This window comes from Maylandia zebra, linkage group LG3 (genome assembly GCF_041146795.1).
Source record: "Maylandia zebra isolate NMK-2024a linkage group LG3, Mzebra_GT3a, whole genome shotgun sequence".
Lineage (NCBI taxonomy): Eukaryota > Metazoa > Chordata > Actinopteri > Cichliformes > Cichlidae > Maylandia > Maylandia zebra.
The window spans coordinates 45,121,592-45,193,680 of NC_135169.1; the positions used below are offsets into that span (position 1 = coordinate 45,121,592).

General features: G+C 44.0%; 2 protein-coding genes across 2 annotated transcripts in view; one reads left to right on the plus strand and one right to left on the minus strand.

Moving 5' to 3' along the window:
* Positions 1-37,739: 37,739 nt before the first annotated feature.
* Positions 37,740-39,388, plus strand: LOC143416548 (uncharacterized). Its single transcript, XM_076881925.1, has 3 exons — positions 37,740-38,084; positions 38,230-38,546; positions 38,755-39,388. Exons 1-3 carry the CDS (start codon positions 37,840-37,842, stop codon positions 39,108-39,110), a joined length of 918 nt encoding a protein of 305 aa, XP_076738040.1. The 5' UTR covers positions 37,740-37,839; the 3' UTR covers positions 39,111-39,388.
* A 25,334-nt stretch (positions 39,389-64,722) lies between these two features.
* The window catches only part of efnb3b (ephrin-B3b), a 91,932-nt gene continuing 84,565 nt past the window's right edge, over positions 64,723-72,089 (minus strand). Inside the window, exon 5 of the mRNA XM_004572195.6 lies at positions 64,723-68,190. Within this exon, the coding sequence (XP_004572252.1) occupies positions 67,763-68,190 (428 nt within the window). The 3' untranslated portion in view covers positions 64,723-67,762. The remainder of the gene's footprint in view (positions 68,191-72,089) is intronic.

Sequence of the window (72,089 nt, forward strand, 5' to 3'; positions counted from 1 at the left end):
AGTGTTCACAGCCAGCCGTCTGTCCCTTCCAGTGTTATTGTTTGCTTTTGTTTTACTCGCTTCAAAAGATGCTAACTCTCTGTGTGGTTACGATCGCCAAACGCTTTTAGATTTAAGATTACCTTGCTTGAGACGTAAATCTTACTGGAACCACGGAAATCAGAAATTGCTCCCTCCACCGTTTCTGCCCGGCGTTCCTGTCCCAGCCTGCCTCTGCTTTGCCTCGAAGCTACCCCACCGGCGCCGGGGAAGACGAAGCCGGGAATGATCAATACTTTGAGACGGCCAGATTTGACTACGTCAAACACTGGACCTCCCCGACCATGATCTACCTCTGTTTGGTTCCTATCGCTGGGATTACTACAATAAACCCATGCTGGAGTAAACTTCCAGAACCTACGGACGCTTCAACGGGCTCCTATTTCCACTACTAAGCCTTCGACTTCATTGAGAATTAGCCTTGCTAATGTCTGCTCGTTAGCTAATAAAACCTTTATTTTAAAGGACTTTTTTACTTACCGCGATTTGGATCTCATGCTCCTAACGGAAACTTGGCGAAGACCAGGTGAGCTCAGTTGTTTTACTGAACTCCTACCTTCTGTGACTGTGATTATTTAAATCTGCCGAGGATTGGCAAACGCGGGGGCGGTTGTCCTCAGGAAGAAACTAGCATATAAACAACTTTCAACAGACTTTTACTCAAGCTTCGAAATCCCACGCCCAACACTTGTTGGAGTAATATACAGACCTCCAAAATATAACAAAGATTTTATTCGAGATTTTTCTACTTTTTTAGCAGGAATCATCCCGAGTTATGATCAAATTTTAATAGTAGGTGATTTTAATATCCATGTATGCTGCCCCCACAACAAGCTGGCTAAAGACTTTTTAAATTTGATTTAAAATTGATTTGTATTGGATCCAACACATGTACAGGGCCACGCGTTGGAGCTCGTGTTGTCTTTTGGATTACCAGTTGTTAATTTGGAAATAAGTGATGCAATCTTTTCTGACCACTGTCCATTAGTGTTTAATATACTTTTATCTCATTGCCATCTTAAACCTACATCCTCAACACGACGTTATCGTGTTTTTAAACACAGTTTCCCACTGCCTTTGAAAGACTGTCGAATCCTTCCCTTGGTGATGGTCTTGAGCAGATGGATTTGAATTTTAATAATAAATGCAAGACTATTCTTGATGTGTTCGCCCCATTTAAATCAGAGCGATCGACAGCTTACTCAGATCCGTGGATAAACGACTCAACTCGATCAGCTAGGCGACAGTGCAGGAAGACTGAACGAAAATGGAATAAAGACAAATTACAAGTCTCTTTCCTACTGCTGAGAGAGAGCCTATCTAGATATCAAGTCATTGTAAAAGCTGAAAAATCTACGTTTCTTGCAAGCATTATTGAGAACATGTCACGGCTCGGCTGTGTGGCAGGCAGGAGTAGGACCCAAAATGCAGGACTCACAGGCACGAGGGAATAAACTCAAAAGGCAGCTTTATTGCCGAAGAGGTAGAACATAGGAAATACAAAACTAAACTGGGAAAAAGTAAACTAACACTCGCAGGTAGACACAGGAAGATCCACACAACATGAGGGACGACGTCACACTGAACAGAGGGAGACGCAGACAGAAATACACAGAGGGTTAACGAGGGAAGTGGGAACACACGGGGAACACAGGTGACACTGATAATCATAACGAGACAGGGCGGGGTGAACTGAACACTGACGGGAGAGGTGAAACAGGAAGTACAGGAGGAGAGAGAGCACGAGTAGAACCCCAACGTAACAGGCAGGGGAGACATGGAATAAACACGAAAGGGGACGAGGGCTCATAAATACATAGAGGGTACACAGGGGGAAGAGAGAGCACGGGGAGAACTTAGACATAATGGGCAGGGGAAGCATGGAATAAAATACAAACATACAAGGAAACTAAGAACGCTGGGCCAACATGGCCCAGGACCATGACAGTACCCCCCCCTCAAGGGCTGGCTCCAGACAGCCCAAACACAGAAAAACAAAACCAAACAGAAAACAACCCAGGGCGGGCGGCGGGGGCCCAGGACGGAGGGCCCGGAACAGAAAACAAAAGAGGAGCACAGCAAACACCGGAGCCCAAGAAAACAACCCAAACACAGAGCAGTTCAGGGGGCCGACCATGCGGAAGGCAACGGCGGAGACGTGGAACCAGTTCAGGGGGCCGACCATGCGGAAGGCAACGGCAGAGACACGGAACCAGTTCAGGGGGCCGACCGTGCGCAAGGCAACGGCGGCGATGCGGAAACAGTTCAGGAGGCCGACCGTGCGCAAGGCAACGGCGGCGATGCGGAAACAGTACAGGAGGCCGGCCGTGCGCAAGGCAACGGCGGCGATGCGGAAACAGTACAGGAGGCCGGCCGTGCGCAAGGCAGCGGCGGCGGCGAAGGAGACGACGGAGCAGTTCAGGAGGCCGACCGCGCGGAAGGCAGCGGCGGCGGCGAAGGAGACGACGGAGCAGTTCAGGAGGCCGACCGCGCGGAAGGCAGCGGCGGCGGCGAAGGAGACGACGGAGCAGATCAGGGGGCCGACCGCGCGGAAGGCAGCGGCGGCCCTCCAGTCTCAGGCGTGCTGGCCATGGCCTGGTGGGCACAGGACCAGACGAGGCGGAAGCTGGACCAGACGAGGCGGAAGCGGAGGCTGGACCAGACGAAGCAGCTGATGCGGAGGCTGGACCAGACGAAGCAGCTGATGAGGAGGCTGGACCAGACGAAGCAGCTGATGAGGAGGCTGGACCAGACGAAGCAGCTGATGAGGATGCTGGACCAGACGAAGGCTCTGAAGAGGCTGCAGCAGACGAAGGCTCTGAAGAGGCTGCAGCAGACGAAGGCTCTGAGGAGGCTGCAGCAGACGAAGGCTCTGAGGAGGCTGCAGCAGACGAGGACGAAGACTCGGAGGCCGCAGCAGACGAGGACGAAGACTCGGAGGCCGGACCAGACGAGGACGAAGACTCGGAGGCCGGACCAGACGAGGACGAAGACTCGGAGGCCGGACCAGGCGAGGACGAAGACTCGGAGGCCGGACCAGGCGAGGACGAAGACTCGGAGGCCGGACCAGACGAGGACGAAGACTCGGAGGCCGGACCAGGCGAGGTTGCAGAGGCTGAGGCCGGGCCAGGCGAGGTTGCAGAGGCTGAGGCCGGGCCAGGCGGAGCTGCAGAGGCTGAGGCCGGGCCAGGCGGAGCTGCAGAGGCTGAGGCCGGGCCAGGCGGAGCTGCAGAGGCTGAGGCCGGGCCAGGCGGGGTTGCAGAGGCTGAGGCCGGGCCAGGCGGGGTTGCAGAGGCTGAGGCCGGGCCAGGCGGAGCTGCAGAAGCACAGGTAGAGGCTGGCCCAGGCGTAGCAGAAGCGGTCGCAGATGGCGGCTGGACAGGCTCCTCGGGCCCTCCAGCTGATGCGGCGTGAGGCTGGACAGGCCCCTCGGACCCTCCAGCGGAGACAGGAGGCTGAACGGGCCCCTCGGACCCTCCAGCGGAGACAGGAGGCTGAACGGGCCCCTCGGACCCTCCAGCGGAGACAGGGAGGTGCTGGCCGGGCTCACTGGAACCCCCAGCGGACGAGGTAGATGGCGGCGTGGGGGCCGCGGAGTCCTGGATGAGCTCATCCGAGCTTCCAGCAAGAGCTGATGTAGAGCCAGAGAGAATTGGGGCCCCGGGCTCAACGTTAAGCTGGCTAGAAAACCGCACTGCTACGGGGAACAGGGCCAAGGGTTCAGGTGGGACCTGAGCTGCTGGACACACGGGGACCTGAGCTGCTGGACACACGGGGACCTGAGCTGCTGGACACACGGGGACCTGAGCTGCTGGACACACGGGGACCTGAGCTGCTGTCTGTAGTAACGGTGGTGGTGAGAGTGGAGTAGGTAGTGGAGTTAATGACTTCACAGGGGAACGAACTAGAGGTAGTGACGGTTGTGGTGCTGGTGGTTGAGTGGGTGACTGTGCTAAAGGAGGCTGCACTGGGGACACTGGAGACTGCACTGGGGACACTGGAGACTGCACTGGGGACACTGGAGACCGCACTGGGGACACTGGAGACCGCACTGGGGACACTGGAGACTGCAGTGATGGTTGTAGTGGAGGTGTAACGGGTGAAGGAGTGGCTGAAGTGGCTGTGGGTCGGGCGGCTAGTGGCTCAGCTACAGGGTATGGTAACGGCAGGGCTATGGGTTGAATGACTGACTGAGTAGCAGCCTGAGTGGCTGGGTGTAGCGACGGTTGTGGTGAAAGAGAAACAGGTGGTAGTGTGGATGACGGAACTAAGGGCGACTGAGTGGCAGACCGAACTGATGACTGAAGCGATGGTAGAGGTGAAAATGGAGCGTGTGGTGGAGTTAATGGCTGAGCTATCGGGGACACAGGAGACTGAACTGAGGGGGACACTGGAGACTGAACTGAGGGGGACACTGGAGACTGAACTGAGGGGGACACTGGAGACTGAGCTGAGGGTGGCTGCGAGGGAGCTAACTGAGCTGAGGGTGGCTGCGAGGGAGCTAACTGAGCTGAGGGTGGCTGCGAGGGAGCTAACTGAGCTGAGGGTGGCTGCGAGGGAGCTAACTGAGCTGAGGGTGGCTGCGAGGGAGCTAACTGAGCTGAGGGTGGCTGCGAGGGAGCTAACTGAGCTGAGGGTGGCTGCGAGGGAGCTAACTGAGCTGTGAAGGGCTGCGAGGGAGCTGACTGAGCTGTGAAGGGCTGCGAGGGAGCTGACTGAGCTGTGAAGGGCTGCGAGGGAACTGACCGAGCTGGAAGCAGCAGCGAGGGAGCCGACGGAGCTTCTGGTAGCACAGCAGGTGAATTAGAAGGCCGAATGTCCGGCTGTGGGGTGGCGCGTCGGCGGCGTGAATGCCGTTTCCTTTTTGATGATGGCTCTGACGGGCCGAGCGGCTCCACATCCGGGCCTTCAGGCAGGTGGGTAGTAGCAGCTGGGGGATGAAGGTGGAGCTCGTTGCGGATTAAATCCTGTTCGAGTGGGTGGAGCGCACTGAGTAGCCAGGGAAGACCAGAGATTAAACGCTGTAGTTTGGTTTCCACAGCACGGCAAAATTCCTTCCCCTCACGTTCGAGCCACAGATGCAGGAGTCTTTCCACGGAGTAGATAATGTCCAGACGCAGTTCTTCTGGTGGGTTGAGTGCTGCTGGGTCCATATCTGGTGACGTCGTACTGTCACGGCTCGGCTGTGTGGCAGGCAGGAGTAGGACCCAAAATGCAGGACTCACAGGCACGAGGGAATAAACTCAAAAGGCAGCTTTATTGCCGAAGAGGTAGAACATAGGAAATACAAAACTAAACTGGGAAAAAGTAAACTAACACTCGCAGGTAGACACAGGAAGATCCACACAACATGAGGGACGACGTCACACTGAACAGAGGGAGACGCAGACAGAAATACACAGAGGGTTAACGAGGGAAGTGGGAACACACGGGGAACACAGGTGACACTGATAATCATAACGAGACAGGGCGGGGTGAACTGAACACTGACGGGAGAGGTGAAACAGGAAGTACAGGAGGAGAGAGAGCACGAGTAGAACCCCAACGTAACAGGCAGGGGAGACATGGAATAAACACGAAAGGGGACGAGGGCTCATAAATACATAGAGGGTACACAGGGGGAAGAGAGAGCACGGGGAGAACTTAGACATAATGGGCAGGGGAACCATGGAATAAAATACAAACATACAAGGAAACTAAGAACGCTGGGCCAACATGGCCCAGGACCATGACAGAACAACTCTTAATAACCCCCAAACTCTTTTCTCAGTTATTGATTCGGTCTTGAATACCTCCCCCGCTTTCCATATAGATAGCTCCATTGAAACTTGCGATAGGTTCTTGCAGTTTTTTATTAATACGATAGAAAGGCTTCGATCTACATCTACCCTATCTCTGTATAATGTTTCATTAACATTTACCCTCTCAGCTGCTTTTGATCAGTTTGAGGCTGTATGTCTTAACCAGGTGGAAGACCTTTGCAATAGCATAAAGACATCACCCTGCCCTTCAGATGGAGTCCCAACCCATTTTCTAAAAAAGATTATTAAGGTAGTCGGTCCCGACATTTTAACTATTTTTAATAGTAGTCTCAGCTCTGGAGTAGTACCAACTGGATACAAGCACGCTGTAGTGCAGCCAGTGCTTAAAAAACCGAACCTTGATTCTTCCGCTCTTGCTCATTTTAGACCTGTTTCCAAGCTACAGTTTCTGTCAAAAATTTTAGAAAGGATTGTATTTGAGCAGCTAAAACCTTTCTAAATAGTCATAATATTTTTGAGAAGTTCCAGTCGGGCTTCAAAACCCACCACAGCACAGAAACTGCCCTCCTAAAAATACCTAATGATATTTTATTAATCACTGATTCAGGAGACCCAGCTGTGCTCCTGCTCCTAGACTTAACTGCAGCCTTTGATACTGTTGACCACAGCATTCTGATCTCCCGTTTGGACCAATGTGGTATCAAAGGTATCCCCTTGGAATGGTTTAGGTCGTACCTCTCCGAGAGGACTTTTTCTGTGAGCCTTGATGATTTTATTTCTTCCCCAGCTCCCTTTACTTGTGGTGTCCTGCAGGGTTCCATATTAGGCCCAATTCTTTTTTCAATCTACATGTTGCCCCTAGGCCTAATCTTTAGGAAGCAGAACATCTGCTTTCACTCATATGCCGACAACACCCAGATTTATCTTCAGTTTAATAGAAACACCTCCACGCCCATGGAATTGCTAGTCAAATGTCTTGACGAAGTTAAAACCTGGATGGCCTCAAATTTTCTTACCTTCAACGGGGATAAAACTGAGGTAATTATTTTTGGACCGAGCTGTAATTTCAATGCCCCAGATTTGAACTTATGCAACCTAACATGTGCTGTTAAAACGCATGTAAAAAACCTGGGGGGGTTTCTTGGATAGCAAACTTACATTCGAGAAACACATTAATTCAGTTGTCTAGCGGTCCTTTTTTTAAATTAAGGCTCCTATCCAAAGTGAGATCTTTTTTATTTTTTAGAAATTTGGAATGAGCAATTCATGCGTTTGTTTTATCTCGTTTGTTTGCGTTTGTTTTATCCAGCTTGGCCTGGCTCCAACTTGTACAGAATGCTGCATCTCGCCTTTTGACTCGTGTGAAGAAACACCAACATATTACTCTGGTGCTTGCTTCCCTTCATTGGCTTCCAGTGCGTTTTAGAATTAAATTCAAAATCTTACTTTTGACTTATAAATTGCTAATTGGCCAGGCACCGGACTATTTGTCTGACCTATTGCAGCTTTATACGCCCTCTAGAGCCCTTCGATCAAGCTATCACCTGCTCCTTACCTTACATAAGTCTAGGGCTACGTCCACACGTACAAGGGTATTTTTGAAAACGCAGATTTTCCGTGTTCGTTTTAAAAAATAATCCCGTCCACACGTAAATGCAGAAATGAAGGAAAACGCTGCTAGGAACATGCCAAAGCAACAGGTGGCGATATATTCCTAACCATGTAGAAATGTTGGCCAATCAGAAGTATAGAAGCCTTTGTGGGAAATAGTAAACAAAGCTGGGGCATAGAAGCAGAACCGAGTCGTATGTGTGGAGGGACAGTAACTGTGTGTGTATATGTAAGCATTTAAACACTGCAGTGAGTACAATTAACAGTAACAGTATTGTAGAAATTCATTTCACCGAAACAATAACGTGGCGCACAGTGTGACGTCAAAAAAGGCGCACACCTTTGACGCTGTGTTTTCTTTGTTTTTCTTGTCCACACGTAAATGCAAAAACTGAGTTTTCAAAAATATCCACCCTGGCCGGAGTTTTTAAAAATCTCCGTTTTCAGTGACCGAAAACGCCGTTTACGTGTAGAAAAATCTGCGTTTTCAAAAATACCTGGGTACGTGTGGACGTAGCCTAGGATGGTTCATAGAGGAGATGCGGTTGTGGCACCGAAAATGTGGAATGATCTACCTCTCCACATTAGAAAGGCCCCAACTGTTACTCTTTTTAAATCGCATCTTAAAACATATTTTTTTACTCTGGCTTTCGAAACTGTATGAGAGTTACCAATTCTTTTATCCTAATTTTCTTTTCATTTTCTTACCTGTCGTTGTTGTCAATGTCATTGTTTAACTGTTACTCTGTACAGCACTTTGGTCAGCTCCCTGTTGTTAATAAACGTGCTGTACAGTGGTATAACAGGTGTGATGGGTTACAAAGTAAAGTATTACTGTAATTTTTACCTTCTTCAGTAACACAGTACAGTCACTAGTGATGTGTGATACCACTTATTTCCTTTCCGATCCGATACCAAGTAATATTCAGGGTGGTATCGACGATGCTGATCCGATACGATACTTTGTACCAAAACTTATTTTATTTATTGTATCTCAAATTACAGCGTCATAATGATTACAGGACATCAGATTACTTGTTCTTATCACTTAATAATGCAGAGTTCATCATATAGAAATAAAAAACCTGAAGTTGTGCGCTATCTGAACACTTTGCCTGCCTGCAGCCCTAAAGGACTCCGTGAGAGACGTCTGTCTCGCCTTAGCAGCACCTGTCCCTGTCCTTCTCTTCAGTTCGCCTCAACATACGCTCCTGTGATATGATTGATCCTGTTTCCGGGCCGGCCAATAATAACGGTGACATTTAACGTATTTTATCCGATAAATAAACACTGTAAAATGTGTTTATCACCCCCACCCCCCCAAAAGCCCTTTTGACTGTCTCCCTAATTCTGAGGTCTCAAGGTTGGCAAGTATGGCCACAACACCTCACTTTTTTGCCACATGTATCGCAAACCGCGTATCAGCTGTTTGTGGAGGTAAAATACTTCCGCACATGACGCCAATTACGCTCAGCCATTGTTGTGAGTGCGCGCTAGCGGCTGCGAGACATTTATACAGCCGTATTTCGCACATGACTATGAAATGCGGAAGAGGAAGTAGTTCCTTTGAATATAGACAATACGAATGTTATAGTTTCTTTCCACTGTGTTCCTGTTAATGATAAACTACAAATTTACTCTAAATTACTAAAATCAATATTTTAATGTGAGAATCGATTCTAGAACCTAAATGATTGGTATCGGAGGAATCGATATTTCAGGATTGATCTGCACTTCACTAACAGTCACTAAATTACTTTAATGTAGTTACTGTCCTAAATTCAGTAATAACGTCACAGTTAAAATTATTCTGTTACTGGTTTTGCAAAGGTCGTTCACTTATCTGCACACCAGGGGGATAGAAAAGGGGTGGGGCATAAATCAAACATATTTTTTTCTATTTCTGTACATTTGTGCTAAAGTGAGCTGATTTCAGTTCAAATGAGTGTTCTACAGCTTTTCAGGAAAGCAGGTATGGATAAGACCTTTAATGTTATTGCACAAAAGGACAGATGCACAATGGTAATGTGGAAATTGCATCCACAGCTAGCTCTTTGCAACAATCTGCACAGACAGCATGCTAACGCAAAGCTAGCTGGGAACCCTGAGTGATGTTAATGATGAGTGTGTGCTGACTCCAGCCCAGCAGCCAAAGGCTGAACTTCAACGTTTTCAATTTTAGTTTATATTGTTAACTGGTAATTATGAGTAAATGAATTTCAGGTCATGTTCAGAGTAATAAGAAAGAAATGTAACAGGCAATGCAAGAAAAGTGAGTAATTACATAACATACCGCATTACTTTTCTTAAAAGTAATGAGTGATGTGTAATACAATACGTGTTTGGAGGAACAACCTCAACAGTGTTTCTGTAGCACTAGCACATCTCTCTTCTTCTTGTATTTTAAATGTACACATCTGCATCTCCTGAAGTCTCCTGGTCTTCTGCAGGTAAATCATGCTCTCTACACAACCGGTCATCACATGGACTTCCAAATTCCTACTGTCTGCTTTACTATATGGAAAGAGTAATTCCCACATTTGCACTGAAAGTCAGCACTGAGAATTTATTAGCGCATCAAACGGCACTGTTATACCAGGAGCAGTGTGTGCCTGATTTGCAGAAGAGGGAGAGTTATGACTCTGAAACATCTGAATGTTAAACTGATCAACTTCTGAATCATATGCAGCGTTAAAACCATGTAGCCCATGAAACATGGTGTGCAAAATGAAGTGGGCTACGCTTATTCATCCAATGAGTCAAAGTCATATTTAATTACCACGTTACATCTGTTGTTCGCAGTGGATGGATGAGAGGATCCAAACGCAGGACAGCACAGATGGGTAAAAAATCACGAATTCTGTAGCTTTAATACAAGGCTACTTTCACACATGCAGCGACAGGTGAGCCAAACTGGTGAGGAGCAAGACTGAAGGCAACCGTCCAAATACAAGCAAAAGGTCAAACAGTATGTGCTAGCTAGGAAAACAAATAAAAATCCAAACTAGAAACAAACACAAGAGCAGCTACTCAGAATGCCACCAAAGCTCGAAATCAGATCGAATTTGATCGAAAATTGAAAGTCAGAGGGTCACACTTCTTGTTTCAAAAATACAACCACGTGTCTTTGTGTTTCCTTCATACAAAATTTGATTTACACTTTATTTGGTTGTGGAGCGCTTGTGATCAGGCAGTCACGCAATGTCCACTCTAGTTAGACAGACAAGTATTACCAGGGGGCAATTCTTCAAACCCTATTTGTGCCATTTATAGACATCTACATGTGTATTTTTTCTATCTCGCTCTTTGCATAGTGAGCTTATCAGTACAGGACTCTGGACAGTGTAAACGTACATACCAGGGCAATACGTAAGTGGTGCGATGGTTAGCAGCAGCGTTTAGTTTGATTTTAAAGGTGCTGATTGTCTGAGGGATTTGCTGAGGTGTTTAGGAAGAAGAGATAACTGCTCGCTTTCTACCACATTTGGACATAAAGAGTTGCACGTCATCTTTTTTAGATGCACTATGTTCCCAATAGTATTTGCTCATCTGCCTTCACATGGATATGATCCATTCTTAATGCACAGGGTTTAATACAGTTTAATACAACTGTTCTGAGAAGACTGACTATTCTTCCATTAGCACATTTGTGAGGTCAGACACTGATGTTGGATGAGAAGGCCTGGCTCATAGTCTCGGCTCTAATTCATTCCAAAGGCCTTCTGTCAGGTGTAGGTCAGTCAAGTTCTTCCACACCAAACTTGCTCAACTATGTCCATATTGACCTTGCTTTGTGCACAAGTGCTGTCATGTTGGAACAGGAACGAGGCCATCCCCAAACTGTTCCCACAAAGTTGGGCACAAAATGCTAAAGCATTAAGAGTTCCTTTCACGCTCAGCATCCGCTAACCCCGCTCTGTGATTTTACGTGACCTACCCTTTCATAGTTGCCAACTGTTCCCAAACTCTCCCACTCTGTTCTAATACCACCAACAGTTGATTGTGGAATTGCTTGATTTTATAAACCTTTGGCTATAGAAGTGATTGAAGCCGAATTTGATGATTTGGATGGGTTAATGATATCTATCAATGCAGTGTATCTACGAAAACCGCCCATCTTGAACAAGTTTTTGCTGGGTGGGTAGCATCTTACCATCTTCTCCACCCCAGATTAGCCTCCTCTCTTTTTCGCTTCCTTCTTTATTCCTGGTTCGTCTTCCTCTCCTCTCCATACGTAATACACTGACCTTCTTTCCAGGCCTGGGTCTATTGCGGGACTTTCCTCACTACCTCCGGTTCCACTCTATCATATCGGCAGCAAGGGGAAGAAATGGGGCAGACACTGCATACATTTACTGCTCTGGCACACAACCATAAATACACACAGGAAGTGACAGACAAGGGAGGCATGGCCACAAGGGATAGGGAGAGAGAGAGGTGTGTGTGTGAGTGCGCAAGGGAGAGCGAGAGGGAAAAGAAGAGGCAGTGAGCTGCTACCAATATGTCTGGCCAATGTGGTACAAACATCACCTCATCTGACTCTGTTCACAGTGACACGCAAAGCGCAATCGTGACGCATAGTCATGCATCTTGTGACATTTTTTTTCCCCAGCAGCGACCGCATGCTCATCGCGTTGCACACACATACATGCAAATCTGTGTACAGACGCATTTCGGCAGAGAACAAAGAGCAAGTGCAGACACAAACACAGACACCCAACTGAACAAACAGACACATGCACGGTGACTCACGCAGACACACACAAGGGTGTCACACTTATCTCGCATTGTGTTTGCTTGCTGGCTTTGTTCCATCCATCACACCATGACAGCCAGTCACTGCGGATTACAGCCACATCAGCCTCAACAGAGAAATCAATGGTGAAACATATAAATAAGAACACAATTAAACCAATTGAGTGGAAGGCAACAAGTGGCCCGCTGAAGTGATGCTTCCCACCAGCAGAGGGAGCCGATGAGCTTCTGAGCCTCGGTGGAGGGAGAGAGGAGGGTGGTGTAATGTTTCCTTTGTTAGTTCTTCATCATTCTCCTCATTCCTTGAAATGCAAACATGACTTTAGAGAAATATTCTTGTACGTGCACTGGCAGTGCTTTAGCTCGATGGTGACCTCACTCTCTCAAATTATTTTCGTCTGAACTTGAAGATAGTTAGAGAACATCCTCTACACACAAAAACACAGGCCAGTTTCTCACCATCGATCACTGCATAGAGCTCAAATGCGCAGTTGGACTCTTGGGCCCCCAGCAGCATCATTCATAGGCCTGTCTGATCATGAATAAAAATTATTCATTTGTTTTTTGGGGGAATGGTTAAAGAGGGGGGAAAGAAAGTGAAATGCTTGGCCTTGGAATTCAGACAAGTGGGTGGATTTTTCAAACCTGGGAAAATAAAAAAGAACAAGACGACGAAAGCAAAAGTCAGGGATAGAGCACAAGACAGGCAGACAGTGAGGATATAAACTGAGAAATGCACAAATGACTGCAGGAAACTAAAAATAGAGGAAGAGACTCGTGAAGAGGCATCGAGAGTGGCCTGAAAAGGAGAGAAGAAAAAGGAAAAGGAGAGAAAATGCCGCCAGCTGCTCCCGATTCTTTGGCTGGAGGAGCTGAGTGGCATTTTTATGAAGAAAAGCCGCAAAAGGCAGGACGGCGAACTGCGCCTACTTCACAACAGCCTGGCACAGAGACACACACACACACACACACACATGGCCTGCACCACTGCACAGACTGCTGGTATGGCTGCGTGCATGTGTGTGTGCGTGTTTTGCAAAACTGGGAGCAGGAATGCACTCAAACATGCTAATTCAAACCACATCTCCATAGCCTGCATTTGTGCGTGCTCGTTTCTGGCATTTCAAAGCTCCTTGTTTACGGCTCTTAACAAGTTACTTTCAAATCAAATCTCAAACGGTCAAACACACAGACACACACACATAGCCAGTCTCTAACACCCCTGCGTGATGTTGCTAATAGCACTAATTAATAGGCTAAATTCTGCTAATTGAACTCGCTTATGCTGAACCTCTCTCTTCCTCCTACTCCTCCACTCCTCTTTCATTCACTCTGGACTTCAAGACCATGCTGTTAGCTTTAATTTAAATTTGCATGGTGATTACATTACTGTTCCACAGACTAATGCAATCTCCGTTCTTTCATCATTACCGTAAATAATTCCACAACACTAATCCCATATTCGCCTATTTTTAACCTTCTCTTGTTTTCATCATTTGCTCGCCCCTTTCTATGTGACTTACTATATGACACACACATGCATGCAGACACACACACACAGACACCTGCTTCTGTTTGAAGCCTCAAGGAGAAGAGCAACAGCAGCAGCAGAAGAAAAAGATGAAGAAGAAGCAGTGTTCAGTTGAATGAGCATGGTATAGAGGAGAGGACAGGATCTGGGAGGAACGCGGGGAGGGACAGCCATTAGCCACGCCAGCTGTTTCCTTTGCATATTAATACACAAGCAAGCAGGCAGGCAAACACACACACACATTTACATGTACACATGCACGCAATCATGCAAACTCATGCTAGCGCAACAACGGGCTGGCTAGCGAGACATGCAAAAAAAAAAGGTAAAAGGTGTGCGGAAAAAAATCTGAAAAGCATAAGAGAGATGGAGAGGCATGTAGTGGATTTAGTACCAATATTTCTACGTTCATAAGAAATTGTCTGGCATGCACGCGCACACACACACAAACAGACTATGAAGACCATCCCAGGAATCAGATGGATGGAAAACAGATGCAGGTGTTTTACAGTGTTGAGACATACGCTTCAGATTCTTAACAGATACAGTGGAAAGCACACATAAACAGAGGCGTTAGCATAGACGGATAGCAAAGAGACCAAAGGCACACGCTGAAGTGTAAGAGGTGAAATAAAGCGAGCAGTGCCGTATGATGGGCAGAGAAGGGAAGAGAAACAAAGACAGGAGGCGAGAGAGAGGGCAGAGGGAGCCACTGACTGTGGCTGTGCCTCAAAGAATTCCCCGAGTGAGCATTATGTATTGAAAGGAGGATAAAGTGCAGAATTCCCTTCTCTTCTCTTCCATTCCTTCCCTTCTATATACTACCACTCAGTGTTAGGTGCTAGAAATACCAAAAGGGGATAACGTTCGTTAAAATGTGATCTCAAACATCGCATGGGCTTGTAGATGTGGGAGTAGCATTCACTGAGAATGGGCTTACAGTTGTGCTTTATATAAAAGAGGGCTTTCCAATATATAATGCTGGTGTAGCATGTTGTGGAAAAGAGCACTAATAATTCATAAATGTTGACTTGAAGACGTTTGTGCAGCAAAGCAGCTCTAGTGCTGTTGTTAATTCTATTAATTCTATTGTTTTTCGCTGTCTGCAGCATGAACGGCAGAGTCAGCCTGTGTTTTGGAGAAACAAACGACATTTCGGGAAAGTTAATGAACACTTGCAATATTTAAATATGTACGGTAAATTTACTCCTTAAAATATAGCAACTGATTTACTGATACTGGACTTTTTTTTTTAATAAAACAAAATCAGAATTCACCCCAGAAATCTAACCCTACTAAGCACTAAGATTTAATGCAAGAGTTTTGGGGGGGTTTTGTTGTTGTTTTTAAAACTGGATCCATTTTTCAGAAACAATGTTCCCGGCCACTCAACGTATATCTTGCGGTAACACAAGCCAGTTTTGTGCATAGGTACAAGAAATATTTCTTATATTTATAAAAGCACAGAGTTGTTCAAACCAATCAAGTGTCCCAGTCAGAGTCTGGCAGGATTTGCAGTATTAGCCCTTTGAAACTGAAGCTGCAAAATGGAATTTGCCTAAAATTACAAGTGCTGCATTTCCACCTATGATTTTTTTTCTACTGTGAAAGCTTTTAAAATTTCTGGACAGGAAGGCAGCCCCTAATGGCATTTGCCATATTCGCAGGGAACTACACATATGTCAAGATTTATTATTAAGCTTAACCACGCGTGGCAGCATAACGAGGCTATTAGGGTGCTCGGTGCCATGTTGAAATCTTCTAATCACCATACAGAGATGCTAAATGGTGTGCTTGAGATACTATCACCTTTTATATGGTTTAATTTAATGAGTCTTTGAACGTAAAACGCTCCAAAACAGACTAAATGATTCTCATCAAAAATGCTGAGGTTTTGTGTTGATTTTAATGGATGAAAAAAAAACATACAGATTCAGTCAGACTAGAATATATGCATAAAAAGGCATAAAGGAAAATCAGTAATGTGTTAATAACATAAAGCTAAAGCAGATATATCGAGATATAAAACAGAAGTTTCTGTCAGCCACCTATCAGACCGTTCCTTGTGACTTCCGACAGCTGAAAAGAGAGGAAAGCATGGCTGTTTTTACCCAGCAGTTACTAGCAAGGATGGCACAAAAAGTGTTGCATTAGCTCAGATGTAATGCAGCAGATAGCATCAAGACTGTGGAGACTGTGAACCCTAATGGCACAAATAACAAACAAGAAAAACACCTGGATAAAAGAGCAAAATGGGGAAAGATAGGCTGATAAATACGCTAAAATCACATGTCATCTTACTCCAGACACACACAAAACAAGAAAAAAGCAGCAGGCTTATGAAACAAAGGACAAACAGAGCGACGGAGAGAGGAATTCAAAAGAACACATATTAAGAGGCTTGAAGTATACTGTGTGACAGATGCATGCAAACACACACACACTCAAACATGTACACACATGCTGCAAGAAAGTAATAAGTGTTGCGACACAGGCACTGAAAGACTGAGACAGGCAGGGAGATGATCATTATGTTAGTAGATATACTCCCACACACACACACATGTCTCTAGTGTTAGCTTGACTTATGAAATCCTAACTGTGGCTCAACACTGCAATATTGTCTGAAAATGTCAAGGCTTAGATGGGAGCCCCACTGGGACAAAATGTACTGTCGACGCACACGGGCCTCAATCTGTTCTCGCAATGACATATGGCTTTCATTTATCACATTCTATGCTGAGACAAATTGTTTTCCCAAACCCTCGATGTGCAACACAACAGGAATGGTAAAGATGAGGTAAAGGACAAATGTCAAAACAATGGAAAGCAGAATGGAGAGCAAAGTCAGGGTTGGCAGATCAATACCTCAGGTATCTTCTTAATGTTGTGTTTAAAGGGGGTCTGGTATGTTTTTCCATATTTGCTGTCATGTGTTTGGTGTTATTTTGCTAGATGACCAAATTAAATGTGGTCAGAGTTTCAAATAATGAGGTCAGTGAGTGTTTAGTGATACCTAACACCCAGTTTCACAGTTTCTTTTCCTACAGTTGGCTCTATATGTTGTTGGTGAGGGTGCATATCTCTGACATGTTAGCCATCTTGAAACAGCTCCAGTTACTTATTTAAGCATGTTTAAGCATGTTTTGATTAGCATGGTGACACAGTGGCTCTGCTTGCTTCTGTTCATTTGAAAGTCTTCAGTTGATTCAACATGCTGCAGTGAGAATACTCACGGGACTAGAAAGAAAGAGCAAATTTCTCTGATTTGAGATTTCTTTAATTGGCTCCTAACTGACATGTCTTGCTGTTAGAAGTGAGTTTTTCCTTCCCACTGTCACCAAGTACTTGCTCATAACAGGCCTTTTGATTGTTGGGGTTTTCTCTGTATTATTTTAGGGTCTTTACATTACAATATAAAGCACCTTTAGGCAACCGTTGCTGTAATCTTGAGCTATATAAATCAAACTAAACTGGAAATAATCAGAGCAGGTGCCCTTTTAAAGTTTCTCTAGCTTGAATTTATATATACAGATAAGCAAAAGATACTTTTGGCTGCTCCCATTTTTTTTTTCTCTGGATGGATTTGCTGCAGATGTTAATTCAACAAAGATTTTACACCAGATGTCTTTCCTGATGCACCTGGGCATGGGACCAATAGTAGGAGGCTGGGTTTGTGTCTCCTCCGCATCTCAAATTTGGGATCTTTTGCATTTAAGGTGAATGTGTTGACCACTACCACAGTGCCACTATGCATACTACTAAGCTATGACCTAATAATTGTTTTAATTGCTTTATTTGTGGACGCGCTTTTAGGCGGAGAATGAGATTGGAGAACCCAGAAAATTCAAAACAGACCAATTGCACTGTGCTTTTGGCATTTGGCACTTCAGACTGGATTGTATATTTGTCCCTAAGGGAACACAAAACAAATGTGATTCTAGCCCAATAAACAGCTTAGCATAATGGTTTTGTGCTCTGGTGTATTAGCCTCCTTTGGTGTACAAACTGGTTAAACAGTACGTCCAAAATATAGAATCTAAGGATCAGCCCAGACTGTAATCTGCCCTTGGTTATTTTTTTTTTCTGTTATGCTTTCCAAGCATCAGTGACTTGGCTTTAAGACGTTATAATCTGTCTCCATATACCCATAAACCCTTGCGTTCCGAAGCAATTTCCTGTTCAGATTATGTTCTCACTCCTACCACAACACGCTGCAGTTGTCTGGGACACAGGGAGCCGCATTTTGAGCTATTTCTGCAAAACTCGGTCTCACCTGGACAGATGAATAATGCATGAGCGAGTTCAAGAGTTCAGCTAAACTTTTGCACACATACTCGATGTGTGCTGAAATCATCCCTGTGATTCACTGCACCTGAAAAGAAGGCTTTAGGCTTACACACGCACAGGAAATCTTTTAGTTTATTTCGGAGATGTGAGGCGTGGATAAAACATGTGCGGCACACTCTGACAGCAGTGATAGCTTTACCTGAAACACCGCGGGGAATCAGATATACATACTGTGAGAAAAACCCATCCATGTGCACCATGTGCAATACACACATCTTGATCCCTTACTTTAATTACAGTTGCCTATATTTTTCTACTGTGTTTCACACTAATTAGACAGAAGTGGTCTGTCGCGAGATAAACGATCCCATGTGGCAGCCTTATTTTGACTTTTATCACAGCATCACACATGCGCACACAAACACACAGCCACTATTATAGAAGTCAGTTTGTGTGTCTGAAAAGTGTGAACGCGTGCACGTGTGAGCAGACAGTTGCGCACGAGCATCTACGTAAGCACGGGCTCTCGGATACGCGCGGGGTGGATGCTAATTAGGACTCGCTGGTTTTGATGTTTATAAAAAGAAGGGGAAAAAAATCCATCACCAAACCTCAGTTTCCTGTTGCGAAAGGCTGTTGGATTTTTAAAGCGTCTTTACGGGCTCTCGTGGCAGGGAGGTACGACACGCTGGGTGCACGACGCCAAGCTCGTAAGGCTCACCGCGGCGCTGCCACTGTCGCCACCGGCCTGTAACCTGTACCTTCTCTCGCTCCACGCACCACCCCGGCACTGACCGCAGGACCGCACCCTATTCCAAGCTCTGTGTGTGTGTGTGTGTGTGTGTGTGTGTGTGTGTGTAAAAGCTTTCACTTTGTTCCCTTAAGGCATAGTCTTACACTCTGACTCCCTGCTTGTGAAAGCCTGCGGTGTGGCAAATAGGACACCGGGGACCCAGAAATGGCCCTGGCACTCAGATTTTATTTGCCCTCAAATTGATCCAAGATGGCAGCACAGATTCCTAGCTAACAATGCAGATGTGGGCCACTGTTGTTCATTAGGAAAGGCCATATTAGCTTAGCCCAGGGTTAAAGCACAGGGGATATTAACTCTGTCCTCCTTTTCAGAGGGGTATTAACCTACCTCCACCTCCTTTCTCCGTGGCCTGTATTCGCTTCTTTCCTCTCTCCCGACCTCGCCCTCTGCCCGTTTCACTTCACTCGACCTTTGACCTATCAGCTCCGACCAAGCCAACCACGGGGTCCTCCGTGTCAAACACCGTCTGTGAAAACACTGGTGTTCAGATAAGCTGAAGGCAGAGCTGGGCCAAACAAGACACTGGGTTCAGAGACCCAACAGCCTTTTCTCTGTTGCGGACAGCAGCGTAAGATAACGCTGCGGCAAAACCGATCCGATGTTGAGAAAACACTGCAGTAAGATAAGAGGAATAAAGTACAACACATTATGACTTTATTTTCACGTTGGAGATAACAAGATGCTGCTGGCTGGAAGATAAGCTAGTGCAAGTAGTCAGGCAAACATATAGCTCTGAGTGTGCGCGCAATACGAGCGGAGTACAACACGGTGCTGCAGGAGGAGCTCTGGGCCAGTCACATGACACGATACGCTTCATTACAGGGATTAATTAATACTTTCAATTTTACTCTCCTAATCTGAATTTTGCCAAAATGGGATGTGTGAATGTTGCCCGCTGTTGGCTATAGCGTTGCAAAGTGCCATCATAAAACACTCTTGCTGTGGTTGTGCAGCACTAAACTCTGTTAAAGCTCTCTTCCTCTGTAGGAGACGTCTGCCCATTTGTGAGGGCTTCTGTTCTCTCGAGCATCCCAAGGGCATCCAATCTCCCCCTCAGAGATGGTCTTTTGATAATAATTTAGTCCTCAAGATATCAGAAAATGTTATGAAACTGCTCACCACAAATTCCGAGAAACCCAAGGCAATGGCCTCAAAATGCTCAAGGACCAAATTCCAAAAAATATTCAGAAATAATTACGACTTCTTTATGTTTGAGAAGCTGAAATAAGAGGATGTGACACTCCGGCTTGTTAAACGCTTAAAATGATTAATACGTTAAAACTCTTTCGATCAATCTCCGATTGATCTGCTAATCTCCTAACAGACTCTTTGGGCACTGATAATGGGTCTCAGCTGTTCGCTGATACAGGATTACTTTCACTGAACTAATATTAGATATCAGACCGAGGCTTAAATACAAATCAAACTCCTCTGGGTTGGGCAATGTGGTATTAGAGTGTCATTTCATTAAGAGTCCCTGGTAACCTTTCAACATATTATACTCAGAGTGCTGCAAAGAGAAAGTCCTGGTCCTGGTTTCAGGCTTTAGAAACAATCAGGTGTGCTGGATGTGAGTGAATGCGTTGATATGATGCATTAAGTGACCTTCGAACCCTGCCAGTGCTCAGCACCCATGCTTATTTGGTGGAGGGGCTGGGAGGAGGCTTCTCTCCTTTCAAATGTTTCATTTTGTTTGCTTACCTTGTTTAGATTTCTGCCTACCCCAGCCTTTAAGTTATAATAGAAATATTGCTGCTGTGTTGCGTTGTGGAAAGAAATATTATCCCCGCTGAAATGAACAAACAGAACGAGTCGTGTGTCACTTTTTCAGCTTTACAAGCTCGACGCGGCTTCCAGCTACCCCCTTTAAAAAGGCAAAAACGTCTCACTCTTTCATTCTGAATAAGGAGGCTCCAACAGGTTTCTGTCACTGGGATGAAAAACCAAAGCTCAGACACTCGCTGCTCTCAAATAGAGAGCCTTTTAAATCCTCTGACAATGAGCGGGACAGATAAGGAGAGGGAGAAGAGGGGAGAGAAAGGGAGACACACACAAACAGACAGAGAGAGAGAGACAGATAGAAAGGTGTAAAATGGAGAGGATAACGAATGAGTGCGCCGCTGAGAGGGAGCCTTAATGATGTCAATGTGATAAGTCTAAAACGAGGTGAAAATTGAAATGAGTGCTGCCACGGTGGTGGTCGGCGGGAAGAGTGAATAGGAGTTGCGCCCGAAGCCGCTGCCGGCGCCCGCCGCTGCATTTATTTGTTTAGATTAGCTGGGGGAGAAAATAGAGGAGAGGTGAAAATGGAGTGAGAAGGAGGAGAGAGGAGGTGGGGAGATCTGTGAAGCTGTAAACCGGGGGTGAAAAAGAAAAAAAGAAAGTAAAATTTTTAAAAAAAAGCAAGTGTCAAGGAGGGGACAGAGCAAGGGCCAGAAAGCTGGCAAGAAAGAAAGTAAGAAAAGGGAAATGGAGGCAAAGGGAGAGTAGGAGCTAAGTTCAAGCCAAAGTCAATTGAACAACTAATGTGAATCGATTTGTTGCCTCTGCTTTTGCTCTTTCGGGAGCGAGTGACATTTTAAAGGCATATTTTATTATTGGGAGGAGGTGGGGCTGTTTGCCTGGCAACTGAGCACACTGACAGCCCGCTGACAGCTGGACAGAATACACTGAATAGAAGAAATACTGCAAATGGCCCGTGTGTGCTTGGAGAGCCATTGTGCGTCTGGTGAAGTGTGAGCGCGCGTGTGTGTGTGCGATACGTCAGATAACGTACAACGTGCGTACTTGCTTCTGTACATTCATGCACGCATGCTTACATAATAAATACTCCATTAGGATTTATTTTAGCGCTGTGCACTGCGTCATGATATTTTTTTAATGCATATGCAATGGTCATATTTCCTCAGGCCGGCGAGTGCATGTACTTCCATATGCCTACTGTGGCTTTCACGTTGTTCTTGCATGCATGTGCCTGTGTACGGACGTGTATGAGAGTGTGAGAATAATTCATGGCAGTGAGTGAGTGAAATGTAGTGGCTGTCCACTGGCAGCCTGGAGTTGTGCCAGTATGGAGGGCCAGCATTAATAATTAAAAACACTTTTACAGGGAGGATTTCTGCTGCAGCGTCTGTTGTCGGCTGCTCTCTTCAAGGGCACATTCGGGACAATCGCACAGAGAAAAAGTTTGGAAACGTTGCAAAGAAGGAAAAAAAAGCCAAAGATAGCAATGTTCTAAAAAAACAAACAAAAAAAAGGTCATCACTGGGCAAGGCTACAAATCATCCCCCCAAAAACCATTATTTGTGGCTTTTTTCTCCACAGCTATCTGGCTAACTGAGTAATCCAACTCCTTTATTTTGACTGTAGCGCGTTCAAGGTGCTTTTCTCTTCATACAATCATTTGTGCTTAAGGACAATGAAAACTAAAAGAGGCTCGTCTTCTCGGGATTTCACTCAGTCGCACAGCCCACATCCAAAAGCAGCGCCAGAATAAATAATTGAATCAGAGTAGTCTTAGCAGACCTCAGCAGTCTTTGGTTGGAATCCAGTGAGTGTAGTAATCTACTTTTCAGGGTATATGTAATCCTGGGGAAAGTCTTCCAAACAGCATGCTGTGCAAAGGAGTGGATCAAAACAAACAAACCAACATAGCTGTTCACCAGCGTGGCCATGTTCCAACCCAAAGGAGTCATCCTTAAGCCCAAATGGCTGGCCAAGTATCAGCACTGGGCCAATCCGCGCTTTATTGGAAACACTAATGACTAGCAAGGGAAATCAGCTTTTGCATATTACAAATTCTAAACCACACGCATTATCACACATTGCGGATGCCGGCACATTATTATTTGATAGGTAGCTAATCAAAAATGAGGACCTATTCTCGTTAAAGTCATAAACAAACTACGTTTTAGTAGCGTCTCGCTTCTTTGATTCACCATACCTGCCTGCAGAACAAGACGGGGATTTAGCTTTGTTACAAATAGATATAAGGGACACGTAATGATGATCTTTAGTCAATTTCTACACCTTCTTAGTTAATTGAAAGATCAGGATCAGTAAACCAAAACGCTTAAAATTTTGGCTCGTACCAATCCTTCTCTTATAAAGTTCTCTAGCGGTTGATCTTCCAAAATAAGCTAGAAGGTGCATGATCATGAAACTCACGCGGCTTCCATCGGTACGATGTCTTTTCCAGGGAAAGCTTTGCTTATTTCAGCAGACCAATGTAGTGTAACAGCCCTGAGGGTTGTACTACGAAGCGTGATTAATGGATATGTCGGGTAAGTCAGGTATGCTGAGCCTAAAGCTAGAGTTGTCAATGTCATGAAGATAGCTTTCTTTTTACCTGGCTAGATCACCAAGGTTACTTATGCTGAACACACAACCTGCTCTAGACAAGGTTAATGTGTCCAGCATAGATCAGACATTTGACGTTAAAATAATCTATAAGAATGCTCTCAGACATGCTCAAAGTGGGCTATCAAGTCTCTGCATTTTATACTAGTACTGCAAAATGAAGCCCTGCAGTAAACTTATACCAGCGCAAACTGTGCGGTTTTTCTCAAGCCAGCTAGCACTGAACATCACCCTTCTGGTGCTAAACTGGCCTTCCTGCCTTGTCTTCAGAGCTCTGACGCGACACAGTTGACTCAAATTCAAAACGTGCATGTATTTTTCAGCCAACAATAAAACGTGTCACTTTCCAAATCTGATATATTATCTTTGTGCCATTTTCTCCTAAACAGGGTTTGAATTGTTCACCAGCTACTGCATCCTATTTTATTAAAATTTTTACACCAGTCCCCAAACTTTTTGGCCACAGCGTTGTAAACTGCAGGTGGACTTTTACCTGCTTCTTGGCATCGGATCTTGAAAGCCCACCGAGGCATATTAACCTTATGCGACCACGCTCACGCTCGGGGCATAAAACTCAGGTCATGTTTAGCGGCTATTGACCACAGTTAAAGTTCAATTCATCAGAATTTAATGACGGGTCTTCTGTGACATTTTATACCGAACAGAGAGGTCAAGAGTCCAAAAGAACAAAAGAAAGCAAGTAGCCAAAAAGTTGAGAGCACTTTATGCAGCTAAACTTGTTTGCATTCTAAGTAGACAAGCTGCTAAAAATGGAGCTCATAACACAGTCGGGCAGGAACATGAGGCCATTAGTGCCACTCACAGGAGTTGATCAACAGCTGTTCATCATTAGCTTCACTCTTTGTACAGGGCCAACTATGCACCTACAATACACACACACATTAGCAAAACAGAGTGATGTATTTTACACATTAATCTCTGTGCATACACCGTTCGCTACTGCCGTTAGTATGACCTATTGATGCTGCTAACCGCAGTTATTCACCAGTGGCTGCCACGGCGCTATAAGCTGAAACACACTATCCATCATCCAGGACTTTAGTCATACTGCATATTACTCAGTTTAAAGTATTACTGCTGCAAATCACGTTTGCTGATAAATACACACTAGCCACCGGCTAAAAAACATAGCAGCCCCGCACTGAAAGCGGAGAAAAATCCAGCCACCACCCAAACCTCGAGTCATCGTATTCAATTTATGGCAGCGCCGCTCTTGCTAGCTGTTATTGTTGTTGCCAACCTTCTTTCAGCAGCTACTGCTGCACCGAAAGCTGATTCACATAACTCTGTCTGACCTTATCAGTAGATTTTATATTCCAGACATGTGGAGGAATATTTCATCAACTACTATGATGAGCAGCATGTTAGCACGGAAGCTCCAGTGCTCTATCACATCACATTGCACAATGCAGTTCACTTTCTATATACACATATAGATAAATCGGTGCAGCTTTACAGTGACTAATAATAATCATTTGAATTTTGTTTTGCACTTATCACTCCTCCAGCTTCTACGTTGTCTTACGACAAGCTGCGACATTCAGATGGAATACTAGGATGCTCTGAAGCACATTTATTGGGCCTCATTCACTACTATCCGAGTAGACTTGTTCTTACCCTGCACACAAAATAGGGCAGAAGAAGGCATAACAATAAAATCAAAGCACTAACTCAATATCAATAATACAATATGGATGAAACCTCAAAGTTGGAATGACAACAAAACCCAAACAGGATACAAAGTAAAAAATATATCATAGAGCCTATCCCAGCTGTCATAGAGAGTCGGGGTACACCCTGGACAGGTCATCAGTTTGTCGCAGGGCTAACACACAGACTCAGTACCTTCTTGCTGTGCAGCAACACTGCTAACCACCGTGCTGCCCTTGAATTATCATTGAAACTTTAAAATTCCAACACAAAACCCTGGAACCTGTCAGATCTCTTTTCCACTATCACCCACTCGACTTGACTCGACTACATTTACTTTCGGCTGTTTTCCATTAGGTTAACAAGAATCAAACCCGTCAGTTTTGAAACCCAACAACAAGGGAAATGGTGACACACACAACAACACCGTGGTCCAACGAAACGCACACAAATACCATCAGTCCAGCAGCAGGTATAGCATCGTTGTCTTTGTGTCACATAGAAGAGAAGTCATGGGACTTTCAGGCCGCCTTGCTGTTTAATTTGAATGGAAAACGACCAAAACCACGTCGAGTCGAGTCACGTCAAGTCAAGCCGAGTAGGTGGTAACGGAAAAGGGGAACTAGAACAGACCTATGTTATGTAAAGATTTGAGTTAAAGCAAAGACAGCCTAAACGTTTTCTCATTAACACCTGTGTTGCACCCAAATTTAACTTATTTTTCTAATGTTTTTCGAAAACTTGAAAAAAGTCACTCGTCCACGTGCACAACAGCTTCCGTAATTATTGTTCGTAAATATTGTATTGTTTGTTATCACAAAATGAAATCTCCTACAGCAGATAGCAGACTCCGGCCGTGGGTTTATTACTGCTCAGAGAAGAGATCTTTGCTCTTCTGGACGTCTGACCTTTATAATTTGTGCATATGTGCGTTCTGAAGTGGTTTGAAGCGGCGGCGGACGGTCTCCGCTGCTTTCTACCAGCTTCTTCTGCTTTATATTCACCCGAGGTCTTTGAGGTGAACTGGAGGAGTGGCTACATCAGCTTAACTTCATATTAACTTATTGTTATCAACACAAACTGAATTAAAGAAAATTTACATGCACCAACATCGCGGTTCATCATAATTAATGAAGAAACCGCCTCTGTCGGCTATCTGTGGCTGTGTGTTGTCAATAACAGGCGCAGATGTTGATCTTGGAAAGAGAAAAAAAAACATGCAAACATGTCAGCGCTCAGAAGGGTGTGATATAAAAAAAACCTTAAAATGAATCCTTTTGCTCCCTCTCTCTCACACACACACATACGTGAGCACTCACATCCATTACCCGCCACCCAGTCCTCCCTCCCCCCATTCTCGTGGGTGTTGGAGTGAGAAATTAAATTTTTCTGATGAGAAAGTTTTTCCTGCCCCCATTCCTCTCCTCCCATTCTCTCCTCCCATCCATTCTTTAATTTATTCGCTTATTTATGAACTATTAATTTATTCACTGAGAGAGAAATTAACAGTTGTGCAGTTGAGTGTTCGGGCTGCTGCCGTGTTCGCGATGGAAGATCATCAGCGACGGACCGGCCTCGGTCTCACACTCGCGCAAACACAAACATGACACCACGGAGTCGCTCAAAGCAAGAGGAAGGCAGGCGATGCATATCAGCCGGTGCTGCAGTGACTGTCCATCAGCTTTGCGTAGGAAGCAGTGAAGTTTCATTTGGTTTTAATTGTTGCTTCTAGGTCTGATAACTCCCCGCTGTTATTCTGACAGTGCGAGAGCGGGAAGTGGGTAGCATTGTTATTGCGAGGAAAATGAAGTGAGCAGACAGATGTATTACATTCTGCCAGTGTTAGCATTCACTATCACACTTAAAAACACTGCTATGCCAACATCTCCTATAGATAATTAAAGAGCAGGGAAACGGAGCAAACGCTGCTTTTCTTTGGTTTTGTAATCATTATTTTCTGAAAACAAACAAAAAAAGATCTTTGAAACTTGTTGAACAGAATAAATCAGACATTTTCGCACCAAACCACCAAAGGACTGTAGAAAAAACACCAACAGGGTGTTGAAGAATGCATACGCAGCAGCCACAAAGTACTCAGCAGTTGTTACAAGATGCAGAAAAACAAATGATTCTGAATATAAAAATGTAAATGTTTTAGTGATGTGTGTTTGCCCAGTCTTTTAGCGATTGTGCTATCCATCCATTCACACTCCGGTTTACATCCCCCATGCTTTGCTTAAAGTTCCCACACCCACGCCATCCCAGCATGCTACATGTTTACCCAGTCAGTCATCCAGACGATCAGTCAGTCGGTAATTCAGGCCGACAATTAGGTGAAGAGGTCCATCGGGCAGTCTGCGTGGGCGGGAATAAAGCCAACGCGCCGACAGGTTGACCATCCCCAAGGAGCGGGTCGGTGGATGTAGGGGGGACAGCAGAACACAACACCACCCGTGCCGCCTCATTAGAGGGCTAACTGGCACGTGTGGGTGGCCGACGACTGCGTTTGTGTGTGCGTGGGAATGAAAAGTAGCCGGGCGGAGCTCGGTGAGTGACAGCGGCGTAGGCGGTGGGCTGTGTTTCTGTATCAGGGCACGTTGGCTGAAGAGCACCCTGGGGAAGGTGACAATGTACGTTTAAGTGTGTGTGTTGTGTGAAATTGAGTGTGCAGGGGTTAGTCCAGCTGCTGTGGCGTCTGCCACGAGGTTGTTGGTACAAACGCCCGTGGGCGGACAGGCTGTTTGTCGAACACTCTATTTCTATTTAGCTTGGACAGGAAGGCCACACAGAGCAGCAAAAGGGCAATTAGGAATGATGCCCACCCCTGTGACATGCTTAGGCCTGATGTGGGTTTCCGTTGGGATGACGTTTTAGTTTGAATTTTAATCTGACTGTATTGAAAAAAATAAATAAATAAAATGCGTGTGACACCGATTGTCCCAAACTGTTGCAAATTGTCACAAACACAAATTTGTCACTGATTATGAAAATCAGTCTTTAACCATTCCCAGATATTATCCCATTTCTCCTGTTAGATTTGTCTTTGTAAAAGATCCTTTTCCTTAGGCTCTTTCCCTCTAAGCAAAATTTCTTTACCATACAATTCATTTTGTTGAAATTATAGGCCTTAAAGGGGTAGATATTATTATAGGGACAGTGATATGAAAAATACATTTTTCATTTTTCAAGGAAAAAGGACTGCAATCGCGTGAAAAACACCCTTATTGCTTCAGGTAAGTAGCAGTCAAGTGCTAACTAATCAAATGCATTTGAGTAATTGATCATCAGCAAGAGTGAGCACCACTGTAACAGAAGAAGTTTTGACTTGTTGTGGGACTGGAGCATTGAGCTGTGTTACAGGAGTGAGCATCCCAGCAAATTCACCCCTGCAATACTCATACATACTACATCTGAGACTCTACAGGCCTGTTACTATGTTAAATTTGTTACATTGCATGACAACACAATGAGAAAAAGACTGAAAAATTATATATATTTTTTGAAGTGTTGCAAAGAGAAATCCACTTTTTTTTAGAGTTGCATCTGAATAAGCCAGCATAGCACCAACATCTCAAGCCAACTGTCAAGCACAGTGGTGGAGGGATCATGATTTGGGCTTGTTTTTCAACCAGGATACTTGGGTACCTTACAATCAGTAAGGAGTCAAAAAGAGTCAAATAAGAGGTCACATTTGGTTGAAACTAGGTAACAAAAGACTTCAAACTGGTTCAGATACTGTGGTGTGACCTGGAAAGAGCTGTGCATAAATCAATGCAAGAAAATCTCAGTGAACGAAGGAATATTGTATGGAAGCGTGGACTAAAATTACTCAGCGACTGTGTGATAAACTGGTAAAGTTTTTCCAAGCTATGAGATCATGGGTAGTTTTTCACAAATTTCTTTCTCACATGACAGTAAAAGCTCCTTTTAATTGTCACATATTTAGTCGTTCGGGCACAATAACCTGGTAACCTTTCATTCAGCTCCCGCTTTACACTAACATTGATACTTTTCATCACAAAATATGAAGGTACTGCTTACCTGCCTCACTGTTGCTCATCCCTGACCTTATTTTGAAGAGCCAAAATAAGGATGAGAGATAATAACAGCTCTGCAACCGCTAATAATGAATATGAAGTCAACACGGTCCCAGTGGAAATCAAAAAGTGGGATAAATTTTTTTTATTTTGCAACTTGTCACAAAATGTGTCTCAATTAGTTATTTTAGAGCAAAATATTAGACTTTGTATTGCAAACTACTCTAAAAGCGGACAGTGTGGAATAATTAAAACACAAGCCTTTGTTGTGTTTATTTGAGTACGCAACGTGTAAAAAGCTGCTGTTTTTTTTTTATTATTTAATATTTTTAACACACTTCATCAAGCTGCAGGTGGTCGCCTAATGGTTCCTTTGTTCCAATCATTCCAATTACTGGACCACATGGGAAAATCTGGATGATAAAATGCTCCACCTTCCCTCCACAATTAAAGTCAAAGTGCCCTTGAGCACAGCAGTTAGCCTGCAATTCACTGGTGAGGGATTGTATAGTTCCACTGGATAGTGGCATTATCCAGTCTATTCCAGTGGTTGACCTGTGTACAAAGTCTGATAGATATGTTTTTCGGGTTTTATTTCCCAGTTAAATGAGATTTGAATGGTCAAGAAAAACCTTTGTGATGTCAGACTTATTAATATTGACCCACCAGCTCAAATTGACTTGCCATTATTGACAGGCACAACTAGAAGCATGAATTAATTGGTAGGTGCATGCATGAGACAGATGGATGAGGCAGACACATAATATGCACACCAACCTAACCCCCATCCAGCGCCCTAGATAGGCAAGGCCAGAGTGGACCCTTCCACACTATGATGATTGACGGCTCGGCCTAAATGAACTGCTGCAGAGCGCTGTGCGTGTGTGTGTGCGTGTGTGTGTTTGAGTGTGCTTGTGTGCAGAGCTTAAGGGGGCTACCAAAGTATGTTATTGATCCACAGGACCCCTTAAGGCCACTAATCAAATGAGGTAGATACTGAGGGGACACAAGAGGCCCTTGAAAGTTTCTCAAGTTTCTTAGACTTACATCACCCGCACACACACACACAGTCTCGCACACACACACACACACACACATGCATGCACACAGGGAGAGTCTGTAGTCTGTCAATCTGTTGTTTGGTTTGCCTCCGTACACGTTTGCCTGTGTGGGTTTGTGTGTGTCTACATGTACCCCAACAACCTCTCTGTCTGTCTGGCCCATCCATCAGCCACAGTGACTGATGGGTTAACTCTGGTAGGTCCAGCTCTGCAGATGGACTTTTCCCTCTGCTGAAGCCCAGAGGGAGAGGCCGTCACTGGGCCAGGCCTCTTAAAGAGGCTGAGAGTCTGGACAGACACCCTGGAGCTTTGAAGGGTGACAGCGAGAAGGATCAATTGCAGACTCTAAGGATCTCGGGCCAAATAGAATAAATGCGATGTGCATTTGTGGATTTATGTGTGTGTGCTTGTGTTTGTGACAGACAGCTGATGATAAATGTGAATGTATTATGGATCGGAGGTCAGACGGATAGACAGATAAGGATAATTCTGACAGCAAATCTATCAGACGCAAAGATTAGCGTGACTTTAAATTCAGCAGGTTAAGCCTACGGCGATAAAGGCAATAATAAACAGTAGCTAGCAGAATAGCAGAAAACTACAGTACATTCCAAACACAAGTACATCGCAAGATCGAATTTATATCAGGACTCGTTTTTGTGTCATTCCATTTCTTCCAGCCTCTCGGCTGCAGAATGAAGAAGAAAAGATTCACAATAATCCACAGAAAGAATAGCAAATTGCACCCATTGGGTAAAGGCTACCCAGTGTGTCGCAATAATCCAGAGTGCAGACCAACAATGCGGCACAATCACTGTTCCCACATTTGTTCCTGGGGTTAATCAATGACTATACAGTGACAGCGAATAGAGTGCTGATTCCATATACCCGGCAAAGAATAGACAATCATTGACTAATCAGAACCTGACAGCAGCCACATAGGGTGGAGAGCAGCTGCTGTGCCCAGTGAGCTCAACTGTAATCACATTATATGTTATTGATCTGCTAAACCGAGGATTATGGGTCCTGATACTTCTGCCGGGAATGAGAACAGTCGTGGCTTTCAAGGTTGCGTCGCGCCAGGACTGTACCCGTGACCTTCGGGACTATTGACACCAATCAAAGTTGCACTCATGAAACCAAATGTAAACGGCATCTGCATTCGCCTCTGTGTCCTGCTGAAAGGAGAGCAAATTCTAACAGCTTCAGAATCACGCTCATATATTCAAGCACCACCTTCTGCGTCAAGCACGCACACACGCGCACGCGCACAAAGTTTACACACGCGCAAAGACAGACACTCTGCCACTCGGATATTAGATGTTGTGCTTCAGGCATTAGAAGTGTAGCTGCAAACTGTCCACACTGCACTGCAGAGATATTGATGTCTTAATACAATAAAAAGCAAAATAAACATTATTATCCTGATCGTTATAATTATCTTCAGCCCAGAGGCTCAAACTGAATTATTCATAGAGTGCTTAATTAAATGGGTAGACTAGACTGCGTGTGTGTGTGTGTGTGTGTGAAGATTCGCGAGTTTGTGTATATGTGTCTCGGCTGCCTGTTGTCTTTTGGACAGTAACATTAAATGAGAGTAAATATTCAATCATTCTGGGACTTAGAAAGAGAGAGATGTCGCTGTGACAGAAAAAAGGGGGAAGGGGGGGTGAATTCAAACGCATCCTCGTTTGCCCTTCACTGGGGGCTCCGTCAAGGAAAAGGAAGACAGACAGCCGTTTAACGTGCGATGGGGATATTTTTTCATGCACTTCTCACATTTAACAGCTGCCACAATAAGTAACTACTCACAGCTCTCCACAGAACGGCTCATAAGTCCGTAACACACACGAACGTATACACATACACACACACAAGAGCACAACGAAGCTAAACGCAACACTTCTAATGCAGTCAATAGTGAAGTCAAGGCCGCAGTAGTTAAACGGTGCCATATTCAACAGTTATTACTTCTCCCTCTATGTGATTACTGTATCAACCACTGAACCAAAGCACTTTCTTTGGCTCTGCTACTGATATCACTCGTGGAAAACGTGGCTCAGCCATGAGGTCGAGACACAGACGCATATCCGAGCACAGCTGCACGTACACACGCACACGAATAAAGGCAAAGGTGAACGCACAAACCTTTTAGCAGATTCAAGTTTTCAGTTGAAAAACCCTAAGTTGATTCAACATAGGTTTGCATTAAAAGCTCACACTAGCTGGGAATTCTGGATATGCCGCTGACCCTGTTTAGCTGGAAAACTGGTTGTGTTTTAGTCTGGATTTGATCTTATCAGACTCTGTGTGTCCTTCACTGCAGTGTTCCTGAGCAAAACAAAGACTGAGTCTTGAATAGACTAAAGAATTGCAGGTTTTCCGTGTCTTCTTGTGTATAACAGCAGCTGTGTGGTAAATTCTACAGTTCAACTGAGCCACCAAACCTCCGCCAGTGTGTACCTGCATTGACATGGTCACATATGAATCTTCAAGCCCGGTAATATGACTGGAGACTTTACAAAAAATCACATTAGTGTGGCTTTAGTGTGAAGGCCCGACTCAGCCCTTCCCTTCTCTCTCGTTTTCTTTCTCTCTCTCACGCTAATGTTGGCGTGCTGTCAGCGCTCACTCTGTTTCCGTCATCTTTTCCTCAGATATTTGATGTGGGCTTCCTGCGCACACATTCGCCAGCAAACCAATGAAGTGCTGATGTGCCAACAGGCGTGGTCTGGACGCTGCGGTAATGTCACAGCCCATTCACTTTATTATGCATTAGCACCAGGGCTGCTTTTTCATTACATCCTAATGACATTTTGTAGGGTCCGCTAATCAGCCTCGCGGGATCCCTGCTGAATCCCCAAAGATATTACACATGCTCATACACACATAACACACGCTGCACTTTCACACACATGTATTTATATTGCTGCACAGGCATATACTTAAAGATTTGCCACCAGAGCCTATACTTTATGCACACATTAGGACAGGCAATTGAAGCATTTACATTGCGCATGCACTGTAAAACATATATTTATGCAGTTAGCTGGACGTGTTCAGGACATTTTAATGGCCAAAGATGTCATTATTCACACCCTACCAGCACTGTTTCAACCATGGGATGCTACTTTATAACTCCTGAATAAATGTCATGCTAAAGAGAAATTCGTAGAAAGAGTGGATGGGACAAGAGTGAAAAACTCTTCAGAAGGCAGTGTTGTTAACAGGGTTGCAAAAAGCACACCTCTGTGTATAGTTTCACCTTCACTCTTACATCCAAACAAATCTCCCAATAAAGTAAAGTTTACTAGACCAACGTTTATTAGAACAATAGGCAAGTCTGAAAGTCTTAATCAAAGGTCTTTTTTTTCACATATTGAACCCAACGTCTGTCTAAACAGAGGGGAAGGGGACGCCTGTCTCGAAGGGGTTATTAATTAGACTTACCTAATGCAGGTTTAGTAAAACAAAATCAATCAAAAGCACTAAAGTTCTGTTTGTTCCCTATACATTTCTCTGTCTGAGACTTTCTCCTGAATCTATTAAATACCTACAGCTTCTTGGGTTTACTTAAAACAGCATGATCCATATGAGTGTCCCCCAAATGAGAAATTTGGGTATATTTATGCATTAATCATATTAGCTGTGGCTTAATCTACAAGTGTAATCCCAAAAAGGTTGGGAGGTTTTTTAAAATCTAAATAAAAACAGATGATTTTCACATCTCCATCCATTCTCGTCCACTTACAGTTGCTGTAGCCTGTGCCAGCTACCATAGGGCAAGAGGTAGGGTACAACCTGGAAAGGTCACCAGACTAATAACCACCGACACCTATGGACAATTTAGAAACACCAATTAACCTTTTTGTGAGAAAGCCATTGGATCTGGAGAGAACATGCAAACTAAACACAGAAGCACCCCAGCTAAAAGGCAGAGATGAACCCAGGACCTTTTAGCTGTGAGGCAACAGTGCTAACCACTGTATCGCTGTGTTGTTCAACAGTCCTGGGCCTTCCATCATGCACCAAATGTTTTCAGACAGCGAAAGGTCTGAACTGCACACAGGCCAGTTTTTCACCCACAGTGTTGTATTATAAAGACGTGCTGTTGGAATAGATGCAGTACACAGTTTAAGATCGTCTCGGTGGAGAAAAAAGGATGTAATCTGATTATTTTTATTATTATTGATGGTTATGATTCAAAGTGTTACCAGTTTTACACTGAGGAACAATATTCTAATAATAATAATGGATTGCATTTATATAGAGCCTTTCGAGGCCGTCAAAGCGCTGTACAATTCAATTATTCATTCACTCTCAGGCAAGCTACAGTTGTAGCCACCGCTGCCCTGGGGCAGACTGACAGAAGCGAGGCTGCCATATCGCGCCATCGGCCCCTCTGGCCCTTACCAGTAGGCGGGAGGTGAAGTGTCTCGCCCAAGGACACAACGACCGAGACTGTCCCGAGCCGGGGCTCGAACAGGCAACCTTCCTGTTTCTGTTTCCAGCCTTTTGTTGCACCCATCCCAACTTTTTTGAGACTTATTGCTGCCATCAAATTGAAAATGAACTAATATTTATGATTTAATTGTGAACCATTTGCATTTAGACATTTGATATGGTTTTCATTTTACACAAAATCTCAATTTTGGGGGGGAATGCATTGAGTGCATCAGAGGTACAGCTCCAGTTGAGCGGTTTGGAGACTAATTTTGAGAGACAAGTTAGGGCAGGGATAGTGGGTATACTGGACAAAGGGTGTTGAAGATGGAGCTGCCAGGCTGGAGGACAACAGGAAGTTTTCAGAGAAGACTCGTGGATGTAGTAAAGCTGGATAAAAGAGACAAAGGAGGATGGTACAGATCGGATAGGGTGAGATGGATGATCCACTGTGGCAAAGCAGCTAAAATAACAAGACAATCTATTAATTATTCCCAACACACTACAGGAGACAGTACTGGTAAACCACACTCCTAAACCACAGACAGGTGAGCTGTCACACTCAAAGCCAGCCGTACACTTAATGAGTTTGTAAAACAGCAGCGGCCCTGTTAGTAAAAGTTTGATTAATGGAGTGAAATCAGTTTTTGTCATTTTTAATATTTTTTTTAGCTTTACTTTATCATGTACTGCGCAAACATGTGCATATTATTTTCATCTTCATCAGATATGTAAATTTCACATCAACATGCCGCACCGTTTGCTCTGATAACAACATTTAGCAAAAGAATGGCTTTAACGGTTGGACAATGATTATTTTATGATTAATGGTTTTCTGTTTAAAAATGCCCGGCACTTATGTACCGTATAAACAGAGATGCGCGCCGTAAACAGAGACAAACACTGCAAGTTTTACCCACAGGAAAAACACATGCACTAACACCCACTCTGGCAGTTTACTTTGATGCTGCTCTACACCACAGGATTAATATCTTCACACAAGAGTGGGAGTTGAAAAAGAAATGAAAAACACATGCAACCCTACTGTGCATACAAAGGTGCAGGGCATCTGCTTATATGCAAAGATCCACACAAACACACGCACATCCACACACACACACACACACACCAGGGGTGGAAGTAACGAATTACAAATACTCACGTTACTGTAATTAAGTACATTTTTTGGGTACTTGTACTTTTACGAGTAATTTTTCAAGTGTGTAATTTTACTCATACTTGAGTACAACTTACACCATGTAATCTACTTCGCTACTTATAAAATCAAAAGTCACTACTGAGTACGCCCACAATTTGAATTAATATTCAAACCTTTCGTCTGCATTTTTGCAGCCAATAAGGCCGTGCAATCGCAACCGCGCCAATTTAAGACGTAAGCAAAGAATAAACTCCGCTGCAGCAGCAGGCACAGGTGTCTGGAGGTGCTAAATGGTGGAGTATAAACTACTTTATAGACGAAAGATTTGGAGACAAAGAAGCCAAAATGGAGACAGAGGACAACACTGTCAACCATGAAAACGACGTAGAAAAGACGGAGGACGCGTGCCCGTGGCTATACCTGGAGGAATTTTTCGTGTACAGAGGAAGTAAAGGAGACAGCGTCCAGATGCAGTGCAAACTTTGTTTGACCTCTACAGTCATTTCAGCTTACAAGACTTCAGCATCTAATCTAAAAAAACACATTGAGGTAAGAGGTTTTACAACTATACGTGTATGATATTGCTTTCTTATTTTTCATGTGTGTTAAGGTTACTAGTTTGGCTAAGATATTGTCACCGCCATTGGTTAGCCTGATATTAAAATAAGACGGAGCTAGCTAATGTGCGTGTGTGCATGCATAACTGAGCTACAATTCGTAGGAATGTTTTAGCTTATTATTTGGATAACCACCGTCATTACAATAAATTAAACTTGTAGTCATTTAAAACTCACAGGCCTACAATCAGCTGGCCTATTTAAAAAAACAAACAAACTTGAACACAGTGCTGAGCTGCATCTCAAATTAATCTTCCAGCTCTCAGCTGACATGTACCAGAGCCCGATTGATGGATCAGTTGATCAGTATCATTGGCCTGATATAGGTCTATCATAGTGACATGGCTCTTAATCAGTAGGGTTATATGTTTCCCAATATGATATCTTTTTTTAAAGAACATAATGTGGATTGGTTTTATTTGTTAGCTGTATGGGCAGCATTTTTGTGTATGTGATCCCTTTTCTTAAATTAGATTTGCTAGATACACATATTTTGCTCTCTTAGTATTTTTAGGACCTGACTAATACTGAAAACTTTAGGGTGATACTGATAAAAAGGAGTTAATTTAGATACTGATACATTGGTCGATACTCTTTTTACAGATAGTATACATATTACAGAACTTAGAATGTATACAGAAATTCATGTTTTTTGCAATGATCGTTCAAAATTGGTTTACACTTGTGAATAAATACAGCAATATATCTGCAAAATTTGACCAATTCACCACTCTTTTATACTATGCTCAACAATCAAAGATTAGCTCAAGTCTAGTTGAATAATGTTTTAAAAATGTGTTTTCTTTTAGTGTTAATCACAGTGATGTTATGAAGTAATGTATGAACCTGACGTATGATAATATTTATCTCTACAGAGGAAACATCCATCGAAGACTGAGCAGTACAATATCACTGTGGCATCAACATCTCGACAGCGAAAGACCACAGCCACACCAAACAAGCTCTCAGCAAATACACAAGCCAAGTTACCAGACCTGATGTTGAGAGCTGCAAACAAACATGTTCCACAAGCAACTGTTGACAAGCTTGTCATCAATTTCATATGTGAGGGTCTACAGCCATTTGCAGTGGTAGAACAGCCATCTTTCAAAGAATTGGTTACCACATTACAACCTCAAGCCAAAGTCATCTCCAGACCCACTGTCCGTGCCAGAATCTGTGAAGCTGCTGATCACATGAAGATGACTTTGGTTGCAGCATTGGATAAAGTCAAATTTGTTGCTACCACTACTGATTGTTGGTCAGCTCATCAGAAAAGTTACCTTGGAGTCACATGCCATTGGATAGAGGAAGCGTCCCTGGAAAGAAGATCTGCAGCACTAGCATGCAAAAGATTGAGAGGGTCTCACACATTTGACATGCTTGCTGGTGCGCTTGATGATATCCATTGCCAATACAAGATTAGAGGCAAAGTTGTAAGAACCACAACTGATAGTGGATCCAACTTTGTCAAGGCCTTCCACATGTTTGGGGCACAAAATGATGCAGATGAAGCTGAAGATGAAGCAGACCCAGAAATTATTGACCTGACTGACCATAGGGACTACCATGAGGCAAGTGCAATCTTGATGAAGACTCTGGTTTGGAGTATCAACTTCCGCCTCATCAGCGATGTGCATGTCACCTGCTAAACCTTGTGGCAACAACTGATGCTGCCCTAGCAGAGAGCATGAATGAAACCTACAAGAGGCTCTCCCGTGCAACCTTTGCAAAATGCCAGGCCATTTGGAACAAAACTGGCCGATCTCATTTGGCTAATGAAGTGGTAGAGGACAAGTGTGAGCTACAGATCATTCGTCCCAATGCAACACGATGGAATTCAACCTACCTTGCCATTGAAAGGATAATACGCATCATTGATGAGAAGGGGGAAGATGCCATCAGGAGCATTTGTGAGGAGTTCAAGGTGAAAATGTGAGTAAAATTGGACACCTACCAATATGGTTTCAAATTTTGTGAATTTTCCTTAATGGATGGTTAAAAACGTGAGCAGACTCTTAATATTAAATCAGAAGATCCCTATTATAGTCATGGTGGGTTTTGTTGTTGTGTCTTACAGGTTGAGTCCTGCAGAAGTTGCATTCCTAAGGGAGTACTGTACCACCATGAAGCCACTGGTGAAAGCTTCAAACATCCTTCAGTCTGAGTCCACTTCCTTTATGGGATGGCTCCTGCCAGTAATCCAACAACTACTGTCCAAACTTAGCAGGCTGGAGACATCAAGCAAGACATGCGTGCCACTCATCAGAGCCCTGCAAAATGGCCTTCAAAAGCGTTTTGGAGCGATGATGGAGGATCCAGAGTTGGCTGCAGCTGCAGTCCTCTTACCCAAGTTCAAGACTTCCTGGACTGACAGAGCAGATGTAACAGAGGCTGGTAAGGATTCATGTGATCCCATTTTTGTGTATTTTTACATTTGAACACATGCTTAAGTGAGTATTTCACCTAATACATTGTAAGTTATTGATGGTCTGTCCTGAATACTAAACAATCCTTTTTGAGAATTTGCCGATTTTAAATTTGTGTTCAGGAATAATCACTGAAATTTAAATAACAAAATTGTGTTATCTACTTGCAATTACAGCCTTGACATACATCAAACAACATCTTGAAACGACAGCGCATGAGAGTGAGGATCAGCAAAGAGAGTCATCTGATGAAGATGAATTCTTCTCCAGACCAATCTCCAGAAGGCTGCAAAGTGCAGTTGAGCTTGATGGTTATCTTGCTTGTGCCACAGACACCATGGAGCTGCTGCACTCCTTCTCAGCCATCAAAAACCTCTCTCTTAAACTAAACACAGCTCTGCCTGCTTCTGCTGCGTGTGAACGACTTTTTAGCTGTGCTGGTCTACTCTTCACTGCCAAACGAAGTCGGATTGCCTCTGTTAATTTAGAAAACCAGCTCTTGCTGAAACTGAACAAAAGGTTCAGAAAGTAAAGTGTGAAAGAAATGCTAAGACTTTAAGACACTTACCTGCCTGTTGTTCAGTGTATGGGGAAAAGTTTAAATGGTTCTACGCATGTTCAGAAACATTTTTGTCATTGTTTTAACAAACAAAATTCCTCCTTTTATATCTACATTTATTTACAAAACAAGTTACCTTTCTATACCTTGTTCATCTGAAAAATGTGCTTTGAACATAAATATTTATACTGGTGAATCGAGTTGAATGCCTGCTATTGACAACAGAATAAAACATCAGTCTGTTAAAAAGTAATTAATACTCTGAGTAGTTTTTGAGAACAGTACTTTGTACTTTTACTCAAGTATTTTTTTAACACCAGTACTTTTACTTGTAATTGAGTACAATTTAACCAGTGTAACAGTACTTGTACTTGAGTACAAATTTTGAGTACTCTTTCCACCTCTGACACACACACACACACACACACACACACACACACACACAAGAAAGAAAAGTGTGGAGAGATTAGCTGGCTGAGTGCAGAAGTGTTGCCTCCAGTGAGTACCTGGTGATTAGGTTTACCGTTTCAACCTTGGGGCATCAGGAGGCAGAGAACACAGGATTGTATGTTTGTGTGTGTTTATGTCTGTGTGTGTGTTGGGCTGCGGTGGGGTGGGAGGGGGCTGCCTGAGGCCAGAAGCATTATTGTATCAGGGCTGGGTGTGTTGTTTCAACCCTGAAGTGTTTCGGTACACAGCGATCTGCTGACCCCTGCGTGAATGCTCCTAAAATTGTTTTCACAGCTGAAGCTTTGACACACTTTCCAGTAATCACCCAGAGAAAATGCATCAGTTTGAGGGCAATTTCACCAACAAAGACGATCAAGGACATTCTTTTATTGCACTTTTATTTCTCTTCTGCCCCCTTTGTTGTTGTCATTAATTTTCATCGCCGTTAGCATTACCTGAGCCGGCTGACAGCAGCGTTGGCGCTCTGTAGTGTGTCGCCTTTATTGTCTCCGTTATTTATTTTAAACGTTAACTTAACTGCCAATTACCTCTATCATCTCTTAACTTTATTACCTACTCCCAGTAACAGAATGGTAAATAAAAGGAGAGATAATGAACAACCTTTAGTTTAGAATCACAAGGACAAAAAAAAAAAACCCACACAGTTTCAAACTAATATGCCCCCACCTTCCCAAAAACAAAAAAAGCTTCAGTGCTTTGTAGATTTTTACAATATTACAGATCACAGTAAATCCATCAAAATAGATTGTATTTCAGCCAAAATATGCCATTACATTTTTCTGCAACTGTAATAGTGGATTAACCAGGCTTTTGCAGGGCTTTACAGTCCTGAAATCCTTTATTGTTGCATTTTTTAAAACTGAAATGTTCTCTGAAAAACATAAATCAAAGCTCTAAATTCAGTTGTGTTTCAAGCGGAGCAAAAAAAACCCAGCAGCCTCTCCAAAGTCAATATAATATCTTCCTCTGTCTCTCCAGAATGCTTTTTTTCTTCTTCTTTTCAAACTCACATACTGCTGCGGACCTAATTTAATATTAGCTCTGCTCGATGGAGGTAGATGACCTTTAAGTCAGGGGTACTTTTAAGTCTACCACGGCCTGTACAACTAATGGTGTATGTACAGTCCAAGCAAGCTGGCACAAAGAGCTTCATTGGCGACTTAATGGTGGCTATTTAAACGAACCCCCCTCCACCTTCTCCCCTCTTTGCCAACACTTCTTAATTCCTTTTGTCTTTTTTTTATTGATAATGTTTTTCTGGTTTTTTCCCAAAAAGGAAGAATCCACTGGAGAAGAGGACGGGGGTCGGAACCAGATGTACAGTCTGAGAGTTTGTGTGTGTTTGCGTATGAGCCCCCGTGGCTCAAAGAGGATAAGACAATGGTGTTTGCTTCTGGCAGGATCCTCTGCTGACACGCACAAACACAAGCCCGTACACGCAGCGAAACACACACTCCAGCTGGGACGGTACCCAGTGACAGGCACTAGGACTCGCAGATGCCCAGGTGGTGCAGGAAACCCTGGAGCTACGCCCAGACTGGCATAGGAGAGACTGCCTACACACTTAAAATAAATGATCTCACATATACGCACACATACTCACACATATAGCCACGCATACAGTTGCAAAGGCCCGCGCACACCTATAAAGCTCATGTTCCTGAAGACTAACATACGCACACACACACATATATATATATATATAAGCACACGCGCACCCATGCTCACTCCCCACCTTCGCACAATTAACACTGCTCCTATAGCTTGAGGCACAGAGGAAATGAGGTTTTGGTTTTGTAACTGTGTGTGTATGTCAGAGAGAGAGTGAGAGAGAGTTGTAAGAGGTAAAAGGATTAAGGAGGAGGTGGGTGGAGGGTTATGGTTGGTGGAGGAAATATAATGTGTGGCATGGAACTATGTACTCAGGGCACGGTAATGACTGTGCACGAGAGGCTTCGTGTGGCAGTTGCACATCCATGCCCGGATGCGTGAGGGCATACGTGCACCCGCATTCCCACCCGTTCCCTCTGTAAGTATCATGTTCAGAGGCTGCAGTTCATTCCTGTCTGTCTGATTTTGTTGTTGTGCAGTCATGGCTAATTACCTTGATAGTCTGTTGACAGCGCTGAGACAATTAAACAGCCAAATGGAAAACAGGAGGGGGAACTTGTCTGAAATGTCCTCTCTCGGAGTTGAACTAAAGAGTGATTCATCTCCAACATGTGTTTATAATAGGAAATCGTTTACAGGCCAAAGGGATGGAGTTTGTTTAGCAAATTGTAGGATGCCTGCTCCGATGTTAGCCTCAGAGGTAAAGCAATTACGGCTTTTGTTTGTCTCGCCGTGGAGACGTCTCAGCGTATACATTTTAAAACTGGCGCAAGAACAAAACCGTCAACGTAACCATTAATCTCTGTGCTATGTTTGCTGCTATCCGATGCATTATACACGCATTATACACTGTAAAGCAGATGAATGGATACAGGCTACAACAAGACAAACCACAAATTTATGTAACATACAAAAATTCATGTTTGCTTCATTTGACTAACATGCACCAGTAATACAAACATTATGACTGAGTATTTAGGAATTTATTTTTAGGCTTCACTCCACTGTGAGCTGTACAGTATTCAGGGAAAAAAAAAACATTTAGATTCCTCTTTTCATCTTTCATCTAATGAGCTACATGGCTGTACGTAAGGTAATAGGTTTTTCTGCTCACTGCTACCAAATGCATTGCACTGGATATTCCCCTAAAGAGGGATCCGAATGCATTTATGCTGCCCTGAGTTTTCACCTCGTGCCAAAAGTACATCAAAGGACTCAATTATCCATTTGAAGGTTGGATCTGCATATTTACGTCACCTTTAAAATCATTTGTAACTCCTCTGGCTTAGTTGTGCAGGGATTTTTGCTCTCATCATGCTAGTTAGCAGATGTTACCATGCTCATAATGCCCAAGTATCATTTGAAGTCAAAGCATCTTATACACCACAAACTTTATATACGAGATGGATGTAGCCTCCTGACACGTGATAGGCACTGGTTTTGAAATCCCATTCTGGCAACATTCAGAGGAGCTTAAGCTAGCAATCTTGATTAATAAGCTAGGAATGTAACGATGTGCTGCAAAAACACAGATAAACTAACTATTAGTGTTTCACTCAGCAAAACTGGAGGACAGATTTCTTGGAAGTGCTGTCCGTAGAAGTAACCGCAGCAAAATGTAATGTTTGACTTCCTTAAAAATGCTCCAAAATGCAGTAACACCACATAATTAGCTGAAGTAAATCCTAGCAGACAGCTACTGTCCTAGCCAGCACCTGTCACTCATAGCAGCCCTACAACTAATGATTTATATATATATATATATATATATATATATATTTAGGAATTTTAATAGATGAGTACCATCTTGTAGTTGTCATGAAGGAATAAATTGGCTAAAGTGACCAAAATAGTTTTTGCACCAGATGTAAAAACGCTGTTAGGTGGGGCATTTCAGCACAGCGGTCTATGGGCATAGTCGCTTTTGGATCCAGTCTCAAGTGTAGTTTTTGACATTTCTGCGTTTCAGCTACTTATGAAGCCACAAGCATAGCTGTAGAACAAGGAGTCAAATCCGGGAGCTAGAATCGGTCTGGCAAAGACTCCGATCTGGACTACTGGACATCTTTGGAAAATGTGAAGGACGGCATAAATTTTGGATACAGTTTTCACAGCTGGTCCTACTGATAAATACTTCCCCTACAGCAAATCATACTGCGGTAACAAAGTAATAAACAAATGAGAGAAAGTCTAAAGAAATGTGTTTCTTTGGGGGTAATTAGTTAAAAAGAAGAAGAAGAAGAAGAAGAAAAAATAGGATATTTTCTATGAATTAACATAAACTCTGCACTTTATAGTTAGAAGACACTCTTGGCCATAAGATACCAGAATTTTATACATTTATTTCTTACAATTTAAACCCAAAGAGTCACACTGACAGATTTCTTTCATTACTGCTGCATAATTTCTTTATCATGTAGAAAACTACAATATACTCTTCTATATTATGATATCTCAGGGATTAAATGTGCCAAAAGGGGTTTTTCACCAGGCCGGCCCACTGAAGATCAAAGTGGGCTACATGTGAAACTCGGTGTAAAATATATTTGACACCCCTGCTACAGAAGCTTTGTCTGGTGTTGCCTGTTTTTAAATCATGGCTCCACACACTTGTTTTTTTGTCAAACCACTAGTGGAGAAATCTTTGAAAAGTCATTTGATAACCATGGAAAAATTTGTTTTGTTTTTTTAAATTAGGGATTTTTTATTATTATTATTATTATTTCCAACTTAAATTCATCTTCTACTATATAAACACAACAATTCAAAATTCTCCTATCTCCAGACTCTATATAAGCTTTATCAGCCTCCCTCTAATAGAGAAATCTGTATGCCATGTCTGGCCCATGCGTGATAGCAGCATCTATTATGTACACATACTACACACAAATGGAATTTACATAAATGTGGTTAGGGAATTAAGACGGTTAGGGGTAAGTGTCACTTGGAGCTAGGGGGGTTGGGCTAAAGATATATTTCCAGTTGTATTATGGGATTTCTAACAATGTGCTTTTGAAGTACTTCTTCCAAGACAGCATGCATTTGATACAAAGCAGAAAACATGAGAGCAAGATGGCACGCAGCAAAGGTTGTGAGCGGAATAAAAAAAATCCCCGACATCAGCTGCAAATGGTACATGTGTCTGCTGAATCCACCACTTCACCTTTGGGAGTGAAAGAATTGCAGGTGTGTACACAAAGGTTCTCCGAGCTAATGCTTGCTCATGGAAAACAATCTCTTCTTCGCTTCCTGCTCCCAGCATTATACAACATCCAGATTGATTTTGCGCCAGTGTTTCAGAAGAATACAAATATTCTCAAACAGTTCACGGCTTCCAAATGTTTTTAAACCTCTGAGCGCTGTGATGTGCGCTCAGTCTTTGTGTCGAGAGCTCAGTCATCCCGTGTCTCTGACACGCTAAAATAATCGAGGGGGAGGGCGGCAGCAGGGCAAAGTTGGCATCGGGGTTGTCGCTGTAGACCGATTCCAGATTGGGTCTTCGGGGGTTGCGGGGGTATTGTGGGTTGATGAGTGGTGGAGGTGGTGAGAATACAGTTGGCAGGGCTGTTCACACACTTAAGGCCAGGCCTGAGGGTGTGTGTGTGTCTGGCTCCTGGTGCGTTGGCAGGATGTGCGCTGGCAGAACCCCCCGTCTGACACCACTACAGTTGGTCCCCTCTGGATATCCTCTGCACCCCCCCGCTCTCCTGTTCCACAAACTGCCTTCCCTCCTCCCTCCTTTCTTCCACAAGGATGGTTTGTGTGCCTTATCCAACTTTTTTTCCCCCTTCTTCTCCCTCTCATTCTTTATTGCGAGCCCCTGATCTATTTTCCTTCATCTCTAAACCTGATTCTGCATGAATTTCAAAAGCTGGCACTTTGAGACCAAAGATGTTGCTGCCCAATATTCTGCATGGTTATAGCTAGCATTTAATGCAAAAAAATTAATTCACAAAAACTATAACTGAACAGTAAAATAATGAAACATAGCCTGCGCAGAAAATAAAACTTTATTGCAGGTTTTACAGGCTGTTTTCAGGCAGCTGTGGTCAGAGTGGAACTGCCATCATATTGGCAGTGGATGCCAATATATGATATGTAATAAAAAAAAAGCAGTAACGGCTCGATGTAACTGCGGACGATGTATCTGCCTAACAGACCCATCGACTCTGTCTTGGTGTTCATTTGCGAGCTGCGCGTGCGCCCGAAAGTTTCCATAAAACTTCCAATAATCCAAATTTCCTTTTGACTGGAACAGATTTCTCTATTAATATTTACAAGTTTCCACTCTATCAAACTCATATCTCTAACTAAGAGTCAGAGTATTCTTTTCACATTAAAAGCATAAGAACTGTTTGTTCAGTTTTCATAAGCTTGGAGAATTAAGCCGTTCTAATCCCACACCACAAGTACAGGTGCACTTTTTCCATATATTTTGAACTCCCCCCACCCCCCCATCAGCCATCCTGTGCCTCTTTGTGATGTCTTTGTTGCCTCTCTGCTCCTCATCTGTTCTACGTTCAGTCAGTCAGCAGTACTCAGTCAGTCTGCTCCCTTTATTTTCTTTATTTACCATAGGAGGCCGGAGACAGCTCCGGTTTAAAAGAGACAAGCAGGCAGGAGGTTCTGGATATACCGTCCCCAGGCAACAGGAATATTCTGAGGTGATTGTGTCTGTGTGTTGTAATGTAAAGAGAGAGAAAACCACACACACACACAAAGAAGAGAGAAGGGTCAAACCCACTAAAACTTCTTGGGGCTTCAAAGAGCACATCTGTGCAAAAGTAAACTGAAAATTTACCGTGAAGACTGTTTCTTTCTTTCCCTCTCTCTCTGTTCCAGGTTTCTCCTGTGCTTCAACACACCCCCGTTTCATTTCCTCACAGCCCTGCCTCCCCCCTTCCAAAATCCAACCTCCCCCTCCCTCAAGACAACCTCTCTCCCCACCCCGTCCCCTCCCTCTGTGCCTCTCTGTGGCAGATGGGCACTGTGTGTGACAGCAGGGTCATCGGGTCACATCCACATGGGGTAGGGGTCTCCTTTGTGTGTGTGTGTGTGTGTGTGTGTGTGTGTGTGTGTGTGTGTGTAATTTGACCTTCCGTGTACACACATGTATTTGTTGGTGTGTGTGTGTGTGTGTGTGTGTGTGTGTGTATATGTGTATATGTGTGCATGCTAAGGTGTACTTTAATGTGCGTTTGTTGTATTTTTCCGTGGGTGTGTTGTTTAGTATTTTTGCATGTGTCACTGTAAATGCAGTGCAGTTGTGCACGTCTCCAAGAGGGTGCGCATGCGTGTATCTGTGTGTTAAGGTATCAGACACAGTCCCATAAACCCTGAAACTGTTGTAACCTTAAGCATCCCCTTTTAGCCTCACCACACACACACACACACACTCACCCGCTGTGCCTCCAGTCTCAGACATGATATGCGTGACTGTGTCTGTGTGGCACGGTCACGCATGTTTCCATGTGTGTCTTAGCATGTGTGTGTGCGCGTTTGTGTGTGTGTGCATGGGTGAAAATACACACAGTCTGCATAGATGAGAGTATTTACATGCAAAAGGGTGTGAGACAGAGTGTTTGTGTGTGTGTGAGTGTGAGTAAGTGCCATTGTGTGTGAAACAGAAGCCTGAGGGCATGCTCATCAGCAGAGAGACATAGATTTGCATAATGAAATTCCCTCTATCGCACTGCCGCAGAGGACAAAATAAAACAAGACCCTTAACAAACCCTTTAAACACTTAGGTGAATACAACAAAAGTACACACACATACACACACTCACTTAACTTTCGGTCTCCGATTGGACCTCGAGCCCGGCGAGGAGCTTTGAGACTTCGTTACTATAGGTACCCTTGATGGATGTGTTTCCCTTCCTCTGTAGCACTGCGTCTGTACGGCTTTCATAAAGAACATGAGCGTGTTTAACTCTTTCAGAGCCCAAGCAGGCAAGTAAAATCAGCTGCTCGCCCAGTTGTTCGGTGCTAGGGTTTGTCACCTTCACCTGGTGATTCGGTCGACGTGGCCCAGTCATGTCTGCTGATCTGTGTGCACGTGAGTGAGAGACAGTCTGCGCTTTGGTGCACTACAGCGGCAGCAGCGTATCTGTCAGGCGAGGTACTAAAGGCAACCCGGGGCTTTCACATGTGCACGCCTGGTAGACAGGAAATCTGCCATCATCACTGCTCTTTGGCTGCCTGTCTGAATGTAATGTGGTACATGCTTCAGGTGCAAGGGGGACCGAACTGGGGTTGAGCAGTGTGTGTGTGGGGGGGGGGGGGGGGTTAACTGGTTGATAGAGGAGAGGAGGTACAGGAGGAGGTGAAAGAGGAGGAGAAAGAGATCAGTTTTGTTGGACACGCATCATTTTTCCTCCAAAGGACACTGGCAGCTGTTGTGTGTAATTGGGGGTGGCTGCTGAAGGGACAGGAGAAAGAGGAATGGGGTGGGGGGAATGCCGTCAAAGCATTGGGGAGGAAAAACCTTCTTATAGCTATTCTGGAGAAAACCTATGGGGAGCAGGAGCTTGTGTGTAAAGCAGGGAGGAGCGGTCTGTGGGATCTACACGGAGACCACCTGTTTCATCAGAGGGAAAAACACAAACACGGAGCTGGAGCGTGTCAGCAAACAAGCACAGAAGCATCAGAGAACTTCACAGGTCTGAAGGATGTTATTCCTCCGTGCGCCCTTACATCACAGCCTGCATTTAACAGGTCCGTTGAATGAGGCCTTCCATACGCACTCACTTGACGTTTTCCAGCTTCTGAAACAGTGCTGTTTCCTAAAACGCTCTCCACACTGTGCACATTTTAGGGCGACTGAAGCTTTCTGAAGCTCCATGCAGCTGTAAAATTTCGCAGACGTGATTAGGCACTTATGGTTTCCTTCGCCTCCAACTGTCTCCATGATTGCTCGTTTTGTATATCAATAATGGCAATCACGGCGTCTCGACGCAGCAACACAGGAAATACCATTAGACGGTGTTCAAACCAGCACTGGCCTCTGAATAAAAAGTGCAGCCCCTCATTTATTTGAATAGTTAGGTTTGACTCTGAAACAAAACAAACAGAAGCAAATTTGTTAAGCAAAATAACTGAAAGCGGCGCAGCTTTTACAGCTTCGTCTTTTGAGGTAGCCACTCGCATCACACACATGCTGCATAGATTACAAAGCATTTCTGTTTATCTGGCTCATCGCCATGAAATATTAAACGACTTACTGTAGTAAAATCGTTCCATACTACTATATGCTGCTTGGAAAGTATAAGAAACTTCAAGCTCATGAATTTTTCCACACAGCAGATGTAGCATGAGCAACTTATTAGAAGAGCAGCTTCACAGTTTCTATATCTTCAGAGTTGATTTAAAAAAGAAGCTGTTATTTCACAAGGCTTAAAATTCATCTTAAATACCTTATGCTTGCTTTCCTCATATGATTTTATATTTTTAAAGAATATTATGTTGAGTTCTTCTTGCCAAAGTTTTAGCAGATTTAGCTAATCAATGAATAATGACACTCTGGAACCCAAATTAGTCATTAGATAGTTAGCTAACTAGCTAGCTAGCGACAATCTTACTAGCCAGCTAGCTAGATAGATCAGGAACTCTACACGTTATTAAGGCATATACAGTTAGGTCCGTCATTTCTTTGGCCTGTTCGTTTGTTTGTTTGTTTGTCTGTTTGTTTTTCCTTTGTACACCATAATGGATTTTAAATGAAACCGTGAAAATGTAATTGAAGTGCAGACTTTCAGCGCTAATTCAAGACGATTCCAGATTCAAGTATTGCAATAACTGTGTAGGGACTATACGTTCACAATTACAGGACAGCTGACTGGTAACTAGTTTCATAGCCAGGTGAGGCCAAATCTGGTACATTCATGCATATAAAAATGAATGGGCTGACAATCTAAGCAATAATTAAAGGCAAGCAAAGAAAAGCAATTTCATGACATTTAACGTGGAGTAAAAATTTATTTTACAGTGAAGAGATCCCTTCATGAATGGAGATACAAAGTTTAAAGCAATGTGCAAATGCTAAAACAAAACATAAAAGAATCCCCACATTTCTGATGATATCAGACGAGACAGACAGATGAAACCAAGATTAACTTGTAGCAGAATGAGAAGAGAGAAGTATGAAGAAGGAGCAGAACCACTCATGGTCTGGAGCTGTCAAACATTGTCTGTCAGTTGGCAGAGGCAATGTTATGGCATGGGCATGTGTGGTCGCCAGTGGAACCAGGATGCTAGTGTTTATTGATAATGTGACTGCTGATAGAAGCAGCAGGAATACTTCTGAAGTGTATCGGGCTATGGTCGCTGCTCAGATTCAGCCAGACTTGGAAAAACTGATTGGACAGTGGAAAACATACAAAATAAGGAGTTCCTCAAAGCAAAGAGATCTGGATATTCTTCTAAGCAGAAACTGAAGAAAGGAAACACAGCTTTTTGGTGATGTCCATAGCATCCACACTTCAGTTATTGACTGCAAAGGATTTTCTAAAGTTATTACATTTAAAATCTTGTTAGTTTGTCTGTTACTTTGGACCCCCAGAAAGTGAAGAACTGTGCATAAAAATGGCTGTAATTCCTAAACAGTTTCATCTAAACTTTCATCTAAACGTGTGCGCTTCAGTCACATCTTTATTGATTCAAAAGGGTATGTGGAGTATGTCTCACTTTAAAATCCATTCCAAGTGTGTAAAACAGGGGTAGGCAACTCCAGGCCTCGAGTGCCGGTATCCTGCAGGTTTTAGATCTCACCCTGGGTCAACACACCTGAATCAAATGATAAGTTCATTACCAGGCCTCTGGAGAACTTCAAGACATGTTGAGGAGGTAATATAGCCATTTAAATCAGCTGTATTGGATCAAGGACATCTAAAACCTGCAGGACACCGGCACTCGAGGCCTGGAATTGCCTACCCCTGGTGTAAAATGTATCTGGTCCTGTGTGTGCCTAGAACAGGGGTGGGCAATCTCAGTCCACGAGGGCCGGTGTCCCTGCAGGTTTTAGATCTCACCTTGGGTCAACACACCTGAATCACATGATTAGTTTGTTACCAGGCGTCTGGAGAACTTCAAGACATGTTGAGGAGGTAATATAGCCATTTAAATCAGCTGTGTTGGTTCGAGGACACATCTAAAACCTGCAGGGACACCGGTCCTCGTGGACTGAGATTGCCCACCCCTGGCCTAGAACATCTTGCACATCAAATGTTTAAGTTTGGGCACACTTTGCCACCATGTTTTAATTTATCCACAAATGTCTGTGTGTAGACAGCATTTGTAGGTCTACATAATTATGTAAGTTTTTAAGGGTCTGTATAACGTGCTCAGGTTTGCATAATTGCACAACATCACAATATTTTGCTGTGTCCGTTGTGTAGCATGTGTGCATTTTTACTTAAGTGTATGCCCATGTGTTCACACTCATCCAAGTGTACTTGCATGTGCGTTTTGAGCTAAAATATGCATAAGTACTTTGTGGAGGCATGTATTAGTTTACAAGTGTGCTTGTGCGTGTTGGTGCATAATTTTCTGCATGTCTGAATGTATGTATATCCATCTGGACTACACGCACAAGTGTGTGTGTGTAGAATATGAGCATGCAGATTACTCAAAGTGAGGGTTAACAGTACACGCATGAAATTCTCTGTTTTTCCAGCATCAGTCATACATGCACTTTGTCTGTGTGTGTGTGTGTGTGTGTGTGTGTGTGTTTGTGTGTGTGTATAATAAACGGTGCCTTTGTAGATGCTTTATTTCAGTGGTTTTAGTGATTTTCACACCTCTCTTCTCCATTTAGAGACATTGGAGTGTTTTTTGACCCCCACCCATCTCATCCCATCAACGCTGCCCCCATCCCAGAGATAAAAAGTCTACCCAGCAGCCAAACTTCTTAACCTGCACCACTTCACAACACTCTTCTCCTGCTATTACCGACCACTTACCACACCTCACACACCAGCGAGAAAATCAATACTTTTACCGTGTGTGTGTGTGTGTGTGTGTGTGTGTGTGTGTGTGTGTGTGTGTGTGTGTGTGTGTGTGTGTGTTAGCAGTGGTGGGGGCTCACCATCCCCCTAGTTTGCTTTCAAAGCAAAACACCCTATCATGGAACTCCCACCACCACCACCACCCGATCCACACACACACAAAACATTCAAAATCTCCACTCAACTACCCACACCCCCGCTCTCTTCCACCCCTGCAACTGTTCAAACACTCACACGCACTCACGTACACCCGCATCTTTGAAACAAAGCACGGCGAACACCTTTGTCTGCAGCCAGCTGCACGGTGTGTAGTCTGAAATGTGAGCGGTTTGAATGCAAAGCACGCATGCACGATGACACACTCTCTGAGATAAACTTAATGAGGCCTCGGTGAATGTAAAGCGCTAACCATAAGATGTCATTGGTACAGTGAGGCAGAGCAGGGGCCCTTTGGTATGCTGACCACACACACACTGAAATGCACACACATGTCCCAGTACTGGGCCTTGTGTTCTGTTTCCTTTGGCAACGGAAGTTCAGTATTTAAGCGCTGGTAGACAAAACAAATACCCCTCTCCACTCTTGTGTCGCTCTCTCCCATCGTTCTCGCTCCCAGACTCTTTCACCCCCGCGTGTCTTTCCATCCCTCATCGTATTCCCTTCCCCTCCATGTTTCCCTTGTGCAATTTCTATCATTTGTCTTCCCCTTCTTCCATCTTCCTCTCTATCTCCCTCTTTCTTATGCCCTCTCTCTGCCCGGTTCACACACTAACACGGCTCAGTGCCTCCCTGGACACACACCATTCTCCATGCTTATTGTTCCCCCTGACAGCTTTTGTAGTAGGGAGAAAAAGCGACTTCTCCCCTCCTCCCCTCTCCCTCCATCTCTTAAATTCACCAACTCCGGCCCCTCCTCTCCTCCCCGCCCGCCTTCACCCTTTTACTCCCCCCCCCCACCTTCACCATCGGCCCTCACAGCCGCTGGTCCACGCACACACATTCCACAGGCGTAAAGGTCAAAGGGTGCAGCTGCCTCAATAAAGAGATGGGGGGAGGGAGAAAGGGGGAGAGATGGAGAGGGAGGCGGGTGACTCATTCACTTGCCTCCCTTTCTGCAGTGGGCAGAGGGAGTTCGAGTTTGGGGTGCGGGGGGTATTTTGATGGTTTAGTCAGGGTTTGAGGAAGGGGGGCGATGGCTCGTTGTTTTGGCTTGTCTTACACCGTTTGGAATAGCAGTTGTTGTACTTCTTTCTCACACTCTGTTTACTCTCTTTGGCTGCAGCAGATGTAAACACAAAACGGTTGGTTACAGCCATTTACCAGAAAGGAGCCTTCTTTGTATTTATGATGACCAACATGCTGGATCTGCTCTTGGCCACCGGACAAAATCCTCCACTTCTGGGTGTGTGTTTTATGTGCATCTGATAATACTGGCCTTTTTGTTGAAGAACAGATAGCAGCCTTGTCATCTGCTTCTGATAAGATGAGATGGAGATTTCTGTCTGATTGCAACTCGAGCGGATAAATACGGAGAGGTGGGAAGATTTTTTCCAAAGGTTTGGCCGACCACCGGAAAATGGTCAGGAGCTTCAGCAGGAAACCACCATGGTGTAACTTGCACCGATGCATTTTCTTCTACAGCAAATATTTTGACGTGCTGTAAATGGAAACCCCCCCCCAAACACACACACACACATATTCAAATTATCCTCACATGATGCATACACATTTCCTGTCACAGGGTTACAGCTCACCGGGACAAACTGAGTTCAATTTCTTAGAAGAAAATACTGCATCCTATACATGCATGAACACGTAACACGAGTTACACTATAATTTCACTATAATGAATGACATTGGCTACACCAGGCATGAGAGCAGTAGCGGACACTCTTCTCTTATTTATTTATTCTTTTAACATTTATTTGATTTTTATCTTTTTTTTTGCGACGTGTGTGTGTGGTCCTTCGACAAAGACAACCCGCGATAAAGGGCCACACATTGGATGGCTTAATTGAAACATGACACATATACAGACTCTGGATTCGGTAAACATGGCAGATTTTACAATAGGCTGTTTGTCAGCACAGAGTCGTTTTTCCAACAAAAAGACATTTGTGTTTCAGTTTGGTGAACATCGTATCAACTTCTGAACTAACCGAAATCTTCGGCAGTCACTGGTGATCAAATTCTGTCTCTTTTACAATCATCAGAGTGTAATACTTACCATAAGAGTGAATACCTACATCAGTGAATGAAGAAAAGATTCATATTCACGCATAATTATGAACAAACACATGTTCATATTCGTGGATATGAAGTAGATCCATTTCTATTCTGTTGCAAATTGTTTAGCATGAAGAAAAGATTAATACTGCACAAATGCATTAGTAATTGGTTCGTTTTGATGGTCACCTGTCTTTGGAATAGGATGGATGTCTGTCCATTGAGATCTATAACATGCTGTAGTTTCACATTTTAAAAAAGACTCAGTTATTCATATTGACATTCATTAGTGTAAAGTTGTATTTTTTGTGGTTTGTGTTTTTTGGATGTTGCAGGCCATATGAGAATTTGCTTAGTTAAAAACTGTCCAAAAACTGAAGCTACAACACAATTTTAAAAATAACAGTTCACCCTGTTATTTTGTTGGTTACCTACACTGAACGTGCTGCAGGTGTAGACAGCAGGAATACACACCACATCAAAAAACTCATATAATCTCAAACTGGTTTCTTGAACATGACAAGGACATTCACCTGATCTCTGTCCAACAGAGCACCTTTGTCATGACTGAAAGAAGCTGCGTCAGGCCCAGTTACCCCAGAGGCCACTAGTAAACCTCTACAGCTCCACCATCGAGAGCCTTCAGACTTACTGCTGCACACTTTGGTTCAACTGCTGCACCGCGGAGGACAAGAGGAAACTGCAGCGGATGGTGAGGGCAGCAGAGCGGGCAATTGTACCTCACTAACCCCCCTCAGAGACATTTTACTGGCAGACTTCAGCAGAAAGCCAGTATCATCATCAAGACCCCTCGCACCCTGGACACTCCCCCCCCCTTCCTTCCCTCTGGTAAACGCTACAGGTCCATCAGGCCAAAGACAAACAGACTTAATAGAAGTTTTTACCCACAGGCTGTCAAACATGCCCTACCTCCACCCTGATTGGAGGATAACTGCACTGCCAACACCCATGGACATTACACTTTATTTATAAACTGTATTTCTATGTATACTTTAATGCAACCAACATCCCTACCTCTTTAAACTGTATTTATTATACCACTATTTCTTATAGTTGCAACAGCAGCAAGAAAGTTTCATAAGACCGTCTTGAAGAACCAAGGTGGTCACACCAAATACCCACTTTCACTCATCAGAACTGTACAAACTATTCCTTCCTCATATGATGTATTTCCATTTATGTAAACATGTTTCAATAAGTCTTTGCACTTATTTTGCATTTTCCAAGCAAAATATAAAGAAATGAAACTTGAGGTCAAGAAATGAGGTCAAGACTTTTGCACATGACTGTTTTATTTAGAGACAAAACAAGTTTTCTTGCCAGTTCTGCAGTGAAACCTGAGATGTTTTGGGAAGTTTCGACCACAGACTGCCTCGTGATGGTTCCTGCTTCTTCCTTGAGAACGGGGTTGGATTTTCCCCCTGTGGTGACGGTAGCAGTTTCGCTGTTTGGACTGTTCTGCCTTTGTCCAGTCTGCTCTTTGTTTAGAATTTGTCATGGGTGAAAGGTTAGATAGCCTAGTGTTCAAATGGTTCTAGATTTTAAAACAGCAAATCAAGCTATTCATTCCTTTGGGATCCTATGACTCAGCAGCCTGACTGCTGCTCTGTCTGTCTCCTCCAGGTGCATCACATCGGTGGCTAGTCAAGAATCACATCCATACCCGTGAGCGAGGCCTTTCAATATACACACGTTCTTAACCAAACTATCCCCTTTCCTTCCAAGATTCAAGGAAAGTAATCTCCACTTAATTCTCAGATTTAAGTGCTGTCATCTGGGATCTTTTCATCAGAAACTCTTGAATGTGCGTTTTTTTAGTCACAAAAAGGCAGGATTGTGGTATTCCTACTGATAGTGACTGCGGTCATTCGAGAATGTCACATTAACCTTCTTTAAATTGCCCCAAAGTGTCAGAGGATGATTGATATCTTTAATATCGAAAAACCAGTGGGATGTTGCTGGAAGTAAAGTATATTAGATTTAACATCTTTCAAAACACCTGCCGCTGGATTACAGTTGGTGTCCAAAGACTGTAAGCTCCAAAATCAGGGAATGAGTCAGAGAACTGTGAAGACAGAGAGAGAGAGGAGAGAGATATTTTGCAAAAAAATATTCAACTCTCACTGACTGCTGCTACCTGCAAAAGCAAATGGGAGGCTGCCACAGCACAAGTGGTGTGAAATCCTTCTTGATGGATTGAAAAGTGTCTTTAGGGATCCAAAAGCTCGCCTGCTTGAGCATCTCAAAGGGTGTGGTGCTAACCAGGATGACTTTGGCATGATCACATTTAGACTTGACTGAGTGAAAATTAAATCAGATTTCCTTTGAACAGGATTTGCTTTGAACTCTGCCCAGGCATCATTTAGAGAAAGGTCTCATGACACAATTTGATCGTGGAAATGTGTGCAGGTAGAAATCCGCCTCCCTGTGGTTAGTCCTAAACTTTGAACTTAACATGAAAAACTTCCCAGCTCTTCATGCAACCTCTCATCTTGTTATGCACACACTTCCTCGCGGCAATGATGATGCATTAAAGACTTGAAATAGGTGTGACATGCACAAATTGGTGTGATGAAAACCGTTCTGTATCTTGCCTGTTGCCCCCTTCTTTGCAAAAACACAGTGAGTCTTTCATAGTTAATTAGTTTGGCTTTGCAGTGCGTAAAGTTCCAGCACATTCCCAATAAATTCCAGAGATATTCAAACTGAAATAGAGTAACTACAGAGTCAGCTAATGATCCACGTAGGGAAACTGTCTTTTCTTCCTCCTCTGTAGGAAGACGTCAGTTTGCGCTACAGAACGCTGAACCCAGCTGGTAAAGATTCACGTCCAGAATCACCAAGAATGCTTTGTGAGGGCTATCTGCATATTTTCTCTGCTTCAGTTGGTTGAAATGTACTTAAAGGCTTTTTTTTTCTTCATCTCAGTCTTCAAAATTTATGCAAGTTGTAGCACAAACACGCCTTAGATGATGAGCACAGCTCGTCCAAAAAGCCCCCTTCATCACCAATCGCAAGAGCAAATTGGGTGCTTCAGCTGTTAAGACTAATCCAGCAAGTCTGGCACCCGTACACCCTAAAGCCTCGACATAACTGGAGCTTGCTCTGATCTGATTAAAGATTCTAAGATGGAAAACCTTTTTCCATTTCTTCTCAGGCTGTCACTGATGTAGGTCTTACAGTGAAATGAACGATTAATTATGATTCTTGTTGCCATTTATTCTTTGTGTAGATGGGTGCTGGGCATTTTGGGAACATCCATTCGCTTCCGCTTATCCTTTTCAGGGTCGCGGTGGCTGCCGGAGCCTATCCCAGCTGTCATAGGGCGAGAGGCGGGGTACACCCTGGACAGGTTGCCAGTCTGTCGCAGGGCTAACACACAGAGACAGACAACCATTAATTAGTTAACCTATTCCAATAAACTGCATGTCTTTGGACGGTGGGAGGAAGCCGGAGTACCTGGAGGGAACCCACGCACGGGGAGAACATGCAAACTCCACACAGAAAGACCCCGGCCTGATGTTGGAATTGAACTCAGGACCTTCTTGGGAACAAATACACAAAAATAGGGAAGTGCAACTTTTGTTGCCCTGTACTGAGTCCTAGAATATTTACTGCCAACATTTCCATTCAATTCAGCAGTGGGAAGGAAAAACTCCCTTTGACAGGAAGAAACCTCCGGTTGAACCAGGCGGCCCTGAGAGGTCAAGTTTACTGCAAAATACCAGCACCGCACTATTGTTTGAGCTTCCATTGCTGTTTTATGTGCTTTTGTGGCACTTTTCTATTTGCTGGTGTTTTCTTAAGTTGCAATACATTTGAACTCTCAGGGCCACCGTATTATTAATCTGCCAGTAAAATAACATTATTGGTGTGGAGGAAGAACGACAGCAAGGCAGTCAGTTGTGTTAGCTTTAAAGGACTTTTATTTTAATAAGATACTCTCCAGTTATAGTCATTGTTTTATGATAACGTGCCTCTAGCAATACAAATGTTTATTTTTGTACATTAAATCTTAACTGTGCTCAACACAGGGTGATTGTTTCATCATTACTTGACTGGCACCACCTTGGGCGTTGTGTCCTTTCTTATAAATTTCCTCCTTTTAAAGAGTACAACAGCAGCAGTGTGTGAGGCTGTTAGACCAACTAGCAGCTCATAGGATTGTGCAATAGTCATGTAACACTGTGAAAGAAACCAGCTGTCACAACTCATACAAATACCTATATACCTTCAGATTTGGTCATTTTGTGTAGTTTCTTACATGCACAAGCTCTAAGTCTCTCCAGGTTCCAGTGTCTTGCTCGAGGACACTTCACCAGGGTAGATGTTTGTGAACAAAGAGCTCTCAATCCTTCAGCTGTGGGGCTCTCTGACCACAAGACCACCCTGATGCCAGTAACACAGCTTCTTTGTCAGACATCGAGGGCATTTCTTCAGTTTTGCCCTGAACTTCAAATGCCAGTAGTTTTATTTGAATTGAAATATAGGAATAAGACTGCTGAAATATAGAAAGCAGAAGATGAAACAACGGAAAGGTGTTTAGGAAATAAACTTTGGCCGTGATTCACCAGTATGAAAGGTCTGTTTTTCGAGATCGGAATTTCTTTGAGAATGCGGTTTCTGTGGTGTTTGTCTGCTCTGAGTGTCTAGATGAAAGAGTGGAATGTATTTGCTTACAGTGTGTTGCTTTGCTAGAATGGTGTATTGTTCTTGTGCGAGTGTATGTGCATAAAAGCCTCTAAGTCACATTTGTGAGGCACTTTTACAGTATCTTTGTTGAATCAAAACACAATCAGTAATATCTCCCTTTTAAAGATATGAAACTCATTTAAAGAGGGCATTGTGAATTACTATCATTTGTTGCAATCAAATAAAAAAAACAGCAGTTTAATGTTACTTTGGAGAGTTAGGAAGCTGATTAGGCTTTCAGTACAGATTACAGTTATAAAGAAGGATTTTAACAAAAACTAACACTTTCATGAAGGTAGACAAAAGGAAGTGTTTAACAAAGCCACAGTGGGCTGAATCCAACCACTAGGGGTTCACAAGCCAGTGTACTCTTAGTGTCAAACCCAGATAAATGGGTTGCTTCAGGAAGGGCCAAATCAAGTTAACAATGATGCTGGTGCTGTTGACCAGCAACTGTTCTACTGTTGAGCCTCTTCTAGACTTCTGCAGTGAACCTTTGTAGAGGCTATGAAAGAGACCAACATCGTTGCTGGCATTTATAGTTGTGTGTGACGTATTAATTACCTTGTGGTTGTGTCCCTGTGTTTTATATTCAATGCCAGCCGGTAGAAACAGATAAAATGCTGGGACTTTTTTTTTTGTTGTCGTGTTTTTTTCAGGGGTAAACATTTTATAGTTTTTGTGGATTTCCTCACTTCCATTCCAACAGCTTCAGCAATTTATTTCCAGCAATTTCCAGCTGGCATTCATGAGTCCTTATGTTGATGTGCACCTCCCTAGTGAAGACAAAAAAAGAGGGGGAAGGCATGTTCGGATGTAGTGAGAGAGAGAAGGAAAGGTTGGAGTGTGGAGATGAGAGGAGTGACTTGATGGATTGTTTACAGCTACTGTAGTCAGGAGCCTCGTGGAGTAATCTGGGTCCAAACTCTGCTTCAGGTTCCAAAGTCAAACGAACACTGCAGCATCACTGAGAGTTAAAAGCTGTCTAAATTCTCAAGTTAGCAGAAAGTTAGCTCGCTAGTTTCCACCTAAACATGATATAGCATGTTCTGACTGAGAGAGTTCTGAAAAAATTAAGACATACAGCTCTACTATAATTTCCAAAATAAATGAAGACAGAAAACTAAACAACAGTGACGTTTGTAGGGTTACTGAAGTTTGGCTAGCTGGTATATAATGATGTGCTACGTGATTGCTAGCGACACAGCTATGTTAGCATAACATAAACAGTGAAGCTGGAGGACGAATGCTAACTTTTTTCCACTCGATAAAAAGTTAACCTGAGGATTCCTGATGGTTAGAGACAAATGCAGGATGCTGTAAATGGACCAATTCAGTCAGGAGAACTGAGATAATCCATCCACAATACAAGGTTAGTCATTAATATACTGCAACAACATGGGAATAGAGCAGTTGCGAGAGAATTCAGCATTAATGAATCAATGGTACAGAAGTGGAGGAAGCAAGAGGTATTAGTGGAGTAAAGTCTGACTTATCTGACTGTTTTGTTTCGCCTTAATACATTTTATAATCTGGTTCGCCTTGTGGTCCGAAAATACGGTAGGGATTCTGACCGGTAAGATACCGACAGGAGGAAACGCTAAAGGCCACAGAGATTTGCAGTTTATGGATGTAGTATGGATGCTTTTCAAGTGTTGCCATTCTTATTTTTTTCACTCTTTCAAAGTAAAATTTGGAAGTAATCCAATCCTTTTCGTAGCTTTCTTACTACAGCCTCGTGCACATCAAAGGAATACTAAGCTTGACAAGCATACCATGCTGAGTACCCGCAAATTATAACTGGACAATTGCTGCTCATGCGAGATGTTTACCAAACTGTCACTTTGATACCATTACTCTGCAGAACAGAAGATTACGCTTGTCTTAAAACAATTTGCACGGAGAGAGAAAAATAATAAGTATTCAGACATAATGATGGGATCCTTCTAAAGCAGCTGGGGATCAAATTTAGAGGCAAAGCTTTTTTAATTGAACACAACCTACTTTATTTCCTGCGGCCTTCGGTTGTGTGTATGCATAATGGTGTGTGTCTGTAGCGGAGGTGGTGGGGGACATCGGGGGAGCTGTTTGCGTGACAAGCAGAGGCATTACAAAACTTTAGCTCGTCTGCGACAACAAAGGCTGCAGTGGCTCTATCCACTCAGGAATATTAACAAGTTAATCATCTGAAATTAATGCTGTTATATCCTCCAGCCAAACACATAATGTGTACAACACGTCCCCCCACTGTGCAACCAAGCTATTTTCTAACCGTTTCCCTGCTTCCCTCTCTCATTCTTTCCATCAGCTCTGCATTTGCAGATTGCAGCTGCACTTGTCATCAGGCCTGTTATTAACTGTAACATTTTTCTCACTCTGAGACGCCGGGAATGTTATAGAAAGTGAAAGATAGGAGGAGGTAGGGGCAGACGGGGGGGGGACAAAAGATGAGTGGGATTCAGGTGGCAAAAGGGGAGCGAGACTGAGTCTGACAGAGAGCTGTGGAAGGAGGGAGAGGGGCACTGCGAGGAATCCCGAGGCACCGAGGAGAAACTGCCGGCATCAGTACTGTAAAATCATGGATTTTCTACTGATAATTCCTCTTCGGCTGAGGTTTAATTACTCTCCACTGGAGCTTTCTATCCGCCTCCAGATCAGGCCACACAGAGAAAAGCTTTTGCATCCAATCAAACAGCTTGACCTTTTAACCCTTCGTCTCTTTTCTAATCATGACGTGACATTTCGGGTCTGTCAGGTGCAAACCATCCCTGCACTCTGTGCAGCTCTCCTCCTCCGGGTGCTAAGGTGCTACACTACATTAATCACAGTGACATTGTAATCACAGCACTTTTTTTTTTTACCCTGATTTGGTATGCAGATTCCTCGGTATATTCCTTTGATTTAAAGTATTTCTCTATCCCCACTTCTCTCCGACTCTACTCTTATCCTTGACCTTCACTCATTCTCATGGTAAATGCGTCTTACTCGAGGATTGTTTCGTTGGTAAGTCAAGTGGGCCAATCCTTGGGTTTTAAGTTGTGCATCAGCAGCGAAGCTTTTCAAAATCTAATTTAGGGGATTATCTCTCTATTGATTTCACTTAAAACTGATTCTTTTCTCTTTCCTTCCTTCTGCTGCTGTGATAAAGTGCCAGGCAAGGAGGCTTGTGTGTTTCTGTGTGTGCGACGCTTGCAGCTTTCTTCCCTGCACGGAGCCGAAGAGGAGGCTCAGCTGTCTCACTTGGCAACACACGGAGAGCAAGCAAGACTGCGCGTGTTCGCCGTTTCTGTACGCGCGCCTGAGTCGTTCGAACTTTTTGTGCCTGTCTGCATCTGTCTGTGTGTGTTCATGCAGGACACACGCACACGGCTATCATCCTCCATGGCATTAATATTCATCTGTGTGTGCATTGAGCAGAACAGATTAGCAGGAGTAATGATGAGCATGTAATGATAAGGAGACCATAGCAGTCTCGATAGTCTAAACAGGCTTCCTTTAAACCAGACTGGAAAGAAGCGACCAAACTCATTACAGCTTAACAGCCATTAGATTAGCATTAGTTCCTCTTTGAAGAGAATATTGCTGCTGGTTTCCCCTGCATTAGCAACAACAGTAAGCTATTCACGGAGCGCTATTACTACTGGTTTGGCATTAAAGTTAGCAATATGTTGGCAGCCGCTGTGTTCTTTAGTGTTAGCCATTTCCTGGTCGGTTCCTTCAGATGAGAAATACCTACTAACCATCCACGAAGTCTACATGTGGAACTAATCGACTAAACCACCGGCATAATTTCTGATTTTAAGGCTATAGCAACATAACAGCACAGCTGTAATGGTGCTACATGTGGTATATATAAGTGGTCTAAGCTCTAAGTAACATCTTGCTATGACGCTTCAAACAGAGCAGCGTGTCCCTACAGTATACTCTAAATATATCTTTTTTAAATTCTCAATGTCATTTTTAACAAATAACTAGAGTAACATGAGTTTCTCCTGCCCCTGCTATATTCTCATTGTGTCCCCACAGTGAACTAAACTTGCTTATGGTCACTTACAGTAGATAAAATAGCAACTCTGTCTCTCTTGTTAGGTTTTGTATGTTCCGTAATTGATTTCAAGTACAAATTGGTTCGATAAACCCTCACACTGGTGTATTCACTTACCGTGGCCTCTTAGACAGCATTGCTCTGAGTTGAGCTCTTCCTAACAAGTAGATCAAACCTGTGTTTAAAAAGGTTGTCTGGTTCCTGCGCTGAGGTGAAATCAGGCAACATAGTCCAGTCAGCCACAACATTACACTGGCAGGTGTATTGGATAATCATCATCGGGTCCTGGATGTTACTTTGACATGTATCTGAACATGGTTGTGGACACTATGGCTATCACTGATGGCAGCAGCCTCCCTCAGCAGGTTAAGCTAGACACTCCTTTAAGTTGTTCTGGTCTAAGAGGTACCCTGGCAATCTTAGAAAGGTGACTGTAACAGTTTGGTTTATCAGCATAAGTGAAATCCCCATCATAGGTTATTTGTAAGAGCATCATTCTTCTGTCATAGTGTTCAGGTATTATGCAGCGCGGCCTACTAAAACACTGACTTACTGCTAAAATGTGCTACGACAGGGATTTTAGAGATTTAAAAAAAGGAAAGAAAAAAAACACTGAAACTGCTGAACCAGGTCTCATTTGAAAACACTTCAAAATTCTGTTTATCAGTCCCAGTAAACACCATTTGCGTATATCCTCAAGGTTTATAAGATTGCTACCTGCTGGACTGCATATGAACGGAGCGAAGTGAAAGTGACAAAATGCGGTGCTGACTGCAGCTGTGCCATCGATAAGAAGTCTTAGCAGATTGCCCCCAACTGAATGTTTACTTCTTGCCAAACCTCCTTTGTACTTGGCCTCAGTTACGCTGACAGGTTGTCATGGCAGAGGCAATGACAAGTGTCTTTCAAGATCAATGCCAGTGTGTGACAGTGAGGTTGTGTTTGTGTAGGTGGGCTCAGCCTGTGTGTGTGTGTGTGTGTGTGTGGGGGGGGGGGGGGGGGGGGGGGATTGCTTGTAATCTACTCACACACATCACAGATCAAAGGGCAAAGGCAGCTGCCTGGTCACCTAGACTTAGGCCACCCTGGTGGCACATCGAGCCCTGTAGGGGCTTTAAAACGCACACACTGACACAAACCCACATCCGGATGAAGCGAATTTTGTACAAGAGAGAAAGACGCTAACAGTTGCTATAGAAATGTTCCACGGGGCTAGAAGGAGCCAGGGGGAAATAGAGGAGGAGGAGGAAGAGGGGTATAGAGAGGGGTGATGGAGAATGAAATCAGCTCTGTCAATACGTTGCCAAGCAACGCTCAACACCAACGAAGCTGGGTTTGATAACTTGTTGATAACACCGATGGGAGAACGCGCGTGTGTGTGTGTGTGTGTGTGTGTGTGTGTGTGTGTGTGTGTGTGTGTGTGTGTGTGTTATTAGCAGAGGCAGTGAAAGAGCCCCTGCTGAAACGAGCCCAGAGCAGAGATAAGAGGACAGACCTTCTATTACAGGCAGGGTTAGCAGGCCTCAGGAACTCTCTCTCTCACACACACACACACACACACACACAGGCAGAACAAAAGCTCTCAGCCAGACCCCCACACAATAATGAATCACACAACGGGACAAAAAGAGTGGTGCTTAAACATTTTTGTTTGTTTTTTTTATTCAATCTTTTTTTTTTCCAAACCAGGAATGTACTAGTTTTTTCCTCTCTTTAGAGGTGTGTTGGAGGGGGGGAGGGGGGGGGGGGGTGGAGGCGAGGGGAATGTGGAAGAACAGGGAGCGGGGCTCAGGGGTCGCTGTGATGAGTAAGACAAGGAGGGCAAAGGAGGAGAGAAGAAGAGGAGGAGGAAAGGACACGCACACACAAAAAAAAAACCCCTTCTCACATGGAGGTGTCCCAAATACAAAGTCTCAACACGTCACATATGAGCCACCTTTGCTCCGTGGCCTCCGCTCGCTGGCTATTGGCACAAAGAAACACACATACTCACACACATTTACACACACACACACACACACACGTACACTTTCACCAGCGGAGAGGTGAGGGAGCTAAGCAGTGGCTGCTTATTTTTTTTAATTATTATTATTATTATTATTTTCCCCCCGGTTCCATAGAAACAGCGTTTTCTTCTTTCTCTTTTCAAAACAACCAATGGCGACTGTGTCCATGTTGTTTTTTATCTCCTGTTTTTTTTTTTTTTAGAAAAGCCAACACGTCAAGTCGACCAGTCAAACACAAACGGTGAGAGCCAGAGACACAACTTTGAAATAACATCGACATGAAACCCAAACAATAATAATAAAAAAAAAAGGAGAAGAAGGAAAAAGTCCAAAAGATACTTGACATTCTGCTGAGAGGGAGCGGGAGAGGGAGCGCAGCGGGCTGAAAACAGGCCAGCGGCTTCCTCGTCGGAGTCGACGGCGTGAAAGTCCGCAAAGTTTACTTCCCCCCCCCCACCCCGCCCCGCCCTCGTGGACACAAAAAAAATAAAACAATGAGTCGCAGAAGCTGCTGAAGGGAGAGTAACAGACACTTCATTTGGCTTGGAGGATACTTTTAGGTATTCTGAGCATGTTTCAACTTTAAACAGACATTGACTTAACAGCGTACATAAAGAAAAACACAGCACATGTTGGCAGTTGTACAAAAAGAAGAACTTGAGTCATTTCATCTTTGTCATCAATTTTCATACAGTCAAATACAAACTCCTCCACTGGGTTAAAAAAAAAACAAAAACGAAAAAACGAAACATATCCGAACATCATCGTGTGCCCAACAAAGTCAGTTTAAGACGAGTGTGACACTTAAGCTTGAAACGTATCTCATTGTATGACGTCAGGTACAAAAACACGGCTGAGAAATGTCAGAAGGTCCAGATTAAACACTGGCTTCACACAGAAAACATGGCTACAGCATTGGAGGCTTTGCGTGTATGTGTGTGTGTGTGTGTTTGAAAAAAGCTCTCCACTGCCATCCAGTTTACACATAAGCCATAAGCATGTTTGAGCAACACAAAATAGCTTTATTAGTATGCACATGTGAACACATTGCACCTCTGAACACAGCGATGTTATTGCCATCTGAGGTCGAGGTGCTCGGAACTAGTGTGTTTGTGCGCGAGAGAGAGAGAGAGAGACAGTGTGAGTGTGTATGTGTGTGTTTGTGAAAGCGTGGGAGCATCTAAAAGCAGAGGAGGAGAAAACACACACAGTCGCTCTGTTCATCCCTCCCGTGTCCGTTGGGTCAGTCTTAATCACAGAAACACAGAGTCATATGAAAGTAATCAGCATTTTTGTTGAGCGTGTGTGTGTGTGTGTGTGCAAGTGTGTGTGTTGGGAGTGCAAGCGGGTGTGAGAGACAATGTATGCCATTCAATGCAATCAAGAGGCATTTGTGACAGTCATTAAAAGGTGTGAAATTTGCGTTAGGTTGTGTTGGGAGGGCGTCAGAGTGTGTCAGAGAGAAGCGGGATTTTCTTTTGCGTGTGTGTGTGTGTGTGTGCGCGTGAGCGTGTGTGATACACAGAGATGCATTTCAACACAAATTTTGGCAGAAAAAAGGAACAAATCCAAAATGCGAGTCACAGTAGGCGTGTGTGTTTGTGTGTGTGGGGGTGTGTGTGTGATGAGATCTCTCTTTGTCGTGGTTAAGAGTTCAACTCCTCCAAAAAAATCCATTTTTGGCTGTAGGTCCGTCACCTCCATACGGGAGACTCTCCATTTAAAGAAGAGGTTTCTTTGCTTCACCGGCCACTCTTCCATCCCTCCTTTCCTCGGGATCCTTCATCTCGCGCTCCTGCCTCTCCCGTCCTCTTCTCCCCTCAGCCTCTTTTTCTTAAGTGTGCAATTCCTTCAGTCTTTCCCTCCCTCCCTCCCCACTAGCTTCCTTTTTTTTTTTTTAAGCTTCTGCATTCAGACGCCGCTTTTCTCCTCCACCCCAGGCAGCTCTCCTCTCTCTCTCTCTCTCTCACCCCTGTTCTTCCTTTATTCTTCTTCCCCACCATCCCCACCCCTAACTTCTTTTCGCTTCCGAAAAAAATAAAAAACATTTGAAAGGAAAAGAAAAAACTTTCATAGATGGTTCTACCTCAACACTTCCACAAACGAGGTCTAAACTTCAAAACTACGGCATAGTACAAGGAGCTATAAAAATATACACAGAGTTCAGAGACCCTAGAGGGAAGGGGGGAGAGGTGGAGGAAGGAGGGAGGGAGTGAATGAGAGAGGGAAGAGAGAAACGACCTCTGTTCACCGGAAAAATTAAACAAAAAACAAAAAAGGGATTAAATTAATAAACAAAGGGGAGGTGGGGGTGGGTGGAGGGTAAACAAGGTCATTCTAAGTTGTGAAAAAGAAAAATAGATAAAAACAAAAAAAGATGTCTAGCAACAGAAGTGTAGTTTAAACAGAGTGGGTAAAACAAAACAATAGAAAACGGAAAAAAAACATCTAGAAATTATTTACTGGATATTCATATATATAATCTATAAGTGTCAATAGCGATAAAAAATCTCACTGTTTTGATATTCGCTCACTATTTTGTGTTTTGGTATTTAAGACAAGTCTAAAGAACGCACGCATTCGCACAGTCACCCTCGCACAAAGCGTGCGCACGCACACACACGCACACAGACTAAACCCCACGCGCGCATATGCAAACTTGCCGTACTTGAAGCACACTAACTGCACGCACACGTCTAATGTGGAGCAGCAGCACCGCCATGATTATTGACCGAGTTCGTAGCTCGCTCTCACAGTCACACGCATTATTAAAATATACAAGATTCTGAGAGTCACCGATTGGTCAGACCTTGCGTAGAGGCCCTGGCTCGGTCATGTGACCGCCGCTCGGACGGTGCTGATCGGGCGAGTCCGAGGCCCCCCTCTTCCCCCCGCGTTTTCTCAGGAGAAACAAACACATACAAACTAGCATCCTATTATTGAGTTAGTGGTAGGGGCCGGACTCTGATTGGCTGATGGAGTTCTGCGGTGCTAAGTGGGGGTCAGGGGAGTAGTTTTTCTTGCTGTTCTTGTCCTTTGCGTTCTCCTTTTTCCTTCTTCAAAACATCACATTTCCCAACGGCAGGTCCCTACCCCGTTAAAAAAAAAAAACAGTGTGTGCTGCACATGCACACTGGCGTTTAGGGGAGGACTCTTCAATTCAGCATGTGTAGGGGGGCTCATTTAGCTCTGAGTTAACAAGAAGGGGGGGCAGTCAGAGCCTATTGCCTATTCGCGAGGGCCTTGTTAACAAAGGCTATGCACGGTTACGACATTGCCCTTTACACACACTTGGTTGTGTGAGAATGGGGTGGGGAGGCTTACTCGGCTAGAAACACAACTGTGGCCAGGGGTGCAGGCTCACAGGGTAGTGAGTTGGGGGTGTGGGGGGGTCGGAGGGGCAATACTGGCAGTATTGAGGGGATCAGGGTTGGAGCTGTGATGGATAGCTTTGCTGTGGCTTCATTTGGAGCAGGGATGTGGGGAGGAGGGATTGGTCGGTAACGGGTGGAGGGAGGCGGGTGCGTCCAGTTGGCCGGAGCAAAGGCCACCTCATACTTTGTAGTAGATGTTGGCTGGGCTCTGAGGCGGCATCTCCTGGACAATGTAGACAGGGTGTCCGTAGTCCCCGCTCACCTTCTCGTAGTGCGGGCAGTAGGCCGAGTCTGACGTCCGCAGAGGGATGATGATGTCGCTGGGCTCGGAGCCGTTGTTGTTGGAGCTGGTGATGCCCCCGCCGCCTCCCCGTTTGGGGCTGGTGAGGGAGGACAGCGACAGCGGAGGGTGGTGGGTGTCCGAGTGCTTGGCGTGCCGCCTCCTGTAGCACACGACGCAGATCACGGCGGTGACCAGCAGGAGAAAGGCAGAGCCTCCCGCGGCGCCGGCGATGAGAGCGATGTTGGAGGGTTGGAGAGGCCCGTTCTCACCTCTGCCTTCTTCCCCGAAGGGTCCTCGAGGCTGGCTGGAGTTCCCCGTGCCGCCTGAAACGAATCACAGAACAATCTTTATTTCCGGTAGCACAAGCTGCTCCCGGCGCCGCACAATTCATCACGACCAATGCACCGGAGCAATAACACGGCTTGCTCTCACAACTTGGCGTTTTCACGAGCTTTTAAATAAACATACCATTCCTTATGGCTCTGTACCACAATAGCATGAGTAATGACGATGGTTCAGCCCAAACTAGCAGGCATAAACCAGTGGAATGCAGCAACTCTCACAGAAGCTTATATGTGGTCTCTTCATTGATGTGATGGAGTGGACAGCAGTCCCTATAAAGCAGCGAGGAATGTCCGCAGTGAGTGCGAGTGTACTGCGCAGTATATACTCTTGCGGACAGCCTGGCTGAGCCGCAGTGTGTATCAAGGTAATACACTCTATTTCCCTAACCTTAACAACTGTATTTACTTAGCATTACAGCCAGCCACATGAAGAGATCCTCCCCCCTCTGCTGCCACCACCAGACCACACACTCGGCCTGCCCGCTGGCCTCCCTGCCCGCCCGTCTGTCTTTTTTATCTGTCTGTCTGTTTATCAAACTGTCTGTCACACTCGGGTCCCGTTGCTCCCTCTGTCTGCCCCGCGTCTCGCCTGAAACCTAAGATCTTCACAGCCTCAGAGCTCGCTGTCTTGCCCGCGGGAGGTCGGGTCAGAACTCAGCAGGTGAATGATGGTGTGGAGGTGTGCGAGTGTGCGTGTGCATTTATAAAAACAGGGCTGCTTTGGCACTGGGCATGTGTATGAGAGGTGCGAACTGGTTAAGGCAGGTAATGTGAGTCTTTGCTATATAGGGCCTCTGGATTGGTCTATCATTATTCTTGGCACACATCCCTCTCTGTTCTCCCCGTCTGTCTCTCTCCGGCGTCTCCTCCGTTTCCTCGCCCTCCCCTCGCTCCGTGGTTCTTTCTATCTTCGGGTTATTGTAGCCGTAATAACCCACCTTGCTCTGAGCTCAGCACCTTGCAGCACAAACACACACAAAGACGCACACACAAGCGATACTGACGTACACATCCAAGCAAACACACCTCATCCCCTTTCCTCCCCCCTGCTGCGAGCCCCCCTGCCGCGCTGGACTGACTGGGAGCAGAGCACTAATGCCAGAAGTCGATTACACTCCCCGCTCCTCCTTCCTCTTTCTTCCTCCCACCATTAACCCAACATCCCTCATTCTCCGTCTCCATTATGACTGCCGCCGCTCACCTGCTCTCCTTATTATATCCTCTTCCTTCACCTCTCCTTCTGCACCTCTCACTCCCCTTTTTTTTGCACGTCTCCTTCCTTTCTTCTGTGTTAATTCTTTTTTTCCTAAAACACACAAGTTCAGACTCCAAGGCCTTATTTTCCGTTTTTGTTTCCATCTATTTCATATCATTAGCGGATTCCACCTCGGAGAGAAACACGCAACAGGTCAGAAATGAAAGAACGGGTCAAGGTGTCGTATCATCCTTGCTTCTGAGCCAGCTGTCACATTTCAGAGAGGAGTAATTGGTCTCATATTCGGTTTTTTAACATATTTTTGGAGCTGTTTTCGAACACTCGCCACATTTAGTTATGTTTCCACCGGGCTGCCGCACAAATGCAAATTTCAGGCATTTTGTCAAAATAAAGTGTGAATGAGCGCGTGCTTCCATCAGAAACCTTTTATATGAATACATTCAAGAGGATGTGACAAAATTACATAATTCCTAGAGCAGCAGTAACTCATGCATTATGGCATCTCATTGCTGCTCCCCACATAAAATGCTCTTCTTTTTTTTAAAAAACAGAATTAATTTGTCTCTTTCGATCCATTTGTACTTGGAGGATGTGCACCAGAGCCCTTCGTATAGAATCACATCAGGAAATTTGAGGTGCCACAAAAAAAGAGAAAAGCAGGTGAAAGGAAAAGCGAAAGCTTGCGGCTTGGCAACGGGAGCGGAAATTCAAATCATGTCCTTGTCGTAATCAGTGGCTTAGATGGGTGCACATTAGGACTGTAATGCAAAGCTATAATCTGAATCTTTACTCGTATTTTGTTTATTTCGTGCAAATAACTGGAATGGGTGAGTCTTAGCTTCTCTCTGCTTTGCAAAACAAATTTGATAAAATAGAAAAAGTTGGGATGCTGCGTTAAATGTAAATAGAAACAGAATATATTGTTTTGCAAGTCAGTCAAACAATATGATATTATATGAAAGATCAGATCACAGTTTCTCCACACCTTAATCCACCTTAAGTGGGCTCAGGCTGAGAGAGGGTGTATTTTTCCCTTTGTACAGTACTTGAACTTTCATTCGTGGGTGCAGCGATGCCTCGTCTGTCACCTGTTTTTAACGCTAAATGCCTAACAAGCATGATCGTTCCACATTGTTCTTTGCACCGAGAAACTTCTCTGGATGTTTTCATATTGTAAACAACACATGATTAAATCTCTTTAGAAATAGTCTTACCCCTCTTCTATCCTGTCTTCCTCACCCTCACCTCCAACCAGTGGTGGCAGATGGCTACCTCTCCTTGAATCTGGCTCTACAGGTTTCTTCCTGTTAAAAGGGAGTTTTTCCTCCCCGCTGTCGCCAATTGCTTACACGCAAGGGGTCGTCTGATTGTTGGGTTTTACGCATTATTGTAGCATCAGCGCTCAGTGGACTGCTGTTGTGATTTGATGCTATATAAATATAACTGAACTAGATCGTTGTTTTCACACCAACCATGATACTAACCTTTTTTTTCAAGGTAGATGCTCCATGAGGTGTTTACTGTTACACAACTGTTCCTGTTTTTTTATGCCTCATTTTTTTCCAAACATGTTGCTGGCTGTTGTCCTCTTACTACTTTCACATACAAAATATTATTATTTTTTTTTTTTACTTTTGAACATTTCAGCACTTTGCATCAACAAGAATCATGATTCATTTGGTTCCTCTTCAAACTACCTAGAAAATAATGATTTTAAGTCTCCTGTTCTCTGACTTGGAATCCATTTATAGACGTTTATCCCCAGCGGACATCTGTAATGAGTGATGGTTTTGATTCGAGTGAGTTGAGTTTGTGGATGACAGAAAAAAAACCAAACAATCCTTTCGTATCTATTCAGAGAGCATTTCTTGTTCATATCCCAATAATGTATTTCTATTTGTTTACATCCCAAGAGAGCCACGCAAACACAATGAGAAACTGTGAATAAGCAACAGTATTCCAATTATTAGCTGAGATGATTTCGAGCGTATTCACACGAGGATTAGAAATTCTGGCATAACTGCTGTGTCGAATGTCATAACAATCATTTTTAGATATGCGGTTAAGTGCGCGTTAATATGTCCTTGCCTGAAAGTCAAAAATGTGTAAAATCCCTCTTAGGTGTGCGATTAAATCATCCTCGCCGTCGTGCTTCGCCGCTCTCATTCTAGCACAAACAATGCATACTATTGTTGCTGATTCACACATACACTTCTCACCTATATGAGGTATGGACAAGTGATTGGGAAATGTGTGAATGGTCCAATTCCCACATCTGGTATAGTACGCAAATTCGCCCAAAAAAGAAAAAAAAGAGAGAGAAGGAGAAATGAACACAGCTCAGAGTGAATCGTGTTCTTTCCCCTTCACTGAATAACTTTGAGGTGAAGCATGAATGTTGCCTCTCTCCATTTTCATCTCCTTGTTCTCTTCCCCTCTCCTCTTTGCTTTTCAATTATTCTTTTCTTTCTCCTCCTTATGTGCCTCCCATTTCTACCCACTCCGTTCTATCACTCCCCTGCCTCCTCTTCTCTCTTCACTCAGTCTCTCATTCTTTCTAGACAGAACTACGGTGCACACTACCCCCCTCGCCCCCAAACTAATGACAATAATAACTCTGAAATGTCGTCGCTGCTCTCTCTCCCTCTGTCTCTCTTCCTCC

Excerpts from the sequence above, each read along its gene's own strand:
- LOC143416548 (XM_076881925.1), top strand. The coding sequence starts at position 37,840 with ATGAATGAAACCTACAAGAGGCTCTCCCGTGCAACCTTTGCAAAATGC. Across the intron at positions 38,085-38,229 it reads GAGGAGTTCAAGGTGAAAAT|GTTGAGTCCTGCAGAAGTTG; the intron begins GTGAGTAAAATT and ends TGTGTCTTACAG. Across the intron at positions 38,547-38,754 it reads AGCAGATGTAACAGAGGCTG|CCTTGACATACATCAAACAA; the intron begins GTAAGGATTCAT and ends TTGCAATTACAG.